Source organism: Panthera uncia (assembly GCF_023721935.1).
Source record: "Panthera uncia isolate 11264 chromosome A1 unlocalized genomic scaffold, Puncia_PCG_1.0 HiC_scaffold_16, whole genome shotgun sequence".
Taxonomy (NCBI): Eukaryota; Metazoa; Chordata; class Mammalia; order Carnivora; family Felidae; genus Panthera; species Panthera uncia.
Genome location: NW_026057576.1, coordinates 23,538,500 through 23,610,588, shown reverse-complemented (window position 1 = coordinate 23,610,588; position 72,089 = coordinate 23,538,500). Strand labels below are relative to the sequence as shown.

General features: G+C 40.0%; 1 protein-coding gene across 1 annotated transcript; it reads left to right on the top strand.

Moving 5' to 3' along the window:
- The first annotated feature begins 24,181 nt into the window (after positions 1-24,181).
- LRRC63 (leucine rich repeat containing 63) lies at positions 24,182-67,152 on the top strand. The gene is made up of 9 exons (XM_049646955.1): positions 24,182-25,360; positions 40,485-41,174; positions 41,717-41,785; positions 44,223-44,383; positions 54,735-54,833; positions 55,126-55,262; positions 58,255-58,338; positions 61,687-61,926; positions 66,471-67,152. Exons 1-9 carry the CDS (start codon positions 25,276-25,278, stop codon positions 66,688-66,690), a joined length of 1,785 nt encoding a protein of 594 aa, XP_049502912.1. The 5' UTR covers positions 24,182-25,275; the 3' UTR covers positions 66,691-67,152.
- The last annotated feature ends 4,937 nt before the right edge of the window (positions 67,153-72,089 follow it).

The following is a 72,089-nucleotide window of genomic DNA, read 5'->3' as shown; positions in this document are numbered from 1 at the left end:
AACACTGCCCCCCCCCCCAAGGTTGAAAATCCATGTGTAACTTTTGATTCCCCCCAAACTTAATTACTAACAGCCTACTGTTGACCAATAACTAATGACTGATAACATAAACTGCTAGTTAACACACATTTTGTATCTTATATGTATCGTATACTATATTCTTACAATAAAGTAAATTAGAGAAAAGAAAATGTTATTATGGAAATCATGAGGAAGGGGAAAGACATCTACAGTATAGTACTGTATTTTTAAAAATCCATGTACAAGTAGAGCCATGCAGTTCAAACCCATGTTGCCCAAAGGTCAACCACATACGGTTTTAGAAGTCACTGGGGCACCTGGGTGGCTCAGGTGGTTAAGTGTCCAACTTCGCTCAGGTCATGATCTCAAGTTCATGAGTTCTAGTCCCAGGCTGGGCTCTGTGCTGACAGCTCAGAGCCTGCAGCCTGCTTCAAATTGTGTGTCTCACTCTCTCTCTCTCTCTCTCTCTCTCTCTCTCTGCCCCTCACCTGCTCACTCTCTCTCTCTCAAAAATAAAGACATTTTTTAAAAATTTAAAAAAAAGAAATCAAACATTACCCTTGGGCTTATGAAGAAACACGAGTCTCCTGACACACTCCTTCTTTACCTCCAATTTCCATTCCCCAGAAACAATGATTTTCAACAGTCTATTTCTTCTGCTACTCCTTATTTCTTTTAAATTTTGTGTTGTTTTTTTTTAATTTATCTTAAGTGTACTTATCTTGAGAGGGAGAGAGAGAGAGGGGAGAGAGCAAATCCCAAGCAGGCTCCAGTGTCCACGCAGAGCCCAATGCAGGGCTCGAACTTGCTACTCCCTATTTCTAAGATGCTATGTTCATGCTGGGTCTGGATGTCCACGTTCAGTTTTTGTGGTTTTTTTTTGGTTTTTTTACATCTTACGTGGGAGACGGAGATTTGACCCTCTCACTTCCCCCAGTGTGTAGACACGAGCTCCCCCACCATCCTCTAACACAGGCATAACACCTCTTAGTGAAATCAACATTCCGTGTTGACAATGACTGCATAAATATTCACAGCTCAGTTATGTCGGGCACAATGTTTACATCTCCCTTTTGTTTCTACCCTTCTTCCGAGGGTCCTTTGTCCTCCTCTCTGGTCCTGCTGCCCAGCTGCCATCCAGAAGCTTCCCTCTGCCATCATCCCGGGATTCCCCTTCTTCCCCCTCTGGGTTGAAGCCCCTGTTTCTGCACCTTCCATTTCTCCATCTCCTTCCTTGTTTGGCTAAGCACATCCTCTAGGAGATTCCTGAGAAAGATGGCATGGGACATAAATTTCTCGAGCCTTTTTTTTTAATTTTTTTTAACGTTTATTTATTTTTGAGAGAGAGAGAGAGAGAGAGAGAGAGAGAGAGAGAGAGAGAGAGAGAGAGAGCGCTTGAGCAGAGGACGGGCAGAGAGAGAGAGGGAGACCCAGAATTCAAAGCAGGCTCCAGGCTCTGAGCTGTCAGCACAGAGCCTGACGCGGGGCTCGAACAGACCGCGAGATCATGACCTGAGCTGAAGTGGGTCGCTCAAGCAACTGAGCCACCCAGGCGCCCCTCTCGAGATGTTTTTATAGCTGGAAATATGTATAGTCTAGTCTCATTCTTGGAAGTCCACACTGGAAATCATTTTTGTCAAAATTCTGGAGGGATTGTTTCAGTGTCTGATAGCATCCTGACGTATGATCCCTTACGTGTCATTTTTTTTCTTCCTGGAAATACTTAGGATTTTTATTTTGTGCCTGGCATTCTGAAATTTTATGATATGCCTTACAGTGGATATGTTTTCATCCACTGTGTGCTAGGGATTCTGTGATCACTTAATCTGGAAAATTCAAATATTTCAGTTCTGGAGAGTTCTCTCTCTCTCTTTCTCTCTCATTTCCTCTGTTTTCTGTGTTCTCTTTCATTGGGATTGGATTTGATTGTCGGGCTACCTGGCTTGACCTTCTAATTTTATTTTTCCTTCTCTTTTCTGTATCTTGGCTTGCTTGCTTGGTTAGTTAGTTAGTTAATTAGTTAGTTAGGAGAGAGAGAGTGCGAGCAGGGGAGGGACAGAGAGAGGGGGAGACACAGAATCCGAAGCAGGCTCCAGGCTCTGAGCATCAGCACAGAGCCTGGTGCAGGGCTTGAACTCATGAACAGTGAGATCATGACCTGAGCCAAAAGTTGGACGCTTAATCGACTGAGCCACCCAGGCTCCCCTGTCTTTTGGCCTATTTCTACTGTCACGGAAGTATGTCAACTTTTTCTTCAAGATTTCCATTGAACGTTTCCTTTCCTTCTTTTTAATAGCCAAAGCCTCCTTCTTTTTCTCTGAATACTCCTTTTTAACATATAACAGCAATGTGGGGGGGGGGGGGCGGTCAGGACAGAGTGAGGACGGTCTTACTGCTCCTCGTATAACCTGTCTACCAATCCTCGTGTTTTCCAGCTCCGTCTTGCACAACAACCTTCAAAAGTACGTGGTGCCTCAGAGTTTTGAGCTTTGCTGAGTCCATGGTGGGATTTGAATTGTTTCTTCTTGGTGTCTCTCATTCCAGGCTTGGGGGCCAGCTGCTGTGTGTGCTTAAGCACTTTCTGCAATCCATCTATTCTATGGCTTCCAACATTCTGCTCACATCTCTTATTGACTATTACCTCATTTGATATTGGGCTCTCCTACTAGACTGGAAAGCCCATGAAACCAAGGGCTGTGCATGTTTTGTTAGCATCTAAACACTCTATCTGGCATTTCAACAATAATTTGTTGAATAAAATGAGTGCAGAGGACTCTGCTGACTGGAAGAAGGAGATAGAAAGGAAAGGCAGAAATGTACTTTGGCCACAAAGGAATGTCATGGGGGAGCTAAGTACTCCTGCTGTGATGAGTGCCAAGGTGTAGCTTCGGAAGGGGGGTGGGGTGCCAAGAAAGAGAAAAGGCTGCGGAATCCAGCAGAGACCAGATCGTGGTGGGTCTTTCAAGCTGTGTTAGGGAGTTTGGTCTTTACTCTGAAAAGAATGGGGAACTATTTTAAAGTCTGTACTAGTTTCCTAGGGCAGCTGTAACAAAGTACCACAAATCGGGTGGTTTACCCATGGCTCTTCCAGTTTCTGGTGGTCTGCTGACAATTCTTTCTGATAGAGGCATCCCCCAGATCTCTGTGGTAGCACATTTCCCCTTTTTATAAGGAGACGGCCATCCCGGATTAAAACCTACCCTTCTGACCTCATCTTGATGTCATCTTCTACAAATACCCTATATCCAAATAAGGTCACATTCATAGGCACTTGCGGTTAGGACTTCAGTATCTTTAGGGGAGGACACAATTCTTAACAGTGTCTTAACAGGAAGTGACACCTTATACCCTTACTACTGTCTCTTAGAAAAACCTCCCCACCTCCAACGAGAAAGAGTGGGCGTGGAGAGGATAAAGATCAGACCATTCCAGAGATCTGTGGCTTCAGGTGGGTGGAAGGCGAGGGCACGCAGTCGTGGGACAAAGACAGGTGGGCAGATGCAAGGGACGCTTGGTGGCTTGGTAAACAGAAAGGACAAGAAGGAACTGATTGAATACAGAGGAAGAAAGAGACTGAACAGACGAAAAAAAGCAGTCAAGGATGACCCCATCTCTTAACTCCCACACTGTCTTTACTGGGCTGCTCATCTCACCCCTCTTCTAAAACTGATCTAAAGGACTTTACGTAGCGTTAATGTGTTCGCTGTTAATGTCATGTCTTTAAGTGACATTTGATGCGTTAAGCATCTTCTCCACGAATGATTATTTACACATAATTGCAAAACGAGCAATTCTATTTTGAAATCCCGCTGTCATTGCAAATATCTAAAGCTCAACTCCTTCTTCCTCTGACAAAGAAGCTCCCGGGCACCCCGTCCTTAGTTCAGCCAGGAGTGCATCACTGACCTAGGATGGTCCAGAGTACTTTTTGACTCCTCCTTTTTCCTGTGGCCAAAGTTGCATTTATTTTTCCCTGATAGTCTTTCCCAATTTTGTGCTTTCTATGCCTCTTCTACCATATACCCTTACTACCATAGCCCTGGGCTTCGGGTCAACTTCCTGATTCACTACCTCCTACCTCACCGACCCTTAATACATCCTGCACGTCACCACCATACTCCTCTTCATCAAGCTGCACCTCCCTCCCCTCATTCTCCTGCTCATTAATCATCGGAGAGCACCCACCACTTGCAGGATAATGTCTAAATGCTGCCTCGATCTATCTTTCAGGCCTCGTACTAACGGCATAAGCCCTCTGGTGCTCTTGAGCAGGTCTGTTAGCCATCTGACAAAACCGGAACACTTCTCATACGCCTGTCAGATTCCTGTGCGCTCTCTCTGCCTGCTCTTTCACTCCCCATTTCTATAAATCTGAATCATTCTCCCGGTCCCAAGAACAAGACTGGCTACGTCATTTGTGTGCCCCGGTACAAAACGAAAACGTGGGGCTCTATGTTCAAAAATGATCAAGGATGTTTAGACGCTGACGACAGAACATGAAGCCAAGGGTGGAGCCCTTCTGAGCAGAGGGCCCTGTGTGACACGCGTCACAGGTCCACAAAGCAGTCCCTGCTCCTTGACCACCAATTTACCTTTTGTTCTCTTCCTAACACCTACAGTACTTGTCTGTAAGTCATCCTTGACATTTACTGCACGCGACCTTTCTTGGTCCATTAAGCTCCGTGTCTGTATTGTCCATTAATCTCTGTGTCCATCTGCATGTCCGTATGTGTTTGTAACATCTTGATTCATTCATCAAGCTCTTAGGAGGAACATCCTCCGTGCCAGCCCCTTAGAAGACAACACCAGAAGACTCATCTCACACGCTCAAGGATTTCACAATATGGAAGGTTACTAAATATCCCAACAATTATAACGCCCTTTGATCAACATGGTGAGAGACAGATGCCCAAGGTACCAGTGACATGGGGGTGGCGCGGCGGACAGGAAGGCATCTTAGAAGATGTGGAGCTGGGCCCCCAAGAGTCTATGGAAGTTGGCCAGGCGAAGCAGGAGAAAGAGAGTGATGAAGGGCATTTCAGAGGGACCGGCACATACGTACAGTGTGGGACTGTTACGTGCCTCACCCGGCCAAAATGTCAGCTTCTGGAGTAGAGGAATTGCACCCTCACCTAGCACCTAATCCAATTCATTGCTCATAGTACAAATGCAATAAATATTGGATGAGCTGAGAAGGCAAACTGATTCCATAAACAATGTGGGACTGAAAAGTTGAACAAAAGGATAAATTTTCCATACATATCTAAAATTTACAAAGCATGAGAGGTCTTCCGGAGAATTTATATATATGCAGCTGCCATATAAAGACTGACTTTACATCTGGTTAGTGCTAATTTTACTACCCCTTTCTGATAACAGTACAACAAAAGCTAATTATAGCTATTATTGCCAGGTAGAGTATAAACGGAAGAGGGCTGTTCACAGCTGCGAATTTTATTTTCATAAAATGTCAAGTGCAATAAAATGTTAGCCCTGCAATATTTTTAAGTATTAAAAAGTTAAATCTAGCAAACGATGCAGGCTCTGACCATTTCCAAGGTAGAGAATTTGCGTAACTTGAGTTGATAGCAACTCCGTAGATACTCACTGGCATTTTACGACCCATTTGCACTAACAGAGTCATTAAAACAGATGCGGGCCGAAGTGAATGTAGGCCACTTACCTTCGGCTTCCCATGCTGGAAATACAGCATTTCCTCAACTTTTGTGAACACATATGCTGCTGTTGCTGAGACAGTATTTGATATCCTTCCAACCACCAAGAATACAAATACACGGACCGAGATTTTAAAATAAGCACATAGAAAACAATACAAGAAAAAGGGTGTGTGCATCAAGTCTTAAGATGCAAAGTCATGAGCCTTTTAACAATGCAAAGCTAAAAATAAAAATGAAAAAGCTACTAAGAAAAATATTTGGGGAACATGGTGTGCAGGAAAAGCAAAAGACCTGAAATTAGAAATCTTAGAGATAACTCCCGATTCCAGCATATGCATCAGATCTTGGGTAAGGAGTTTCCCCTTTACTCAGCTGAACTTATAGGTAAATTGGAGACACTCCCACCTATGTCGCAGGGTTACTCTGAAGAATAAAGATTATTCCTAACACAGCTAACACAGTGGTCCTAGCTAGTGCCAAATTTTAGCTGAATCTGAGTTGGTAACTTGTGGTCTACATAAAATACCTAAATATTTCATTACGCCAAGTCCGATTCATTCATTCATTCATTCATTCATTCAATCTTTTCTTTAAAATTCAACTGGAATTTATTGTGCATTTACTAGTGCCCTGTGCTGAGGGCCTTAACACATCACCTTTAAGACTTCCAGCAACCCCATGATGTAAGTGGCATCTATTTCCATCCGAAGGTAAGGACACTGAGGCCCAGATGAAAAGTTGTTGTTTTTACTGTGTATCTGCAGCAGCAAAATGAAAATATTTCTGGTCAAGTTCTCCATTCCTTAAATAGGAATATGAATCAGCTGCTAATTCTTTGCAGAGTCGGCCAAAACATAGTCAGTGCAGCTTCAGTCAGTTCATATGACACAGCTTCCTTATTTCAATCACTCCTTTATTAAACAAGCATTTACTTCATGGGTCTCAGGAAGAATTTATTGTGTAGAAGACACAAAACAAACAAAGGTACAGAGGATCAGAGGAAACATACGCAGTAGAGAGTAACACAATGAAATAGATTAGTCTGGTGGCAGAGAAATGGAATGGAGCGGGCAGTGACTGGAAGTAAGGAGAAGGGTAGGAGGCCACGGCCACTAGGTACTAGGTACCTAAGTACTAGGTACCTAGGTACTAGGTACTACCTCATACTAAGGTATGAGGCAGGAACTGTCAGCCTGGGATCATGGCAGTGAGCGACAGAAGCAAGAGGCACACAGACTATCTCTGAGACTATGTGTAGAGGATAAATGAGATGAATGAGTCAAGGATGACTGAGGTCAATCAGCTAAGGAACTGAGGGGAGAGTGATAATGTCCTGGATAGATATGTGACATTTCAGGGAGGCCAAGAAGGAAATCCATTGGATCACACTGACATTAAGGCAACACTGAAAATGCTCAGGAGAGCCCACTGGTGCAAAATGCAAGCCACATCACTGAGGCTGGGGGGCTAGGTCGAGGCGGAAGACACAGATTTGCGCCTCATCAGCATGGAGGTCGTCAAAACCATGCAACAAGGTCAGCTGTCTAGGAGGAAGCGCGTAGGAGCAAATCAGCAGAAGTTCAAGGTCTGACAGCTAACATCAAGAGAGGGAGAGAGAAGAAAGGCCAAATTTTGATCAATTTTTGGCATGTAATGGAATATACTAATATTATATTAGATTTCAGATTATTTTAGATTGTATTAGACAATAAAGGACTACATTTTATTTTTGTTTTTCTGTCCCAATAAAGGTTAAGTGTCAACAAAGGAAGAGGCATGTGCACTGCACTTTAAATTCTGTCCATTTTGAGAAGCTTCCTATTCAGGGAAAGGAAATGGCTCAAAATGAAGTCTCTCAGACCGAACAAGAAGATTAACAATCCATTTCCATTTCCAATAATGTGTAAGATCTGCTTCCATCGGCGAGACCCTGGAAGTGCCCAGAAAATCTCAAAACTTGTTTTTGCCTGCAGTGACCACAATGTCCAAGTTCATTCACCGTTTTCCTCAGTCAGCCTACTTTTGGCGGGACATTGAGTATACAGCGGTGAATTAGACACACATTCTCTGTTCCCATAGACTGCAGAGCCGAAATCCTGACAATTTGCATCCTTCCTTCTTGCTTCCAATCCAAAGTAAACAGGATTCGACCTCAGTGACATTTAATGAGTTCTACTTGCTTTTCCCATTGTCCTTTGGCTACGAACATTTTACAGATGAAGGCTGAGTGTTTGCTAACCAGCAGATGGAGGTCTTCTTTTAGATGGACTATTTTAGATGTGACTGTTATACGTGCCCGAGTGGTCACACATTTTAACCTCAGTAGTTGAGTGGCCCTCTCCAGCGGGCTCTGTCTGCTGTCTACACAGTGAAAGTTTTGGCCTTCACAGGCCCCCTAGTCTTTTACAAACTCCAGCCAGAGGAATGAGAACATGGGAAGAAGGGGCCTCTGTCGTCTCATCTCCCTCCTCACTGTCCTTTCCTCTTTAAATCCACAGAAATGAAGGGTAAATGGAAGATGAACAAAAAATACGCATTTTTTTTTAATTAAGAATTTTTAAAAAGCCCCTGAATGAATGAAGCATGAACTCTCCCAAACTGCTGGTGGGAGCAGATTTACTGGAGCTAGTGAGTTTATAGACTTTTCATTTTGTTAAGTGTTCAGGACAGAAGACAAAGCTTCAGAATAAGTGGGCCAATTCGGCCAACCCTAGCAGGTGGCTCTGCTGGGCGCACAGGGTTGTCTTCATCTCTAAGTCATTTCCCTGCCTGTGGTATGAGTCACTGTCAAACACCCACAGGGACCATGCAGGTAGTTAAACTGGGTGACACGGGCTGAGTATAAGTGGCAGAAACTGACACGCACTGGAAAACGTACGTCTTGCCCAAAGGTAGTAGCACAAGGAATGCCAGTTGGATCGCACGGGAGAAACCAGAAGTCTAGATTTTTATGTGAGATCATCTAATTTTTCAAATATTGTCAAGGAGTTAAAAAAAAAAAATTAAATGTCCTGTCACTAATTTGCAGTCTCTGGTCTACAGAGAGTTCGTTATGCTTGTAGAGAACACGGAAGGCATTTGTAGATTTACAAACATCATTAACCTTATCATGTGTAACCAGGGCAAAAGACTCAAGAACATTGAGATAACCTGACAGCAGAGGCACCCATTTATAATCAAAAGACTTAGTAATGGTGGTAACATTAGGGACTACCACTGTACATATGGGGTGAGTGGTTTGACAGTTAAAAATGACACTGAAAGATGAGAACGAATCACGCAAAATGTTGACACGAGCTTGACCTGTTATCCTCATTGTTGTTATCCTCATCAGCTGGAATGAGGGGAAAATCTTCGGTTGTGTAAATACTGGGTGCCTGAGGTCAGTCCGAAGAAGGCTCGGAATCTGAGCAATTAACATACCGTGGCAAACTGCTTCTGAAAGTTGTTGCCGGGCATGGAACCATTCCATGGGTTCCAAGCCCATTTCACCAAAATTTGAGGCTCCAGTGCAACTTCATGCATCCATCCATCCATTCATTCAACAAATACTTACTGAGCACTTACTATGAGCCAGGTACCATCAGAGGCACTGGAGATACAGTCGTGCATGAATCACACAAAAGTTCCTGACCTGCTGGAGTCTACATTCTAGCTGTCTACATACATAGAACAAGGTACGTGATATATTAGCGATAAATCTTAGGAAGAAAAAAAATCAGGGAAAGGGAACAGCTGTGTGTGTCCTTCTGGGGAGAGAATTTTGAGTTGAAACGTGAGGGAAATGGGTGCTGACAGCGAGAAGGAGAAGTGGAGTAAGCCCTGCAGATTCCGGAGGAAGAAGATTCCAGACAGAAGCAACAGGGGCAAAGGCCTTGAGGGAAAGGGGCATCTGCCGTTTGCAAGGCCCACGTGATGAGGCATAGATGGAGGGGTGGAGTAGCCGCAGATGAGGTCGGAGGGGCCTGACTGCACAGGGTGTTGGCTTTCACAAGAAGTGGCATAAGAAGCCATCATAGGGAAGGAAGTCTCCTGACTAAACCAAGGCAGAGAAAGCCGGGTACAGTAAGACCAGCGGGGGCTGCTGCAGTAATCCAGGAGAGACGGTGCTGGCTTGGACTGAGCCCTTAGCAGTGGAGATGGCAAGAAGTCATCAGATTCTGTGTATTGTTCTGCCAGCAGAGCTGAAACAAGTTCCTGACAGATTCCGTGCAGCATATAAGAAAGTGAAGAGTCGGGGATGAATTCGAGGCCTTTAGCCTGAGCCATTGGGAAGATGACGTTTCCATTGATGTGGAAAGACTAGATGAGAGTCGGCTTGGGGCTGGAGAACAGCACAAGCTCAGTTTTAGACCAGTCGTATATGAGGGACCCAGTTAGGAGATCTGCTCAGGCAGTGGGCTGTAGGGTCCAGAGGCCCACACTGAAGTCACTGGCATATAGACGGTATTTCAAGCTCTGAGACCGGACGAGATCACCTAGAGAACAAATACAGATAAGGAAGAGAAGAGGTCCATGCTCTGAGCTTTGAGGCACTCCAACACAAAAGGTTGGAAAAATGAAGAGGGACCAGCAAAGTATTCTAAGAAGGAGCACTCAGAGGGACAGGAAATGAATCAGGTGACCGTAATGAGCTGGAGGCCTGGTAAAGATAAATCTCAAGTTAGGGAGTGGGATCGGTCTCTGAAAGGCTGCTGTTAGTTATACAAGATAAGGATAGAGGACTGACCACTGGGCACAGAAATATGGAGGCCATTAGTAATCACACAAGAAGAGTTTGGTGGAGAGGAGGGGCCAAAGTCCCACTGGAGTACTTTCCCAAAAGAATGGGAGAGAAGAAATTGGAGACGGAAACTATACACAAACTTCAAAAGCTTTACTGTAAAAGGAAGAAAAGAAAGGTTGTGGAAGCTGGCTCAAGGGGGGAAGGGGGCCCAAGTGTCTTTTTTTAAGATGGGAGAAGTTAACAGTAAGTTTCTATGATTCTAGGGATTACCCATCAAAGAGAGGGGGAGGGGAATAATGCAAGAGACAAGAGGGACGGTCTGCTGGAGCAAATTTCTTGAATAGGAAAGAAAGGATGAGCTCTAGTAAACAAGTGAAGGGCTAGACTCCTTCCAGAGCCCATCTACAAAGACAGGAGAGAAAGCAGAACAGATGGTCCCAGGCGCCGGGCGGTGGGCCTGCACAAATTTTTCTGACTGCCTTTACTTCCACAATGAATGAGTTTGGGGAAGGAGCTATGGAAGGGTTGTACAGAAAGGAGAGGGTACAAAAGGGTTGGCTAGGAGTTTGGAAGCGGATGCTTCAGGGGCATATTGGTAAGACGCCTGAGCAACATTCAAGGCTAGGGATGACACTTTAAAAATAGTTTTCTCTTAACGACTTAATGTTTCATTTTGAAATCATTCCAGAATTACAAAAAAGGTGCAACAATAGTTCAAAGAATTCCCATATGCCCGTCACCCAACTTCCTTAAATGTTCCCATCTCATATAACCACAGTACAGCTGGCAATATCGGGACATTATCGTCGACCCGCCACTATTAACCAAAGTACAGACCTTTTTCAAATTTAGCATATTGTCCTACTGTTCTTTTCCTGGAGTAGGACCCAATCCATGATCCCATTTTCCATGCGGTTGTGGGGTCTCCTTAGTCTTCTGTAACCTGGGACACTTCTTCAGTCTGTCTGTCGTCACCTTGACACTTTGGAAAAAGCTAGTCGTAGAATGCCACTCAGTTTGGGCTTGTCTGTTTCCTCACAATTTAAGTCAGGTATGTATTTTTGGCAGTAAATACCACATAAGTGACATGTCCTGTTTAGCGCATGATATCTCGGAGGCCCTGATGTCTGCCACGGTCCTCCACTGGAAAGTTTGTTTTTTTCTCTTTGTAGTTAATAATTAGGTGATCGCGAATTCATAACACAAGCATTCTGCATGGTTTTTCTCCCACCCTATTCATCTCCACCGGGACAGGTACCGAGTAGGTAGAGAACTGATTTAATACTGTGGTTTATCAAGTGAGCACCTTAGCTAAGGTTTAACCTAAAACAGTTGCCGATATCATCAAATACAAAGGTTAACTGCTTCAAAAGATTTTCCATGTAGACCAAGATAATCAATTATAGAAGAGGAAGTTTGATGGATTTTATGATTTCAAAGAAGAAAAATAGCCCTGATTTTCAAGTTTTGTGACACTGATTAATTTATACCCAGCTTTTGTGGAAAGACTTCCGGGTACTTCCTGGAAAATACTTCTTAAATCAATTTTTGTCACTACGGACTTACATACATTTGCATTTGAAAGCAGCCTATTGAAATATCAGTTATTTGTAAGCAGAAAGAGGTTCTAGATTTTTATTCGTCCATCCAACAGATACTTATTGGGCCAATATCTGGTCCAAAACCTGAACAACTGGTGTGTGCTACAGGTGATAGGGAAAATCAAGTATGTATCAAATAACTAATTACAACATTCTGAAAGACTCCATGAAAAGTCAGAGTTTTTAATATTCCAAAGCTCTGATAGTATAGATGTACCTAATTAAACATTTTTCTTACAGTGGGATCTTGAACTACTCTGTGGTTTCAGCCATCTATATTCACAGCCATGGAGGCCTGGGGTGAGGTGGAAAATATAGAACACAAATCCCGAGATCTGGAATCTAAAGTTGCCTGAGTGTCAACTTGTGTGGCCAGCTCAAGCCAGTATAGCAAAGCAGCTAAGAGCACGTGTTCCGGAGTTTACCAAGGCTTGGCTTCCAAACCCGGGTCCTGCATGTATGGTCTTTGTGAGTTTGGATACGCTTCTTAATTCCTCTAAGCCTGTTTCTTCATCAAAACAAGAAAAGTAAGGTAAACAGCACTCACGTCCCAGCATGGTTACAAGGCATTCGTGAGAAGATGCACGGGCACAAGAAGTGCCAGTCTTCACACTTAATTTCAATTATGGCTGCTCTTATTATTAGTCACCTTTTGTGCTTCATTTTACATCTTACTTTCTTTAAATACTTATTTAGAGAGAGAGTCAGTGAGAGCAGGGGAGGAGCAGAAAGAGAGAGAGAATCCGAAGTAGGCTCCCCGCTCTGTGTGGAGCACGACGCAGGGCTTGATCGCAACAACCGTGAGATCCCGACCTGCGCCAAAATCAAGAGTCGGATGCTTAACCGACTGAGCCCCCCAGGTGCCTCTCATTGTATATTTTAACTGTAACTGTAAAATAAGGGCAGTCAGCTAGACCGGAACGTCTCTAGCATCTGGAAATAAACGTCTGGAAAAATTACCCGACTTCCGCAGTTGTCTCTAACGACTGCTATTACACAAGCAAGCATAAAACTTGGTATAAACTGTTAATGCAATTAGATCCTAGCTATGGATCCAAAATTAGCTTAAAAATTAAATTCAAAACAATAACAACAAAATCGAATTACATCTGTTAATGAGGAGAGTGGTGACTTCCTGGAATTAAGTCACCCTCTGCCCTGTGAGTGGGTGCCGATCCCCATGGGCACAGGGCACAGGTTATTCTGTGCTCACTGCCCACACCATCTACTGTGTTCTTCCAGGAGATCAATTCTCTACTTCGCTTGCTTTGAACTACTGCAGCCTTCAGTGACATCATTTGGCCTTCACTTTGCACAAACTCATGACTTATTTGGATCTGGTTCTTTGCTCACTAGCCCTTGGAAATTAAAGGAGTAACTTGGCATCAATTCGAGATTCATTTCTTAATGCGGACCTCATTTTGCCAAAGATCTGCCCAGCTCCAAATCTTTCAGTGACTCTCTACTGTTTCAAAATCCTGACATCTAAGTCCCTCTCCGACGTACGTTGGCAGTCATCCCTAACCAGCTTCTTCCCTTGTCAAACTAGGACACCTGCTGCCATAGACTGAAATGTCTATTTCCCCTCAGATCTCATATGTACAAACCCAGTCCCCAGAGGGATGATATTGGGAGGTGGGGGCTTTGGAAGGTGATTGGGTCACGAGCGTGGAACCCTCATGAAAGAGATTAGTGCTCTGGTATAAAAAAGGTCCCGGAGAGCTCCCTTGCCCCCATTTTCCTGGCTTGGGGCGTGGGTTTTCTAGTTTCAGGGACAGGAAGCAGGGTATTTTGTTTCAGTTCTCTGCCTGCTGCTGACCAGAGAGCTCTTGCCTACACCCCACGTATGTGCCACTATCCCAGCGCCTGGCCCCTAAAAGCCCATGTCCTAATCGGATACCTCGGTGGATTGTCACAGCTTCACCTCAAGCTTGGTTCACTGCCACTGACTTCTTTTTATTTCCAACGCCAGGATTTCCCTTTCTGTTCATCTCACCTACATATTTTATCTGACGTTTCTATGTATTTGGGTAGGAGGTCGTCCACCTCAGCACTGGCGGCCACGTAAACTGAAATTCCTAGCATCGATTTCTAACCAATTAAACGAACTACACATCCTCATAAAATAACTTTATGACTGGTCATAGAAAATATACAAATATATACACATATATACATGTGTAAATACATATGTACTTCATAACTTTGTCTGCTCATATAAGTATAGATATATAAATGCATATGTACATGTATACCTATGTATTTGCATATATACATATATATTTTTTTAAAAGAAGAGCACAAGTTCCATTTTAGTATAAATTAGCAACAAAATCACTGTCAGATGCAATTATAATAATAATGGTCATGGTGTGACATTTCCTTTATACGATTAGGTTCTGAATTGCCACTGAGAAAAATAATAGTTGACATTTAGTGAGCATTTTCGATACTCCAGGCACCATTTAAAGCACTTCAAGGATCTTCTCATTTAATTTTCACAGCTCTTTATGGGGCAGGTGCCATTACTGTCCCAATTTGACAGATGTAGATATTAAGGCTTAAAGGGTTGAGTAATTTGACCAAAGTCATACACTAGGAAATGGTGGGACCAGCAATCGAACCGTGTCTGTTTGGCTTTAGGGTCCCAATAGATCATCACATTACATCTCATCTTAAATGGCTGAGGTAGACAAACTGGGTAGAGTAGGTATCCATAATACACAAAGATCCCTTAAAAATCACTGGGGGTAAAGATAAACACTATGATGCAAAAATAGGCAAGAGACTAGGATGAGTCCTTTATAATAGATAATATTCAGTAATAAACAGAGGGAAAAGATGTTCAAGCTCATTAATAATCAAATACAAATTAAAATAAGATGCTATTTTCTACCTAGAAGAATAATGAAGATTAAAAAAATGATGAATTCCCAGGACCAGTTAGCTCCCATGAAGGAAAATAAACACTTACACACAGCTGGTGGGAATTAAATCAGGACTCCAGAAGACAAATAGGGAATATTTTGTCAAAAAGCTTTTAAATGTTTATGCCATATGGAAAAAAATTCTTACATGTTTGAAAGAAACAATAAGGTTATAAAATAACAATGAAACAATATTTTTAAATTAAAATACAGATATATATATACATATATATGTTTATATGTATATACAATGCTTTTATTTATTTTTTTATTTTTTATTTTTATTTATTTTTTAACGTTTATTTATTTTTGAGACAGAGAGAGACAGAGCATGAATGGGGGAGGGTCAGAGAGAGGGAGACACAGAATCCGAAACAGGCTCCGGGCTCTGAGCTGTCAGCACAGGGGCCCGATGCGGGGCTCGAACTCACGGACCGCGAGATCGTGACCTGAGCCGAAGTCGGCGCTCAACTGACTGAGCCACCCAGGCGCCCCTACAATGCTTTTAATTATATATATTATAGCAAAATATTAACAATAACTATCTCTATATGAAAAGGATTACAGGAAGTTTTTCTTTTTTTTTTGTTTATTTGTATAATTGATTTTCCTATAGTAAACACGTTGCTGGTTTCATCACCCCTAGATTCAGTATTTCTTAACAATACCTGGGCAGGTTGAAAAAGCAAGGTTCTGAACCTGTAAAATCAAAGGCTGGATTGGGAAGAATGAAGTGGGTCTATACATCTGGTCCCATAGGATGTCGAAGATAAAATAAATGAAAAAATTGAGTCACCAAGTAATGCAATGTAATCTCTTTACTTAAATATTATATATTATAAATTAGTAAATATGAGATTGTATATATTGTTTATATATTATGTATTAATTGTATTATATAATAAATGTAACGGTTTGGGGAGAAGACAGAGAGAAGACATTTACTTTCTGTACATTTCTATTATTTTTTTCCCAACAAGCATTAATTACTTCGATATTAAAACACTTAACTAGTGGATCCTGGGTGGCTGAGTCGATTAAGGTTGTGATCTCAGGGTTTGTGAGACTGAACCCCACTAGGAGCCCTGTGCTGACAGCACAGAGTCTGCTTGGGATTCTCTCTCTCCATCTCTCACTTCCCCTCCTCCACACACCCCTCCCCTGCTCACACACACTCTCTCTCAAATAAACGTTAAAAAATAAATAACACAAAAATACAAGAGTTGAGGGAGGAGCTGATCAAAATTCATAAAGTGCACACATTTTTGTTAAGTTATGGAAATACCAAACTCAGTGTTAACATCCACCAAGCTTAACGGATATTATTTAATAGCAAACAAATTACCCCTATTACAAGTCTAGTACTTGAAAATCAAATAGACTTATAGACATTTTTACTCCAAGATTGGTCTATGTGGGAAATGTTAAGATATTCAATAATTACTTCGCTACACTTAACGGTTACTGATCAATAATTGTTCACGAATGGAAACTGGTAATAACACCAGAGGGCATGAATATGTAAAGAGCCTTAAAGGTGAGGAAACAGGCTTCACAGAAGTTCACCACCTGAGACAACACGGTCCCTGAGTCCCACCAAGTTTAGCTGTAGAAACTTTTTAGGTTGAAAACACACACAGCAATCCCAACAACTCTCTTGGATCTTCCTTTGGAGACTTAGGCTAGAGCTGTCCTGAAGTGACTCAGTAATGATACAACTTACATAAACTTCACGGTCACACTCTCAGGAAACGTGCCCACTGTCTAACAACAAATGGCACACAACTGCCATAAAAGTTGTTCACGGTCTCAGGAGACAGGATCTTGAGCTTACCTCTCATCAGGGCTGTGCGCCCTCCCAGGTGCCAACTTCCTGTGCTTCACCCTGACCCCATCAGAAGTCTGTCCCTTGGACTTCAGAGAGGCGCTATGTGGTACCAGGAAGAAAGGTGCCTGTCAGATAGACGTGGTGACCTCGTGCTCTCCTGGGAGGGCCACAGCCCAGGTTGCCCAAAGCACTCCTGGGGAATGGGACCACTCTTCTCCCCATGCCCGTGGCCACCCTTCTCCTCCCTGCTGGTGGGCACTGTGTGCAGGAAGGGGTGGAGGACTCCCTCCCATCCTCTGCCTCTCGGTGGTGCTGACAGGCCTGGGTTCTCGGACACAGCAGATGCTCTCTGGCCTCTTGTCTGTGAGTCACCAGGGGCTCTCCCCGAGGCAGGTGGCTGAACCATCACCGTGTTTCTCCAGCCGTGGGGCCGGAGCAGGCTGAACCTGCCCCCGGTTCCCCTGGTGCCTGAGGCCCAGGGTAGTCTCGCTTCCCGTTCCCAGCCACCCCCTTGGATCACCACTGCTGGTGGAGCATCTGGGGAGCCGGGGTGGGGGTGGGGGTGGGGAAGGTCGTGTTGGAAAGGGAAGCACACCCCTTCCCTCTTGGGATCAGGTGCCTCCTTGTCCCATTGTGTGCTAGGTGGACTGACCTGGCAAGCTAGCCAGGTGTTACCCGTGCCAGGTTGCAAGCCGGGGACTGAGTGATGGTGGAGGGCTGAGCCAGCCCCCCGGTGCTTGGCCATCTGAGGGCTACCATTGTGCCCATACATGGGTGCCATGGTTCCCTTACCTGTTCTTACTAGAAAGGTGCTGATTTGTGTGGATGTTTTAAGAGGGCAGAGGTCATTTGGGGGAGGTCTAGAGGTCAAGCAGGAGAGAAGATCCTTGCTTCCATTTCAGCCAGAGCCCCTCCCTTCTGTGATTCCTGTATTCTCCAGCCAGCTCATGTCAATAACTCATACAGAAAATTCTGGCTTCTTAAAATCCACACCTCCACGACTAAGGGATGTTCTTGCAGCATTTGATGCTCTAATACTTCTACATCTTATGGAAAACATTTCTTTTTCAAAATGACTCTCTCCTCTTGAAAATGAGGATAAATGAGATGAATGTATTAATAAACACTCTGGGCCAGGTCTAGTTCTCAGGTGTGGGTCTGAAAAGCACACTGCTCTAATTCATCACAGCTTATTTTACAGCAGATTAGCAAAACCGGCCCTTCCGGTTCCTAACTAACTAATCTCTACTGAGCAAGAAACGGTGGCAAGGCAGATTTGTTATATTAATGGATCCACTTTCAGTCACCGTGGCCAATTGCTTCAGCTCCTCACGGACCCCATTAGTGCCACCTTCCTCTTACCTTTACTGGGGACACACCAAGTGTCTCACAACAATGCACTGAGAATAACCAGAGTGAGTGTGCAGGAGATGCCTTTTCACCTCCCAAGTAGGATCACTTGGGTAAAGTGATACACCAAGTTACAAACCCACTGGAAGCAATCCTTTTTAATGCCATGAGTCTGGGTTTGGGAGATGGGGTGGGGCCAGGTGGGGGAGCAGGGAAGAGGGAATGCTATGGTTTTCTTAGCTCCTGCTAAAAGGAGTGGTGACTACAGGCATCTCCTTATGGGTCTGCTTCTGGATAGGTTAGTGAAGGGGTGTGTGGGACTCCTGAGCACAAGGAAGGGACTTCACCAGCACTGACATATAGGAGTTCCATGGCTCAGAGCAAGGGACCATCCAGTGAGAAGGGACCATCCAATGAGAAGCAGGATGGCAAGGGACCATCTAATGAGAAGGGACCACCCAATGAGAAGGTACCATCCAATAAGAAGGTACCATCCAATGAGAAGGTACCGTCCAAGGAGAAGGTACCGTCCAAGGAGAAGCAGGATGGCAAGGGACCATCCAATGAGAAGGGACCATCCAATGAGAAGGGACCATCCAATGAGAAGCAGGATGGTAAGCGACCATCCAATGAGAAGGTACCATCCAATGAGAAGGTACCGTCCAAGGAGAAGCAGGATGGCAAGGGACCATCCAATGAGAAGGTACCATCCAGTGAGAAGCAGGATGGCAAGGGACTGTCCAATGAGAAGCAGGAGCACAAAGGCTCATCTTATTTGGTCGTCTGCACGCAAACCTCTTGTAGTTACAGAACCTTTTCTTTAAAGCAAATCGTAAGCAGAGCCATATTAATATGTCAAACAGATGAAAGCGTAGGTGTTCTGCTTGTAAAGGTGTTCCATCCATCTTTCCTCGTGGATGGAAGAGTAAAGAACTATAGTCTGTCTTCCCCATGACTCCTGATAGGAGCTGGACACCATATCTCCTTCCGTTGGAGGATATCACATCACCTGGAAAAACTGGCAGAAGAAATGAAAACAATGTTCTCCATGCCACCGAGGCAGGTCACTATGTGGGACAGGGTGAGGAGACAAGCAGTGTCCTGGAACTTCCTCTTTTCAACCCGGATAAAGTCTCTTGACATCAAAACATGAGGGTGGGGGATTGAGATTGTTGTAAATCCTATGGGACTGTCAAGAACACGCTAATCTCACTGTGCGATTCAGAAACAGTCAACCGCCCTTCTACTTGTCCAGCTGTGGTGTAAGAGATGCAAGTTCCTTGTCAACACAGACAGCACGACGCGCCATCACCTGTCCAGGCAACCTGTGTCCTTCCCTACCCGAGTCCCCACATGCAATTTTAGCCTCGTTACACGGAAGGATAAAATATACGCTTAGTCAGGGTTGTGAGCATAAGCAGAATGATAGGTTTGAAGCGCAAATCCATTGTATTTACTGTTTAAGGTCATAAACTGCTATTGGTCTTAGAATGAAGAGTGTCATCACAAAGCATTTCTGTTCACCTGTGGTTCGAAATGCTGCATGTCATTTTTGAGGACTGAGAGAGCACGCAGCTCATATACCCTAAGCCTATGGCACATGTTTGTTATAAATTTAGGACTGAATCCCAGCTGGTTCCAAGGACTCAGCACATTAGAAAAAACCTGGGAAGGGTTATGTGCTCTTGGAATACGTTTCCCTCTAGCCATTCAAAGGGGAGTCACGCTGCAGCCCCTCTCGCCTTTTCCACCTTTGTTAGGCTCACCAGCTGGCCCGGAGGATGTTGACAACAAGGTGACTTTCACCCTTGGGTTACTGGTTGAGATTCATCATGGATTCAGTCCAGTTCAATCAATCCTGACAGCAGCTCGCGGACCCAACTCACGCGAAGGACGAATCAAGGTCTCCTTACTTACATCACCTACTTGGACTCTTTTGGGTACAAGCTGTCCCACAGATCCTCGGCAGCCCGGAGGGGCATAAGGATCGGAAACCTGTCTAGAGCACGCATTTGTTTCACAATCTGAGATCGGCAGGCTAGGTTTTCTGTCATGACAGAGACATTAGCAAACTAAGTGTGATACTTCATGGACAAATAAATGCCCAGGATTCACCCCCCAATGCTCTGAATACTTTGGTTTACGTCAACTATCATCACATAAAGCAGGGACAACAGGGATAGGACACCTGTACCATTTGTCTTCTAACAATTATCATCCAGGGAGGACTCATCTGTACCCAGCACAAAACTAAGTCCTTGACACTGATTATTGCTTTAAATCCTCCCAATACCCTGAGTTAGGTACCATTTTACCCCAATTTCACAGGTGAGGAAACTACCGGGGCTTGGAGAGGTTAAGCAATTCAGGAGCTGGTCCAAAGGCAGAGAGCTAAGAAGGGGCAGGCAGGGATTTGAACCCAGCTGAGCTATGTTATGCAGCCTTTGACTGAAACTTGATGCACACTAGAATTTTCAATTAACATGATTAACTGTGGGGTAAAATAAAACAAAATCAACACTTAGAACAGTGCCTTCCACATAGTAAGTAACGCGCATGGACATTTCACCATTCACAGCACTAAAGGCAATGTTGCTTAGTCAACCTAACATTAAGGAAACAAATATTATTTACCTTTCTTTGGGGAAGGACACAGTCACACAATATACACAGATATCTAATATCCGCTGGGTATAGATGAATAGTCTAAAACCATCACTGAAGCAAAGGAAGTACAAAATCATTTCCAAGTATTCAGGGTAGTGTGAATAAATAACACTATTCTACCCGAACAACATAACACAAAAAAAGATTTAAAAATGTAAAGACCTCAAGTAGTTGTAATTATAGATAAATAAAATCATTGAGGGGCACCTGAGTGGCTCGGGTCAGTTGAGCAGCCAACTCTTTTTTTTTTTTTTTTTTTTTTTTTTTATTTATTTTTGAGACAGAGAGAGACAGAGCATGAACGGGGGAGGGCCAGAGAGAGAGGGAGACACAGAATTGGAAGCACAGCCAACTCTTGATTTCAGCTCCGATCACAATCTTAGGGGTTCCGTTCGGGAGTTCCAGCCCAGGATCCGGTGCTCACAGCTTAGAGCCTGCTGGGATCCTCTGTCTTCCTCTCTCTGCCCCTCCCTTACCCTCCCCTCTCTTAAAAATAAATAAATGTTAAAAAGAAAAATAAGATAAAGTCTTTGAAAATGATTTAAATTTTCATTTCAATGTACAAAATTATAAAGCTTCAAACGAACCATTGTTAAGTTTGAATAAAGGTTAAAGTTCAGCACCTACAAAAGACCTTATGCATAGTAGGTTTCCAATAAATCGCTATCCTTTCATTATGTCTAGGATTTTTAAAACCTCTATGATGCAGGTTGCATGATATTTTCTTATTAATGATTTTTAAATCATTTCCTTAGTAATGATTTTTTGGGGGCGAATCTCAGGATCAATCTCTACTTCAAACAAAGATAAGGAAATAAGTGTCATCCTGAAAGACAAAAAGAAATAACTAAATAACTGGCCAAAAATAATTAAAATAATTAAGAACAGAAGTGAAATGTTTAGATATGAGAGGTAAAAAGAAAAGCAGCTTCAAAATATCTTTATTAACATTTAAGAAAATATAAAACTGTCCTGTATGCAGTAGCCTGGAAACACAAGAAATATATGTATACATTTAAGCCACCATGATGGGTGACTAGAATAAAGACATTTTGCAGTACTGGCTACATAATTAAACAGGTAAATTCAGACCAAGAAAATACCTCTTTCTCAAAAGCATTTTGGTGCCCTGGGTTACCATGGGGACTCAATAGCTTAACCAATGTGCACTCAAAAATAACTCTTCATTTTCTAAAAGAACTTCTAAAAACTACTGAGCATAAAAATACAAATTACTCCAGTTATTTCCATAGGGCAAACATTAGATTAAATCTGCACTGACCAAAATGGTTAGTAAACCTCTGTTTAAAAGGAAAATAAATAAACGACAGAGCTATTGGGAAAATGGTAAAGATTTCTAGCAACAATTGCTACACCTTTCCAGCAGACCACGCAGCCCTTTCACCAATGGCAAATCAGAGGTTCCCCAAGTGTTCCCCACCATTAGGAAAATCAAGAGCATTACCTGTGGGCTGCCTAGGGTTTCTTTTGCATAAGCTTTTATCTCAGTTTAGCAACATAAAAAAAAAAAAAAGGCACAAAACACAGGATGTATATAACCTTGGCTCACCATTACTCTGGCCTCCTTAATACAATCTGCTAAAAGAGAGAAGTGTTGTGGTTCAGTTTTTTCTCATCACGTGTTTCTGTCTAATTGCAAAGCTAATGGGACAAGTAAACAGGCTGGCTGTACTGTACAACAGGTAAAATAAATCCTTCAAATCAACGACGGAGCTACCGTATTTAAAGAGACATGATTTTTTTTTTTAAAAGGGAAAAAAATGGAGGTAGTAACATTTTCAAAAATAGTAAAAAAAAATTGATAAAAATAAAATAATCCAAATTGAATGTGATTTGTACTTTCTAAATCCAGCCTGTATTTGTACATCATTTCCACATTTAAAGCCCTGGGTTCTACCTGGTACTTGCTAGAAGGAATCTGCAGGGAATGAAGCCTGGTGCCTGATTCCATATATGACAAAGCATTTTTAAAAAAACTATTGATAAGCACATTGCCTTGATTTTGACCATGCAATACAAAGCATAAATTTTAAAGGCCAAGCATTGGTCAGTAAAACTGAATCTCAGCAGTTGGCACGGTTCAAACAACTTTTAAGAGCACAGGAACCTGACTCAATTTAAATACTGGAACACACATTTATATGAGAAACACATTTTTAGGCCTAAAAATACAAACATTTTTCACACTTACACACTATGCACAACAAATACTACTTGAGACAAAATTGAGCAATCAGATCTGCCTAATGCTGTCAATTTTCTTGTCTTTCTGAGAGGCTTATCAATCCGCGGAGCAAAATCTATAGGCAAAAACGGAATAAATTCATGGTCTGTGGCCGCGGCCTCATTGGGACACATTAATGTTACAAGGAAAAGAAACCACATGCTAATACTGTAAAGAAAAACAAGGTGCCTATTTCCCAGAGTCTGATGAAATACCTTTTTACTTTTCCACTTTTTTCAAGGACTATGCTTGCTTCTAAGGAGAAGAAGGAAGACTTGGTTAGGGAGTAAATCTTAAAGGATCCCCAAAGCTAGACAGATTTATAACGAAGTCTCTCACCTTCCAACATCTGTTACTAAAGTTCCTACACTTGTACTTAAGAAAAAAAAATTAGACTGCGAGGAAGTTCCATCTGCATTACTTTCTGAGTTGGGATTTACACACCTACCTGATGAGTTTTCCCTCATACTCTTTCTCCCTCAAATCTTCAAAGAAACATAGACATACACGCAAACACAGACGATGTACCGAGCCCTGCACGTACAGGATCGTCAACACCGAGAGAGAGAGGAGACAAGCCATACTATGATCAAAACAAATGACTGTAACCGTGAGAAACGGGTGGGTTTCTTTTAAAGCCCCCTTGGACCCTTAATGCCCCTCTTCCTACTCCAGGAACTTCATAGGCTCAGAAAGGCAAAACAGTTTGCATTCAAGTAAGAGAAAGAAAACAGAATGTTCGCTTTTCGGGGGCACTACAAAATCAGCCACGGGACCCCGCTGCGCCCAAGTGCAGCGTTAAGGAACGCCAGCCCAGACCCGAGATACATCGTGTAATCAAGGAGAGTAAATAAATAATAGTGGTCAATGTCATTAAGAAGGAGAAAAGTAATAACGATTGTCACCACGGGGTTCCGTACAGCAGCGACACACGGAGCGGGCTTCTCCTCCAGCCCCCACCGCCCGCAACCTCCCGGCAGCAGGACACCGCGGCAGAGAGAGAGGCCCGTGGGCGCCGCGCGCGCCGAGCCGTGGGGCGGGGCCGGTTCCGCGGGGCTCGGCGGGCACGCGCCCCGCCCGGCCCCGCCCCCCTCTCCAGCGCCGACGAGTCCCGCGGGCTGGGCGGGTTTATCGGCTTCCGGTTGCTAGGGCCGGTGCCCTTGGCCTCAGGCCAGGCCTTGCGGCGGGGGTGGGGGTCGAGGGTAGTTAATCTAGGTGCTTTCCCGGCGGACTGCTTCTCGCGGGAGACTGCTTTGACCTTTACCTCGCTGCCTCAATTCCGAGGAAAAGATGAAAGAGGAAAAGCCGGTCGTTTTGAGAAGCAGCTGATTGCCTTGAAGGATAGTGTAGGGGTCCAGCGCATCTTCTCCAATAATACGGAAGGAAAATTACCGGCATCAAGGGGGACGTACTAACAGGGACCATACCTTGAGCGCTTGTGTGCAAAGTTATCTTTGGGGGATAAAACGGCCCATTTATGCAGCTCCAGAGCATTCCCTTCCCAACTGTCAACGGAATCCTGATGTGCCAGGCGCTTTGATGTTGCCTTGAGAACTTAGCGCATGTTTTGAGCTTCTGGCATTATTTCTAAATTGTACCAATTGGAACAGAGATCCTGGAAAATCTGATTATATTGAAGACCATCTTAGTTTTGGGTTAAAGAGTATGACCCAACTAGTCGTGGTTGAAACTTAAAACAAGTCCTTTTGCAGAAAGAAACCAAGTTACCTGTGAACTGTAAACAGATATTTCGAGTCTTAAGAGGCTATCATGGAGGGATTTCCTTAATCTTTTTGACCAAATCTTTTCCCAAATATGTAAAGCAATAACAGTTTGAAGGTAGAGGTGAAAAAATGAGTGTTATTTTTACTGTTCGGGAAAATCAGTATCTACTAAATGATCTAGCATGGGCAGATTGAACATTTTGCTAATAGGAGAAATTTTAGAATGATCCTGATTGGTAATAGTGTATATATTTTAAAATTGTGTTCGTCATAAACCTAAATTTTATCTAGAGTCTTTCTAGAAGTTTTAAAGAATTTTTTTTTCCTTATCCTCTTTTTCTTTTATAGGAATTCTGCTTGGACTCAGCACAGTATTAGCAAAGAATGATTTTCACTAAAATGTAGATTCTAATGAATTACTTTTCAGCAACAATTCAAACATATTGAAAACCTTTTCAATTCCCGATTAACCAATAGCTGTGAAAAACAGTGTTCATTGTTAGTTAAAATGCAAAACCACCCACAACTACTTCGAAGACCTTTACCTCCAAAACTCCCTAAGCTGCCTTTACCTAAGAAGAGAGTCTATGCAGGTATGTGTATTAATCAGATATGTTATTAAGTTTATTTATTTTTCGTAGAAATTTCTCAGGCTGCACGGTTCAGAATCACAATAGTAAAAAAGACACTCACTAGTAACCAGTAACTTCCAAATGTTTGTTGTGAGAGGATAACATCCAATTCAATTCTACAGTTACAGTTGACCTTCATTATTTGTGGACTCTATGGGTGCAAAGTTACCTAACTGCTACAATTATTTCTAACGCCCAAACCAGTACCTTGTGCTGTATGTTATCTTTTTAACTCAACGATATGTCAATGAAGAAGACTTCAGAGCAGTAGAGACAGCTCTTTTTCTTTTTTTTTTAATTTTTTTTTTTAATGTTTATTTATTTTTGAGACAGAAAGCATGAGTGGGGTAGGGTCAGAGAGAGAGGGAGACACAGAATCCGAAGCAGGCTCCAGGCTCTGAGCTGTCAGCACAGAGCCCAATGCGGGGCTCTAACTCACGGACCGTGAGATCATGACCTGGGCCGAAGTCAGACGCTTAACCGACTGAGCCATCCAGGCGCCCCTCTTTTTCCTTTTATCATAGGTGAAACTGTATGCAGGAGAATAGTATATATGGTAACTCTCAGTCATTAGTGGATGGATATGAGGCAGGCAGTGCAAACATACATGTTCCCAGCTGACGTCCAATAAGGAAAATGCTCTGCCTTCTTGTTTCAGCTCTCGTACTGTAAACAACTGCCCTTTTCTCACTCTGTTTTCAGTCTTTTTCCTCTGCCATGTTTTAAAATTTTTTGTGCCTTTTGTTGGTGCTTTTGCCATCACCCCCAGGAATAGTGTTCAAGTGCTGTCTGGTGTTCCTGAGCACAAGAAGGCTGCGATGTGCCTTTACAGAGAAAAGCATGCGTTAGTCAAGCTTCCTTCAGGCATGAGTTGCAGTGTTGCTGGCTGTTTGTTCAATGTTAACGAATCAACAATATATGTTAAGTGTCTTTAAATAGAAACACGGGTAAAACAAGATTATGTATTGATTGGTTGCTGATAATGTTGAGACCAGAAGTTTAGAGGAACCTAACCCTATATTTTCCTTAGAAGCAATGGCTCAGTATTGGATAATTCAGTGTTCACTGAGATTTTATAGAACAGAACGGCCACCGATAACAAGAACTGACTGTACTTCTTAGCACAGCGCTAGGAATTGGGGATGTAATAATGAGCAAAAGAGACCTTGTCCATCTTCTTCATTGGTTGCCCTCTGTTTGGATCACATAATCACATAAGTAATTGTCAAATTACACTGCAGTAAAGTGAAGAGGAGTCCCTCGGATAACCAGAACTTTATATAATACCCTTAATCCTCTATTTCTGTATGTGGTATCTTTTGACTCTGTACAGCAATGATAAAAGCATATTTCCACTTCTTTCCCCTTTTCAGTCTCCTCAGTCACCTGATTGTAGTCCATTATGTTCATTATTTTATAATGTATTTCATTATTTTCGTGTCAACATTTATACTGTTAACATATGCCTAGTCCATCAGTTGATTTCCAATGCTAAATTATTACCTTTGATTCCTGGCTATTAAAGATGTAGAAATCAACATGCCCGTACTACCTCCAATTTCCTATCCCACTTTCCCTTCAGCTTTTGTTATATCATTTCTACATGGTCATTTCTAGAATGTTCTATATTTCTACATTTACAACCTGTTGTGTAACAATAATGCCCACAGTTATGGGGATTTACTGCTCACTACCAGTTCTTTTGTTGTAGTTTTTTCATTCATCTCTTGGTTGAAGTCTATCCTCTAGTACACAGTTCTTGCTATTGACATTTTGGGCTGGAAAATTCTTTTTTGGGGGAGGGGGCTCTCTTGCTTTTTGGCACCTTGGAGGTTCTATGACCTTGACTGTTAATAATCCTATGTTTCCAAAGGCTCTTGGTGGAGTACTTTGCATATAGTAGGTGTTCAAAATATTTGTTGTTGAAATCCATTAATACTTAAAATGACTGAAGTACAGTTTATAAACATGAACAGTCAAACACTGAAATAAAACCCTGAAATGAATATCTAGAATTTGCATAAGATGCTAGATGCCATAGGGAGTTAATGACGTGAGTGATCTGGTCCCTGCCCTTCAGGACATTTTAAGACCTTTAATCAAGTTCTGGAGATGAGATACACATGAAATAAGAACCTTAACAGTATAAAGCAGCATAGAATTTTGTCCAATTAATGGTATAGGCAATAGTAGTTCATACATGTGAGTGAGCACCGGGGCAGGAATGGGGCTTGAACGAAGACTTAAGGAATTAGGAAAAGTGGAGTGAAATATGTTTTACAGAGGAGACTGGTGTACTTTTTTGATGGCAGTGAAGAGTCTCTTGGAAAAGTAGAAATTTAATATACTAGAAAAAAAACCATGGAGAAATGTGTCAAGAAATAGAGAAGCATGGAATTGAGAAGACAGATGCCATCTCCATTGGGAAGGTATCCCTAAACACCACTTCCCCCTTCACCTAGTCAGGGTACCTTCCTTTATGCTCCCATAGTATTCCATGTTTACCCCTACCAAGCATTTGTCCTTCTCTAGTTTAACTGTTTACCTGCCTAGTTTCTACACTTAATGGGGAGATGTTTGATGGCAGTAAGGTTTGTGCTGTGTGACTGTCCCCTCAGCACTGTGGGTACAGCTGGCATGTGATACATGTTAAATGTTTAGTGAATTAACGAGAACGGTAAATATGGGCTACGTTAATCAAGAAAAATGGATTGAGTAAGGTTTTTAGGTAGACTTGGAAAGAAGAAAATGATTTCAACTGGCTAGTGGGAGAAGGTATTCCACGCAGTGTGGCCAACATAGGAAACGAAATTACAAATGAGCAGTATGGGCTTTGGGATTGTCAGTAATAAATTAGAGTATCTGGGGGTTTCTCCTGGAAACTGACGAATCGTTACACAGCAAGATTAGGTGAAGTGGGTCCAGTTTGCATAGATTTGTTGTTTTAATGTTCATTTATTTATTTTTGAGAGGGAGAGAGAGAGAGGGAAAGCCCACGTTTAGGGGACAGGGAGAGAGAGGGAGAGAGAGAATCCCAAGCAGGCTCCATGCTTAGTTCAGTGCCCAACATAGGGCTGGATCTCACAACTTGGATCATGACCTTAGCCAAAGTCAAGAGTCAGAGGCTTAACTGAGCCACCCAGGTGCCCTGGTTTTTTAAAAATGTTTACAGTTCACATAGATAGTTATTCACCAAACTAAGAAGTCTGAATTATCACTGATAAGATTCAGATAATTTGATGAAAACTTTATAAGGCTGCATCAGACAATCAAGGGTGAAGTTAAATTGATGTAGACTAGGATGATGGCAGTGAAAGTTAGAAGAGAAAATCTGGTTTTTTAAAAATGTCACTTAACTAAGAGAGAAGGAGGTTAAAATGCAATAGCCTGCGTGAAAGCACATTATAAGCTATAAAGTCACTGTGTGGTTGTAAGATGTTATAGTACTTGTAATACTTCTCACTTGGTCTGAACTTACTGGCTTGCAGCAACCTGGAACAGTGCCGAATGCCCTAGAATGGGAATCCAGGGATCTGAATTCTGGTCTTAGCTTCAACACTAATATGATGTGTGGCTTTAGGAAGTCATCCAGTCAACGGGTCTTACCTTTCTATTCTGAAACAGCAGAACTTAATTAGGTCACTGGTTTTTGATCCTAATCTCCACTGTAAACCAAATGAAGAGGGGACATGAATCCATGAGAACAATAGCTCACTTCTTCCGTGATTCTCATGGTAGAAAAGGAAAGGGGAGTGGGATGGGGGATGAAAGGGGTGGGGAATTAGAAACTTTAGAGTTGACATATCTAATTTGAATATAGCCTGGGTGATTAATTGCATGTGTTAAATGTGAGGAATTAGAAGTATGGCAGACGGAAAAATAACCCCACAAAAGATATCAGCATCCTAACTTCTCAAACCTGTAATGTTATCTTCTATGGCAAAAAAAAAAAAAAAAAAAAAAAAAGAAAGAGAGAAAGAAAAGAAAATGTTATATGGGGTTCCAAATATGATCAATTTAAGGCTCTTGTGATGAAAGATTATTTTGGATTATTCGGGTGGGCCCAAAATGCAGTCACATGTATGCTTATAAGACAGAAACAGAGATTACACACACACACACACACACACACACACAGGCAGAGAGAAGACTATGATACCAAGATGGATCAAAGAGAGATTTGAAGGTGCTGGCCTTGAAGATAGGAGTGATGTGGCCACAAGCCATGGCGTGCTGGCAGCCACCAGAAGCTGCAAGAGGCAAGGAATGGATTCTCTACATGGGAGTCCAGAGAGAACAGGGCCCTGCTGATACCTTGATTTCTGGCTCAGTTATATAACTTTGGACTTCTGGCCTCCAGAGCTGTAAGAGAATAAATTTCTGTTGTTTTATGCCATGAGGTTTGTGGTTATTTGTTACAGCAGCTAGAGGAAACTAATGCAAGAGGAATCTAGGATTCCAGTGTGTGTGTGTGTGTGTGTGTGTGTGTAAGTGTAACTAAATAACAGATGTATCTCTATGAGATAAAGGAGGACAGAAAGTGCTGATGACTTTGGTGTAGACATGACAAGTTTGAGGTGCTTAGGGCTTCCAGACCCAGATTTAGAATTATTACTGTAGATGGAAAATTAGTTACAATTGGGGGAGGGATAATGATAGAATCTTTGGAAGTACTAAGTGGTAAGTTGAGAAAGAGAAAGGTTTGCGTAGAGAAGATAAATGGGCAGGGGTAGGAATGAAAAAATGGCTCTCATGAGAGCCAAGGAAAGAGTGATTTCATGGAGAATAGGGTGGATTAAAGTATCGAATGCCAAGAGGAGGTCACATAAAGGTAAATAATAATGTGTACCCGTTAGGTTTAGCAACAAGATATCAACGATCACTTTGTGATAACAGCTTTGGTAGCAGAGGTGGAAAATTCCAGGTTGTAACGCTTTGAAACGTAAATAGGAGGAAACTTTCAGTGTCAGCCTCAAAATGTAAAGAGATTGAAAGCGATCACTCATATCCTCATAAGGGGGAAAAGTAAATAAACTGATAATCGGTGACTTTCTTAGATCCATCAGAAAATTCGAGTCACAGAGCAAACCAGCATCCTGAAATCTGGAGAGACAGGCAGCTATAGAGAATCTCAGCTGAGATTGGTTTATTGGGATCAGAAGATACTTAAGCCAGTAAGTGGTAGGAACACTTAAATGCTAATTTTGGCAAATTGCTGGAGGTTGAGTGTGGACTAGCTTGAGAGTTAAAAACTCCTAGGGTCTGGTCTTAGGGGAGCCTCCACACTGCCATGGGTTTTAACTCCAGGAGCCCCACAAGATTCTCATGAAGAGCAGAGAAAAATTTGTTCATCTTTTCCCCAGTATGAGGGAGAAAGTAACCACTGAAACATTCCCAGAGCATGCTTCTGCCCTCTAAAGAAAACTACATCACCAGACCCTTATCTGACCTGGGGTAAGGTCAAGTTAGATAACCCTCTCCCCCTGTAGCCTTTCTGTGTCATGTAAGGGGAAGAAAAAGCTAAGGGTTGTGGAAGCCACAACCCAGGGATTCAGGCCCACTAAAACCCCGAGATTTTTATATAATAAATATATATATGAGGGGCGCCTGGGTGGCTCAGTCTGTTAAGTGTCTGACTTTGGCTCAGGTCATGAGCTCACGGTTAGTGAGTTCGAGCCTCATGTCGGGCTCTGTGCTGACAGCTCAGAGCCTGTAGCCTGCTTTGGATTCTGTGTCTCCCTCTCTTTCTCTGCCCCTCCCCCGCTATCACTCTGTCTCTCTCAAAAATAAATAAACACTAAAATAAATAAAAATAAATGGGGCGCCTGGGTGGCTCAGTCAGTTAAGCGTCCAACTTTGGCTCAGGTCATGCTCTCGCCGTTTGTGAGTTCGAGCTCCACATTGGGCTCTGTGCTGACAGCTCAGAGCCTGGAGCCTGCTTTGGATTCTTTGTCTCCTGCTCTCTCTGCCCCTCCTGTGCTTGAGTTCTGTCTTTCTCTGTCTCTCAATAATGAATAAGCATTAAAAAAAATAATAAATAAATAAATAAAAATAAATACATGAGATTTTTTATAATGAGAATATACAATAATTCCTTTCCCTAATACCTTATCACCACATCAGTAGGGTTCTAATATAAAAAGAGGGGATTACAACTGAAAGAGCTTTAAGATGCAGACTTTATTTAAGAAGGCATCTGTAGGGAAGCACAGAGACAACAAAGGAAGAAAAAAGAAAAACAAGAAAACTAGAAGAAACTTAAATGTCTGACACCAACAGCTACAGTCACCTCCATTCCTATTCCCCAGTACATCGTGCTCAGCTTTTGGCAAAAGAATTACAACTCATGCTTAAAGATTAGAAAAGACCACAGTCTGAAGAGAAAAAGGAAGCATGTAGAACCATACTCAGGACACAGTAACTGAAATTATCAGACAGCAAATTGAAAATAACTGATTGATATATTAAGAACCTTGATGGAAAAAGTAGACAGCATGCAAGAACAGATGAATCATGTAAGGAGGGATATGGAAACTACGGAAAAATCAAGGGAAATGCTAGAAGTAAAAATTACTGCGATGGAAATAAACAGTGCCTTTAATGGGCTCATCAGTAGCCTGGACACGACTGAGAAAAGGATCTGTGAGTTTGACAATAGGCCGGGTGAAAATTCTCAAACTCAAATGCGAGGAGTAAAAAGAATAAACAAAATAACAAAAAAGAATACCAAAAAACCTGTGGGAAAATAACAAAAGACAGGACATACGGGTAATGGAAATACCAGAGGAGAGAAAACAGCCATGAGAGCAGAAGAAATGTTTGAAGTAATAGTGGCTGAGAATTTGCCAAAATTAGTGACAGACCAAACCACAAATCAGGAAGCTCAGGGAACACCTACCAGGATAAACATATTTTAAAAATGCACTTAGTCATATCTTATTTAAACTGCAGAACACTAAAGACAGAGGGAAACTCTCGAAAGGAGGTGGGGCAGGGGGAGAGGGGAGAAATTCCTACAGAGAAAAAGGATTTAGAATCACATTGGATTTCTTGTCAGAAACCATGCAAGCAAGAAAAGAATAAAATGAAAAAGTTAAAAGTGTTGAAAGAAAAAAAAAAACTCCACCAAAGTAGAATCTGTATTCTAGTGAAATTATCCTTCAAAAATGAAGGAGAGAGGCGCCTGGGTGACTCAGTCGGTTGAACGCTGACTCTTGATTTCAGTTCAGGTCACAATCCCACTGGGGCCGTGGGACCCAGCCCTGCATGGGGGCTCCATGCTGAGCATGAACTGTGCTTGATGTTATCTCTCTCTCTCTCTCTCTCTCTCTCTCTCTCTCCCTCCCCCTCTGCTCCTCTCCCCACCTTATGCTCTCTCTTAAAAAAAAAAAAAATGAAGGAGAAATATAGACTTCCTCAGACAAAAACTGTGGGTATTTGTGGCCAGTAGAACTTTTTAGAAGTTCTTTTGTGTTAAAAGAAGAAAAATGATATTGGTCCCAAACTCAGATCTACCTAAAGAAAGGAGGAGTATCAGAGAAGGAAAACTGGAGTGAAATAAAAATTTATTTTTCTTATTCTTCCTTGATCTAATAACTATTTGAATGAATAATAGCCACAATGTATTAGGTGATTGATTACAGCATAAGGATAAATGAAATGAATGGCAGCAACACTATAAAGAATGGGAGAGAGGTCTTGGGAATACTCTGTTAAAAGACACCCACAATACCTGTTAAGTGGCATCCTATTATTTGAAAGCAGACTTAGGGTATGGAAGTGTTGAATTACTACATTGCACACCTGAAACTATTATAACACTGTAGGTTAAATGACTGGAATTAAAGTTAAAAAAAAAGAAAAGAAAGTAGACTTTGATTATTGAAAGGATAATAAAAGAAACTTTTTATTATGAATTAAATATCCTTTCTAAATGCCGCACATCAGACTTGAGTTGTCTTGTTTTTTTGCATAGCGAGATAGTTGTAATTTACAGTTTTGATTCCTATCAATAAAGTACATGCCAATTAAAAAAAAAGAAAATAGACTTAGGTTAACTGTAAATGTATACTATAAACTTCAGGGAAACCACTTAACATTTTTTGTAAAAGAAGCATAATTGATATGCTAAGAGAAGAGAGAAGCTGAGAAACTGAAGGAGAGAAACTGAAGGCTTGTAAAATGCTCAACTAAAACCAGAAAAAGAAAAAAAGGAAGGGAATATTAAAAAAAAAAAAAAGCAGCAGTGCAGTATACATATTTTACATATAACAAAACAACCTATTATAGAGCGAGAGGCAAACCAGAGGAGACTCTTAAATACAGACAACGAACTGAGGGTTGATGGGGGGATGGGGCAGCAAGGAAGATGGGTGATGGGCACTGAGAAGAGCACTTGTTGGGATGAGCACTGGGTGTTGTATGTGAGCGATGAATCACGGGAATCTACTCCCAAAACCAAAAGTACGCTGTATACCCTGCATGTTAGCCAACTTGACCATAAATTATATAAATAAATAAATACATACATAAATACATCAAATAAATAAATAAATAAATAAATATAAAACAAACTGTTATAGCAGATAAAAAACAAGACCCAACTATATGTTGTCTACGAGAGACTTACTTTTTAATAAATTATTTGTTTATTTTGAGAGAGAGAGAGTGCATGCAAGTGGGTGAGGGGCAGAGAGAGAGAGAGAGAGAGAGAGAGAATTCGAAGCAGGCTCCATGCTCTCAGTGCAGAGTCTGACTTGGGGCTCAGACTCACGAACCATGAGATCATGAACTGAGTCAAAACCAAGAGTCAGACACTTAACCAAATGAGCCACCCAAGCACCCCTACAAGAAACTTACTTGAAATATAAAAACACAGAGAGGTTGAAAGTAAAGGTGTAGAGAAAGACATACCACACTAACACTAACACTAATCAAAAAAATATATAGTAGCTATATTAATTTCAGACAGAGCAGATTTCAGAACAAGAAAAGTTATTAGGGGAAAATAGGAGCAATATTTACGTATAAAGGAGTCAATTCTTTAAAAAGACAACAGTCTTTAACTGACAGGCACCTAAAGGAGAGAGAGGCAAAATCTTTCAGGCAAAAACTGCTAGAGTTGTTAGGAGAAATAGATAAATCCATTGTTATAGTTGGGGAGTTCCACACCCCTTATCAGTAATTAACAGATCTAGCAGGCAGAAAATTAGTAAGGATATAGCTGAACCAAATAGTACCAACAATTGACAGGATCTAATTGACATTTATAGAGCACTTCATCCAACCACAGCAGAAAATATTCTTCTCCCTCACATAAGACACCCATCAAGCTAGACCACATTCTAGGCCATAAAACACACTTAAAAAAAAAACACAGATATTATACAGTGTTTGTTCTCAGAACACAATGGAATTAAACTAAAAATCAGTAACAGAAAGATATGTGGAAATCCAAAAATATTTGGAGATTAAACAACACACTTAAATAGCACATGGGTCAGAGAAGTCACAGAGATATTTTACAATGTTTTTTAACTAAATGGAAATAAAATTACAGCCTATCAAAATATGCAGTGTAAAACAATAGGGCTTAAAAGGTATGTAGAACCTTGAATGCATATTTTAGAAAAAGAAGATTAATCTAAAACAAATACTTTAAACTTTTACTTTAGGAAACTAGAAAAAGGAGAAGAATATAAACCTAGTGCAAGCAGAAGAAAATAAATAATAATTAGAGCAGAAATTAAGTTGAAAAAAGAAAATCAATTGAGAAAATCAACAAAACCAAAAGCTAGTTCTATGGAAAGATTAATAAAATTGATAAAACCCTAACAAGGCTATCTAAGAAAAAAGAAGAAATAAATTACTGCTATCAGAGATGAAAGAGGGTTCATTGCTTCTGAGTCTATGGACATTAAAAAAAAAAAAGATAAAGAAATATTATGAACAATTCTTGGTCAATACATTTGGTAACAGATAAAAGGGACAGATTCTTTCGAAGACATAAACTACCAAAACTCACACAAAGTAAAATATATAATCTGCTATAAATAATGTCTATATTTATAAATAATTTATTACTTTATAGGCTTGTATAGGCCTATTTTAAGAAATTGAATCAGTAATAATAACTTTGCAGAATAGAAAGCACCAGGCCCAGATAGTCACTGGTGAATTCTACCAAACATTTAAAGAGTAAATTATATCCATTCTCTACAAACTATTCCAGAAGATAGACACAGAGAGAACACTTCCTAAATCATTCTGTGAGAGCAGTATACCCTAATACCAACACCAGACAAAGAATTTACAAGAAAACTACATATAAATATCACCCATGAACATAGGTGCCAAAATCCTCCACAAAATTTTAGCAAATTGAATTCAACAATGTTTAAAAATAATCACACATCATGACCAAGTGGAATTTATTCTAGATATGCAAGACTGGTTCAACACTCAAAAATCAGTTAATGTCACCCATCATATAAATAGCCTAAAGAAGAAAAATCACACGATCACATCAGTAGATACAGAAAATCCATCTGTCAAAATCCAGCATGCCTTCATGAAGTAATTCTCAGCAAACTAAGAATAGATGAGAACTTTCTCAACTTGATAAAGAAGATCTACCCCAAATCCCACAGCTAACAACATCTTTAATGGTGAGAAACTAGATGCTTTCCCCCTAAAATGACAAAGGATGTCCCCTCTCACCACTGCTATTTAGCAATTGTACTAAAAAATCCTAGCTAATGCAATAGGACAAGAAAATGAAATAAAAGCTGTACAAGTTGAGAAGAAAGAAATAAAACTACCTTTATTCTATGTAGAAAATCCCAAAGAATCAACAAAAGAACTCTTGGAAATAAAAAACAGTTATAGCAATGTTACAAGATACAAGATTAATATACCCAAATCAATTGCTTTCCTATATACCAGCAACAGTTAGAATGTGAAATTCAAAACACTACAACTTACTTTAGTATCAAAACACACTACAATTGGGGTGCCTGGGTGGCTCAGTTGGTTAAGCATCTGACTCCGGCTCAGGTCATGATCTCACAGTCTGTGAGTTTGAGCCCCGCGTCGGGCTCTATGCTGGCAGCTCAGAGTCTGGAGCCTGCTTCAGATTCTGTGTCTTCCTCTCTCTCTGCCTCTCCCTGCTCATGCTCTGTCTCTCTCTGTCTCAAAAATAAATAAAAACACTAAAAAAAATGTTTTTAAACACACTAGAATTAATTTAGGCATAAAGCTAATAATGTATTATAGGATTTATATGCATAAAACTACCAAATTGTGATAAAAGAAATAAAAAATATATAAATAAATGGAAAGGTATTTCATCTTCATGAATAGGAAGATTCAATATTGTTAAACTTGATCTACAGATTCAAAGAAATCTCAGCCAAAATACGAGCAAGTTATTTAGTGTGTATTGACAAAATTATTCTAAAGTTTATATGTAAAGGAAAAACACAATACCAAATACAATACTGAAGAAGAGGAAGGAAGTAAAATTGTCACCACTCAATTTCAAGACTTTAAAGTAATACAGTGTTGTATTGGCAAAATAAAGGACAAATAGATCAATGGATGAAAACAGAGAGCCAAGAAATAGATATACACAAATATAGTCAACTGATCTTTGACAAAAGAACAAAGAACAAAGGTATAGTCTTTTCAGTGAATGGTCCTGGAACAAATTAACTAGGTACCAACACGCAAAAAAAAAAAAAAAAAAAAAAATTAATCTAGACCAGACCTTATACCTTTCACAAAAATAAACACAAAAGAAGCATAGACCTAAATGTACAAATGCAAAACACTAAAACGTCTAGAATATAACACAGGAGAAAATCTAGGTGACCATGGATTTGGCAATGACTTTTTAGATATGACACCAAAGGAACAGTCCATGAAATTGAAGATTTATCAGGTTTATATTTCCGTCTGTTTCTTTTGGAACATTCCCTTGTGCATTAAATAGAAATAAAACAATACAATAATAAAAAAGAACAACCCATGAAAGAAAAAATTGGTAAGTTGAACTTCATTAAAATTAAAAACTTTTACTCTGTGAAAGACATCGTTAAAAGAGTAAGAAGACAAGCCACACACTGGCAGAAAATATTTACAAAACACATATCTGATAAAGGACTTTCTATCCCAAATTAATGATCTCTTAAATAATAAGAAAAGAACCTAATTAAAAAGTGGTCTAGGGGCACCTGGGTGGCTCAGTCGGTTGAGTGACTCTTGATCTCAGCTCAGGTCATGATCCTGGGTTCTTGGGATGGAGCCCCACTGAGTGTGAAGCCTGCTTGGGATTCTATCTTTCTTCCTCTGCCCCTCTCCCCTGCTTGTGTGCACACACACACACTCTCTCTAAAATAATAATAATAATAATAATAAATAACAATAATAATAATAAAAGTGAGCTAAATATCTGAAATGTCACTTCACTGAAGATATCCAGAAAGCAAATAAGCATAGGAAAAAATGCTTAACACTAAACGTTAAAAAAAATTTTTTTTTTAAAAAGGAGGGGGGTGCCTGGGTGGCTCGGTCGGTTGAGTGTCCAACTAAGGCTCAGCTCATGATCTCGCAGTTCTTGGGTTCGAGCCCTGCATCAGGCTCTGTGATGACAGCTCAGAGCCTGGAGTCTGCTTCAGATTCTGTGTCTCCCTCTCTCTCTGCCCTTAACCCGCTAGTGTTCTGTCTCTCTCTGTCTCTCAAAAATGAATAAAAATGTTTAAAAAAAGTTTTTTAAGAAAAAATGCTTAACGCCAAAAAAAGAAAGAAATTTAAGAAAAAAAGATAAAAAATGCTTAATATTTGCATTTGTCATTAGAGACTGCAAATTAAACCAACAACGAGATACCACTGCATACCTCTTAGAATAGTTAAAATACACAACACTGACACCACCAAATTCTGGAGAAGAGCAAAACAAACCCCTCTTATTTATTCCAGGCTACATACTGCATGATTCCAACCACTGTAGTATTTTCGAAAAGGCAAAACAATAACACGGTAAAAACTAAAAAATCAGGGGTTGCCAGAAATTTGTTTAGAGAGAGAAGTGTTGAATAGGTGAAGCACAGGGGAATTTTAAGGTGGTAAAATTATTTTTTATGATACTGTAATAGTGGATGCATGGCATTACACATTTGTCCAAATCTATGGAAATGTACAACACAGAGAATGAACCCTAATGTCAAGTATGGACTTGAATTAATTGTATGTCAACATTGGTTCATCAATTATAATAAATGTACTCACCAATCAGGATGTTAATAATAGATAAAATTGTAGGGGGGAATATATAGGAATTGTATTCTTGCTCCAGTATTTTCATATCTAAAATTGTTCTAAAAAGAAAGACTATTAATTAAAAGTTACAGACTAAATAAAGTGAAACAGAACAGAGAGGAGAAGACATCAAACTGAGTGTCAGTTACTTCACACTCCAGAAGGATAAATATGGTGAGACTGTGGTGGTTGGAAGGAATTCTGGAGTTTGTTGAGGATTTTGCTTGCGTTATTATGTTTTGTTTTAATATGGGAGAGAGGGAAAAAAGTTGAATGATGGTGTGACCATTTTTCTTGAATGAGCTAGTTTTTATTAATTCCATACAAGCAGGAAGCAAACGTTCTTATTCTCCCACTAATGCCCTTCAAACTCACCCGGGACACACAGCTTTCCTCCAAGGCTTTTCTAGTCAACTTCACCTCTTAGCCTTGTTACCTTTTCAGATATTAAACGAATATTTCAATCTGAATCATTACTTTTATCTGGCCTGCCCCTTCCCCCAGCTCAGACTAGGTCTGCAAATTTTTAGACACGCCAGAGGAGACAGGGGCATGACAAGGTCTTCCACCTGGCTCTTTACTTCTTTCCCCCAACTTATGGTTTCTGCTCCTCCATAAGTGGGGCTAGGGATGGAGAAGAGTTAAGGAGAGTTAAAAACTAGGCGTCAGTCTCTGTACCCCCTGAAATGCCAGGAGATACAGGTCAAGGAGTTTCAAGGATTCTCTTGCCTTGCTCCAATTGGAACCCAGGACTGGGTGGGCTGATCCCTTTTTGCTACTCTGTAAGTATTAGTGGGGGAGGTGAGTAGAGGAATGATATGTTATTTTCTCCTCCTGGCATACATTCCTGCTCTCTAAATGGTTCTCTGAGAATTCTGGTCACATTGTTTGAGGTTGGGGAAAAATCATCCTCTTCCACCCACCACAAGGAGGGGAAGATTGAGGAAACACATAGCACTCCAATAACTCTATCCAGGAGAATTCCTCTCTCTAAACTCAGGTCAGACTCCAGCCATCTCTTATACGTAGACAGCAGATGGATGAGACCTGGATTTGTTTTGGCATCTCTTTGCAAGCCTTGCCTTAAAGAATCTATTATCTCTTCTTTAGAAGGTAGAAGTCTTCATCATTTAGTACTCAACTGAGACAATGGAAAAGAGTCATTTGACATTCTGTCCCATAGGAAAGAGAAAGCATATTTGGTGTGGTGAGGTACCGAAGAACACAGGCATTGTGTGTTTTCTGGACCTAGGAGAGAAAAGAACATTTACCTTTTAACCTAACTGAACTTGTAGTATGTTGTACCCAGCATCAGGATGTTATCGTTTCAAAAGACACATTGGTCTGACATTTGGCGTTGAAAAGAATTGTGAGTCTTTGCTCAAGGAAGTTTCAATGAGGAAGGGATAACGAGAAATGATAAATAACAAAACTTCATCAAAATAATATTTACCCATTTTATTTCCAGTTTTAGTAGCAACTGGTCAAAAAATTACCTTTATACCCTTTCTTCTATCAATTCTGTTCTTCCAAGAGTCTCTCCCTACCCTTTCTAAATCTAATACAATTTAGTCTTTTCTCGTTTCCATTTGATTACTCAAACTTTACCCCAGTCAGTTAAACAAAAGTCCTCATAGCTGAGCAGGTATATGCAGAAATTTTTAGAAGGTGAAAGAGGGGTGAGCATGAACGTTAAGACATTAAATTTTGTCCCTGGTACCTTGATAAATATAAACTAATTGTGCCTTTTTTTTTTTTTCTGGTTTAGCCAAGACTGGTAAAGCTAAGCCAAAACGTGTGACGTTCACTCCAGACGAAACCACTTCAACTGAAAGAAAGAAAACTAGTTTTCTTGATGTTTCAAGAGATCGATCACAAACCCCTATCAGTATCCAAAATCTCTCTCTTGATCATCATGTACAAGAAAGAGTGACGACTATTTCAATACCAAGAAAATATTTTAACAGGGTCTATTGGCACATTCCAGAGACTGCTACCGGTTGCATATTTTTTCCAAGCTGTCATTCAGCCTCAAGTCGAGTTTTTGGGAAAGAAACAAGCCAAACGGAAACTTCAAGAAAATCAAAACGAGAAGTGTCAAGAAGAAAAAATATTTATGTTGATAACATGTTCAAAGACATTCTGATTCTCTCCTCAGAGTTCTCCAGACCTGCAAGTGCACCTTCCCCAGTTATTACTCCCAAACCCAAGGAAGTTCTCTCTGAGTATCCACCTTTATCAAAGAATAAAACCTTTATTTTTAAGCAGGCTCTGATAGATTTAAGTGAAACAGGGCCAAGCCCTCCACCAAGAAGTGTGCCTGTTAAAGCAGAAAGACAGTGGTCTGAACGTTTAAAGCAAAATACTGCGGTGGTACTAACTATTAGTAATTTTCCAGGTCCCATCGCCCTACCAACACCAGTTTTGCCAAGAAAACCTCGAAGACAGTCTTTGTTAGGTAAATCCATGTTTAAAATGATACATGTTCAAAATGGGCATTTGGATTATTTACATTTTTTCCTATCACAAATAATGCATGCTTTGTAATAATGGGGTCAAGTGGACCAAAGGGAAGAGAAGGCACGCGAGCGAAGGTTGCTTTCCCCTTGGGTTTGCAGGTTGGGATGGCGGGATCACTTTCTGCCTATGCATACATTCCATATACGATCCAGAAAGAGGTAACAGAAGTATTGACCTTGAGGGTCTGCCAAGGTCAAACTGGGTGCTCTACCCAGATGGCGGTAGTGGGAAGCAGATGAGGAAGCCCAAAGGATCAGAAAAGTCAACATAAAAGAGGAGTGGGAATGAACAGTCATTCAGAAGGCGATCAAGATGAACTCTAGAAGCAGAATGCCAGTGTGGACGGAGCCCTTCACGGGCACGGTTCCGTGGACAATCCAAATTCATTAAAAGATGAACAATTATAATGAAATCATAACACCCTGAACATGAGTGTTCACAAGTATCCAAAAAGTTGTTTCATTTTTTTCTTTTTTCTAGAAACTCAAGTAACAGAATCCGACAATGTGGAAAGCACGTCAAGGCAAAGTGTGTCAAACCTGACAGAAGGTAAACACTAGGCGTATTTCATTCTTTAAAAAAACTGTATATAAGTTTATCTCTCTACAGAAGTATTCATGATTTTGTGTTGGTGTATGTGTGTGGGGTTCACACATATGTCTCACCTCATTTTCAGCTCTTTAAGCCATTTGCTCAGCAACTATGTTTGACGTATTGACTATAAGTCATAGTTTGTACTGATGCTGGGAACATAAAAGCTGGAGCATTTTTAATCTGGGTAGGTGAGATAAATATGCAACAATGAAAGGTAACTATTTTCCATGTGCCAGGCACTGTTCTAAGTGCTTTAACTTTAGTTACCTAGAAAAAACAAAAGAAAAATCATCTCTTTTTTTCTAATGTTTATTTTTGAGAGAGAGGGAGAGAGAGACACAAAGTGTGAGCAGGGGAGGGGCAGAGAGAGAGAGAGAGACATAGAGAATCTGAAACACGCTCCAGGCTCTGAGCTGTCAGCACAGAGCCGACATGGTGCTTGAACTCATGAACCGTGAGATCATGACCTGAGCCGAAGTCGGATGCTTAACTGACAGAGCCGCCCAGGAGCCCCCATATCCGCTGATTTCTAAGCTGTGCATGTGCAGGACAGTACTCTAAGAAACACAGCAAAAAACATCAGCAGAGAAGCTACGAGAAGTGAGCATGCATGGGAGATAGTTATTGAAGTTAAAGCTCTGCCAAGATGCAGGAGCCTTGTAAACACATGGGGCTTTTAGTTGAAGACCCAGAGGACCCATGCCTTAGAAATAAGGATGATGTTTTAGAAAAAAGTACAAAACTAAAATAGATTATCCCTAGCAAAGCTCAAAACCAGTCCCTAATGAATCAAAGTGATACTTTTTCCACTTTTCTTTCAATCAAAGAAAATTTAACACTTGTTGGAGAAATATGGCGTTATCCGGACCCTTTAAAATTTTCATACACAATATCCAGCATTAAATTAAAAAATCACAAGTCATCCTATAAAAACAGGATAAAATGTCTGAAGATCTGTAGAAAGAAAAAAGGCAAGAGAAACAGACACATAGAATCAGATACCAAAGTTTTCAAAGAGGGATTTTAAAAATAATTGTGATGACTATGTTTAAGAAAGGAAAGAATGAGTTAGAGAATTTTACCAGAGAACTAGAAGTTTTGTTTTTAAAAATGGGAGTCAAATAAAATTCTAGAGCAGAAGAAATAACCAAGGAATGATTCAGTTAATGATTAAACACAGAAGGCTCCAATGATAGGACTTTCTCTTTTTCCCAGGTCATCAGCCGAAACAAATCATGCTGCCATTTCTGATTTGTTGACTTTGTCCCACTCTGGCGGTCCCCTTTTGAAAGTTTCCAGAGCCTTCAGGGATCCATCAGGGCATTTCTATTTTTTTCTCCACCTGAATTCCCATTTCCATCCCAAAACCAATGCTTGGGCCTAGTCCATGGGGATGGGTGGGCTGGGAACAGCACAGAGACCTAGGTCTTAACTCGCTCTCCTTTCCTTCTTGATCCACTCTCTCTCCCAAGACAACGACTCTCTCTATCATATCATACATCTCTCTTGATGCTGCAGTTACCTTTCACATCTACTGATCTGAGATGGGCACACAGGGCCTATTTTGGCAGCTAGAAACTGAACATTGCTTTCTTTGGTCTAGGATGCATGATTTCCTTTCACTGAAGCCATGGCCTAAGGCTTTCTGAGATTGTAAAATATGTTGCTGCAAATAATACAGCAAGAATGGCCATGAATGTAAAATATATGTTCCGAGGTCACAAAATATTTTCCTGCTGCATTTGGGTTTATACTTGAATAGGCCGTTTCTGAAGGTGAAACCCGCAAGGGTCATGAGGAAGTAAATTTAGATGCTCTTTGTTTGACTAACTTCTAAGTTGTTTGGATTTTTTTTCTTTTTTTGTGTGGGGTCTCCAAACGGAGACAAGAAAGCCGAATTATATAAGGCCCTTGAAACACAGCAAGGGTGTCCCTTGCGAGGTGATCTCTATCTGACTTACGATTATGTGATGTCCTTTATTAGTTTTGTGAAGCAAGAAGTTGCTTATGTAATTCGTAGTAAAAGTTTTGAAAATATTTGTACACATAACACAAAAAGACTGAGATTGATAGAATCTAAGTTATCTGGAGAGAAATCTATGAGCATACGGTTTTCCTTTGGAAAGACAAAGGTGCCAGCTAATATTTGAAACACAGACACACATGCACACACACACACACACACACACACACACACACACAAAACAAAGCCCAGTTTAGCAAATAGAACCAGTGGGACTAGGTTAGTAAAGTCTCAGAGCACTCTCTCCCAGAGGATGTACACAGCTAACCTACTTACCATGATTCACTGTGACCGTAATATAAATACCTCTTAACTTTCATTCTAAGTGCTAATGCATTTAGGTCTCATTTTTTTCTCCTGTTTATGTAGGTATCATTAACATTAAACCTATAAAAAGAGAGGAGTCACATGTGATACGGGGTGAAGGTTTTAAGACTATTAATGCAACACGATATGAAACAATAATAGCCATGACCAACCTAGCCATAATTAACTGTCAAATACATGGAAGAAATGCACTTAATCTTAAGGTATGCTACATCTTTTTAATGGCAATTTCTTTTCAAATCAGCCATTATTCTTGCTCTAGGTTTCTTAACTTTGGTTAGTTTCCACGGTATTGAAGGGAGCCTTCCTGTTACAATAGAGATTTTCCAGGAACGCATGCAAATTTATCTCTAAACCTATGTCCTAGTTTGCCTTCATTCCAGTTTTGTAAAATGTTAAGATCCAAAGAAATCATAGTGTATTTTCATTATCTGGCGTGAGTAAAAAAAAGTGAGATTCAGAATTATCATATTTTGAAGTTATGGGCAATCTTTGGCCCTTGTGCCACATCTAGCAACAGGCTAAATTTTCACTGAACACAAGCCTGGTGTGATGAACAGCTATAATAATAGTTGCCATTTATTAAGGACCCACTCTGTGCAAAGCAAATGTTACTCTTAAAGCTTACAATTCAGCCGAATAGGTATTATAATCTGTGGTTTACAGTTAGGAGCACTGAAGCCCAATGAAAATAAGACCATCCAGCCAGCAAGTAGCAGAGCCTTAGGTTTGAAGTCAGAGCTCTTTGACCTCAAGATCTAGGTTTCATTTAAAAATGTATTTCGAAATAAGTTCAAACTCATAGAAAACTTGCAAAAATAGGAAAAGCGACAAGAGAGTTTCTTGGGGGAAGGTAGGGCATTCAAAAAGGCCTATGGATACTGGGGAATTTAGAAAGCTATGTGCATGGCCAGGGCAGGACGCATTCTAGAGAAGATCCCATGCAATCACTACCTTTTAATGACCTGGCTAAGCATTGAAAGGGTGCCCTTGCGTAGAGCCAATCTGAAAAGACTGGAAGAAATATTATTCTCTCTCTACTCCTGTCCTGTTGTACAAGGAAATCTCTGTCAAAACACTAACTGAACACTAGCCAACAGAGCAGAGATTTCAAACACAACACATGAAAAATTATAGACTTCACGAAAACAATTAAGAAAAATCACTAAACCAACAGCTACAGCCCACAGCAAGTAAAATTTAAAAAAAAAAATGGAAAGGGGGAATAATATGATTTTTAGAGTTACCACATTATAATATGCAACTGTTCAGTTTTCAACAAAAAATATGGAATATGTGACGAAACAAGAAATGTGGCCAGTCACAGCAGAAATTAATAGAAACTGTTTCTGAGGAAGCACAGACATTGGACTTACTAGGGGGGAAAAACCTTTATATCAACTGTCTTAAGTATTCTGAAGTAGCTAAAAACAAAACAAACAAACAAAAAACAGAAGAATGATATGTTAGCAGAGATTTATCAATAAAGAGATAGAAATTACAAAGAAGAACCAAAAAGTAGTTATGGAACTGAAAAATACAATAACCTCACTGGAAGCTTTCAATTGTAGGTTTGAGCAGGCACGAGAAAGAATCAGAGAACTGGAAGATAGGTCAATTGAAATAATCAAATATGATGAACAGAAAGAAGAAGAAGAGGAAGAAGAAAGAGAAGGAGGAGAAAGAAGAAAGAAAAATGAACAGAGGCCAAGGGACCAATCAGACACCACCAAGTGTACCAAGTAATGGAAGTCCTAGAAAGAGAAGAGAAAGAAACGGGCAGAAAGAACATTTGAAGACATAATGGCCAAAACCTCCCCAAATTGATTAAAGGTACAAATCTGTAGATCTCAGAAGCTTGACAAATTCCAAAAGGATAAACACGGACAGTTTCACATTGAAACACATTGTAATCTGTCAAAAGCTAGAGAAAATCTTGAGAACAGCAAGGCAGGAATGATTTGTCATGCATAAGGGATGCTCAAACTTGATAGCCAATTTGTCATCAGAAACCATGGAAGTCAGAAAGGAATGGGATGACATTTTTAAAGTGAAGAAAGAAAAGCAATCTCTCAACCAAGAATCCTATATCCAGCAAAACTATCTTTCAAAAACTAGATGACAAATTAAGATGTTCCAAGATAAACAAAAGCTGAGGGAGTTTGTTATTAGTACACCTGCCCTATATGAAATGCCGAAGAGAATTCTTTAGTCTGCAACGAAAAGATATTAGACAGGAACTCAAAACCTGAAAAAGAAATAAAATCTGGTAAAGGTAACTACATAGGTACATATAAAACCCAGAATTGTTCTATTTTTGGTTTTCAACACTTATTTTTATGTCCTATGTTATTTAAAAGACAAATGCATAAAACAATAGTTATCAATATATGTTAATGGACACACAATGTAGAAAGATGTCATTTTTGATGAAACAACAAGGACAGGGGTAGATGTGTATAGGAACAAAGATTTTTTTGTGCTATTGAAGTTAACGTGGTATCAGTCCAAACTAGATTGTTATAAATTTAAGATGCCAACTATAATCTCCATGGTAACAACTATTAAGAAACTGTCTTAAAAATATACCACAAAAGAGAACAAGACAAGAATCAATATGGCAGATTGCAAAATAATTAAACACCAGTGAGGCAGTAATCAAATAACAACAATAAAAAACATTCTGGAAAAGGCAAAACTATGGAGATAGTAAAACTATCAGTGGTCGCCAGGGATGTTGGAGGAGGGAGGGAAGGTTGAATAGGAGGAGTACAAGGGATTTTCAGGGCTGTAAAATTATTTTATATGATACTGTGCTAATGGATTCATTTCGTTATACATTTGTCAAGACCCACAGACTATTCAACAAGAGGTTTGAACTCTAATGTAAATTACGGACTTGGGTTGATAATGATGTGTGCAATGTTGGTTCATTGATTATAACAAATACATCATACTGGTGTGTGAAACGTTGATGTTGGGGAAGACCAGGTGCACGTGTGTGGAAAGGGTATGTGGAGAAGAAAAATCTTAAATCAACAACCTAACTCTACACCTTGAAGAACCTGAGCAAAAGAGAAAACTACACCCTAAACTAGCAGCAAGAAGGAAGTAAGAAAGATTACAACAGAAATTAATGAAATAGTAGATAGAAAAGCAGTAGAGAGATGGGGCGCCTGGGTGGCTCAGTTGGTTGAGCGTCCAACTTCAGCTCAGGTCCTGATCTCATGGTTTGTGGGTTCGAGCCCCACGTCGGGCTCTGTGCTGACAGCTCAGAGCATGCAGCCTGCTTCAGATTCCATCTCGGGCTCTCTCTGCCCCTCCCCCACTTGTGCTCTGTCTCTCTGTCTCTAAAATAAATAAACATTAAAAAGAAAAGAAAAGAAAAGCAGTAGAGAGAATCAACAAAAAATATAGTTCTTTAAAAAGATCAATAAAATCAACAAATCTTTAGCTAAATGAAGAAAAAAAGAAAATACAAATAACTAAAACCAAAAATGAAAATGGAGACATTACTACTGACTTTACAGAAATAAAAGGGATTATAATAGAATACTATGAACAACTGTATGCCAACAAATGAAATATCTTAGATGAAAGGAAACATTTTTTAGAAAAACACAAATTACCAAAACTGACTCAACAACAAATAGAAATCTGAGTAAACCTATACAGAGTAAAGAGATTGAGTAAATAATCAAAACCTCCCAACAAAGAAAAGTCCAGGACCAGATGGCTTCATGGATGAATTCTGCTAAACGTTTAAAGAAAAATGAATACCTATACCTCTCAAACTCTTCCAGAAAATGAAAGAGGAGAGAACACCTCTAATAGTATTCTGAACCCAGTTCCACCATGGTGGGGGGAGCAGTTGCCCCACACCACTACGCAATTCTCAGATACCAGCTGGGTGTCCTACAATTCAACTCAATTCTCACACTACCTAGAGATAACACCAGATTCCACAGGTAAAGTGCTCACTCCCACAAGATTGCCATTCAACTCAGGATGCCAATCACACGCCCCGGCTGTCACCTACACTTCTAACCAATTGGCTACAAATTAGAGGTTCCCACGACCCTCTCCTTGGGTTCAATTAATTTGCTAGAGTGGCTCACAGAAATCAGGAATCCCATTTACTTGCTAGATAACTGGTTTATTACAAAGGATATTAAATGATATGAATCAACAGTCAGATAAAGAGATACACAGGGCAAAGTATGGAAAAAGTATATGGAACTTCCATGCCCTCTCCAGGCACCACTCTCCCCAAATCTCCACGTATTTACCAACCAGGATGCTCTCCAAACCCTGTCGTTTTGGTTTTCTGGAGGCTTTATTACATAGGCATAATTGATTAAACCACTGACCTTTGGTGATTGAACTCAGTCTTCCTCCCCTCTTCCCTCTCTGGAGGAGGGCAGTTGACGAGGCCAAAAATGCCAACCCTCTAATCACATGGTTGGTTCCCCTGGCAACCAGCCTCCATCCTTCAGGGCTTTCCACAAGCCGCCTCATTAACAGAAACCCAGTTGTAGAAAGGGGCTTGTCATGAATAACAAGACACCCATTTCATCTTTATGGCTCTGATGTGGTTTCAGGAATGGAGGACAAGGAATTAAATATAACAGAAGATGTTCCCATTGCTCTTAGGACTCTAGAAATTTCAAAGATGTGGGAAGCTGTGAGCCAGGAACTTTGGAATGAAGACCAAATACACATATGAGAGATATATTTTGGTCATCTGAGTGAACAAATATATATTCTTTTAAACTAGAATATCATAATCTCTAACATATTCTATGCTGTCAATATAACCCAGATACCAAAGGAACAAAAGACACCACAAGAAAACCACAGACCAACACCCCTTATGAACATAGATAAAAATCCTCAGCAGAGCACCTGGCTGGCTCAGTCACTTAAGTGTCCAACTCTTGATTTCGGCTCGGGTCATGATCTCGTGGTTCTTGAGATCAAGCCTTGTCGGGCTACTCAAGGATAGCACAGATCCTGCTTGAGATTCCCTCTCTCCCTCTCTCTCTCTGCCCCTCTCCCGCAAAATACTAGCAAAGTATTCTCCTGGGTAAAATACTAGCAAAGTGATTTAAAAAAAATTAAAAGGATTATACATAATAACCAAGTGACATTTATTCTTGAAATAAAAGGGTGATTCAACATAAGAAAATCAATCAATATACATTCCTGCATAAGGGGAGAAAATACATAATCATCTCAATTGATGCAGAAAAGGCATTTGACAAAACTTGGTTCTTTAAAAAGAGGAATAAAATTTCTAAATCCATAGTATGATTGGTTAAGGAAAAAGGAAAGAAAATTCTAAATATCAAAATCAAAATAGAAAAGGGGAAATCACCACATGTCTCACAGACTTTAAAATAGAAAATAATAAAACACTGTGAACATTTTCCCAGTGAGTGCCACGGCTATGATGAAATGGAAAACTTCACTGGAAAACACAACTTGCTGAAACAGGCGTAATAAGAAATAGAACACCAGTACAGTTTCGTATCTGTAAAAAAATCTAATTAAAATTTTAATTAAGAGCCTTCACACAAAGAAAGTTCCAGGCCCATAGGTCGTCCTCAGTGAGTCTACCAAACATGTAAGGGAGATACAACCTGTTTACACCACCTTATTTTATGATGCCTGTATAACTCTCATACCAAAGCCACACAAGGACATTGTAAGAAAGAAAAATTATGGGCCACTGTTTTTCATGAATGTACGTGCAAAATTTCTTAAGAAAATATTAGCAATTCAAATCCTGCAATGTGAAAAGTTTTAAAACGAAGGACAATGTATCATGACTAAATGAAGCTTTTGCAAGAAACTCAAAGTTGCCTTGATATTTGAAAATCAATGTTATTCTCAACAATTTCATCTCAATAGATGCAAAAACTTGACAACATTCAACACCCACTGAGGATGAAGGAAAACAAATATACCTCTAAGTAAACTGGAGTTGAAAGAAATTGTAAAGATCGTAATTGTAATAGATCGTTATTAATAATTTATTAATAATAATAATTATATAATAATTAGAAATAAATTATTAGAAATAAAGTTTTTAGAAATAACTTTACTTTATAACTCTAACTTATTAAATAACTTAAATAACTCTAACTTTATTAGAAATAGTTATTAATAATAATTAATAATTATTAATAATAATTGTAAAGATCGTTCTAGCTGGTGCCAGGGCTGCCCTGGTGGAGTGGCTTGAGCTGAAGTGGGTATGGGCCCCGCGGGGGGCGGGGGGGGGGCGCGGGGGGTCTCAGGATTCTCCGTGCAGAGGACACATTGGCAGGACAGCTGAAGCTGAAGTGTGTGCAAGTCAGGTCATCCTGGGACACTCTGTGCAGGGTCACCCTTGTGGGGTGGCTGGAGCCGATACAGGGTGCAGGCTGGGGGTTCCCCGGGGTGGTTTTCACGGGAGAGGCCCTGGCGGGATGCTGGGGCCAAAGTAGGCATGAGCCAGAAAGTCCCAAAGCCCTCTGCACTGGGGGTGCCCTGACAAGCCATCTGGAGCTGACGTGGGGGCAGGCCTGGCCTATTCTGGAGTGCTTTGCCCCCTTGTCACCTTGGCTTGATGGCTGAACCTGTAGCACTGACTGGGAGTGTCCCGGTGTGTACCATCCTGGGGCCATCTTGGAGGGGTGATTAGGGCTGGTGTGGGCTAGGGAACTGGGGCTCGCTGAGACAGCACACCGGCTATGGTGCCCAGACTCTGCTTCTTCCTGCACTGTCAAGGCAGCCGGGAAATGTTAAACGTGGTGTTCACCAGCCCCTCCGACCCAGAAAGAGTTCCAGCAGCCCCCCTCCATTTGGCAGCGTTCTAGGGCTAAATCTTTTCTATTCTAGCTGCTCCTTTAAACCGCGGCTTTTTCTCTGTGTCCCCGGGAGCCTGGGGCTGCTGTGAGCTAGGGGCCTGGGGCCACCAGCGGGGCCTGCTCCCCTCTGCGCTATGGAGGTGGAGGGGGAGCATCAACCATGGCGCTTACCAGCCCCACAAACCCAGAGAGAGTTCCAGAGCTCCAGCGGCTCTCCCGCGGTTTGCCAGGGTCCTCGTGCTGGTTCCTTTTTGTTCCAGTTGCTCGCTTAAACCCAGGCTTTTCCTCTGTGCCTCAGAGCAGATGAATCTGCTCCTGGTCCCTCAGCACTATCCCACTGCAGTGCGTGGAGGGCGCGCGGGTTGCCTTCCTCACAGTATTTCCATCTCCTTTGACGTTCTCTACGTGGTCTCTCTATCTTTTGTTGTGCAGAAGCTGTTCAGTCAGCCCTCGGTTCTTCTTCAGGAGGAATTGCTCTCTGAGTAGGTGTGTGTAGATTGGGTGTGTGCATGGAGGAGGTGAGTTCAGGGACTTTCTACACTGCCACCTTGGACCAGAAGCTTCGAAAGCTCTTTATTTTAATCTGAGCTTCAATCTTATAGAGCTTTCCTGTTAACCTTTTCTCCTAAGGCTGTAGCCTTTCGGCCCTTTCATACCAAGTCGGAGGCCCCCCTCGTCTTTGGTAAGCCCTGAACTCCAGTTTTTATCTTTCTAGCCCTAATTAGGCTGGCTATGATTCTGTTCAGCCTCTTGACCACAGCTTTTGGTGAAGCAAATGACTTCGGGAGAAAAGTAGTGTTGAGCGTCGTGTTTACCTCCCTGAGATTCTCTCCTCTCTGGAAGTTTGGTTTATGAAATCCTAGCAACACTTGGTAATTCCCCAAGCCTTTATTGTGTTGTGTTTGTTTACCCTGTCGGTTTCAGTGGGAAGGTTGTTTTGAAATAAGATTGTCAACCATTAGAAGTAAAAATATCAGATTATCTGGTTTTGAAGTGAATTACTTTGTTTTTTTAAAAAATCTTATTTAAAAAATTTTTTTTATAGTTTATTTATTTTTGAGAGGGACAGAGACAGCATGAGTGGGGGAGGGACAGAGAAAGAGGGAGAGAGAGAGAATATCAAGCAAGCTCTGCACTGTCAGCACAGAGCCGGATGTGGGGCTCAAACTCGTGAACTGTGAGATTTGGACCTGAGCCGGGATGAAGAGTCAGACACTTCACCAACTGAGCCACCCAGGTGTCCCCGGAGCGAATTACTTTAAATGAGAGGTTGGCAAGCTTTTTCTGTAAAGGGCTGGATCGTAAAACGTTAGGCTTTGAGGGTTGCATGGTCTCTGTCACAAGTATTCAACTCTGTTCGATAGTTCAAAAGCAGCTATATGCAATGCTTAAACTTATGGGCACGGCTATGTTCCAATAAAACTTTATTTAGAAAAAAACAGTTGGCAAAGTGTGGTTTGCTCATCCTTGCTTCAAATGGAGAGAGAATGTAGCTTTTATTTATTTATTTTTTTTAACGTTTATTTATTTTTGAGACAGAGAGAGACAGAGCATGAACGGGGGAGGGGCAGAGAGAGAGGGAGACACAGAATCGGAAGCAGGCTCCAGGCTCCGAGCCATCAGCCCAGGGCCCGACGCGGGCCTCGAACTCACGGACCGCGAGATCGTGACCTGAGCTGAAGTCGGACGCTTAACCGACTGAGCCACCCAGGCGCCGAGAATGTAGCTTTGAAAGAGCTGGGTGAAGCTAGTCAAGAAAAAAAAATTATTTCCACGGCTATAAATATTATTTAAAAAAATATTTGACTCCAGAGTAGAATCCAGAGTTCTGTGGGGGCGACACAGACGAAGCAAACGTCATAATTCCTTATTTATTTCAGGGCCTTATTAAAAGAAGTAGATTTTATATGAACAAAATTTACACAAAACAAGTGTACCGAATAGTATGATACAGACTCAGGGTCTAAGCACTTAAAGGTCGCTAGAGCAGCTCGGGAGATGGGGAAAGGCTCCACATTCTCTGCGCTATTTAGTTCTTCCAGACCCTTCCATGATAACCACAGCAAACAGGTTTGGGAGGCCACTATTTATCACAGGTTGGTTAGGGAAGGCCTTTCTGGTCAGCTGCCCTGTGAGCTGACGGCTGACTATACGCAGGCCACTAATGAAGTGAGAAGGCAGTTCATGGAAGGAAACGGGGGAAGCACTTTCCAAGGCAGAAGGAAATGTAAAGGCGCTAATTGTTGGCACAGTAAGTGGAGTGATTGGAGACTACGACAGACACGTTTCTACTACATAAGTGTACCCGCCAGTTCGGCAGAGAGGAGAGTCTAATGACAGGAAAAAAAGAACGCCTCCTTTTTGTCTATATACACGTTTACCAATAGTAATACTTTAATACAAGGTCAGTCTCGGGGCGCCCGGGGTGGCTCAGTCAGTTAAGCGTCGGACACTTGATTTTGGCAGGTCGTGATCTCACAGTTGTGAGATCAAACCCCTCCATGGGCCCTGTGCTGGGAATGGAGCCTGCTTGAGATTCTCTCGCTTCCTCCCTCTGCCCCTCCCCAGCTCGTGCTTTCTCGGTAAAAAAATAAAAACGTAAACAAACAAACAAGTAAAATCTCAGTTCTGAAACCAGCACTTTCAACTTCAAGATTCTTTAGCCGTGAACCTTTTCATTCTTATACGCTACCTGGCGTAGCCTGATGCACTATGGCGACGTCTCCCTTCTCTACGAGCTGAGCAATGGAGTCCCTTGGTTCAGTCAGGCGACCATTAGTGAGTCTCCGATCCTTAAGAAACAAATGTTTCCACTCTCCTGGAGCATTAAAGATATGGGGGGCCAGCAGGCGCGTCTTAATCAAAATTAAGCAGCAGTTCCGGCTGCTTTGACAAAATGCCACAGACTGAACGACTTCAACAGCGAATGTTCATTTCTCACAGTTCCGGCGGCTGGGAAGTCCAGCATTGAGGGGTCAGCTGACTCGCTTCCTGGTTCCAGGTCTCTTGCTCACAGCAGACTTCTTCCTGTATCCTCACATGGTAGAAAGAGAGAGCTCTGGTCCCCTCCTGTTCTTATAAGGGCACTAACCCCATTAGAAGGGCTCCACCCTTCAGACCTCGTGGAACCCTAATTACCTCACACAGGCCTCATCTCTACATGGCATCACACTGAGGGTTGGGGCTTTCACATGTGAATATGGCGGGAACACAAACATTTAGTTCATAACAGGACATAGTTTTCTTCATTCCGAGTTGGCATATTTCAGTAAGAAATTTTAGCTGTTAGATTAACAGCGAGACTAGGGAGAAATAGAAGTAGAAACATGACAAAATAAGATAAAAGATGTAATTGAATGTAAAATATATTTACTAACTTTTCAGCATATAGTGGACACGCAAGCCATGTTTGCTTGTTATTAATGAAAATAATTCCTGCCACACATATAACACTATACTTCTTACACACATGAATGCTTAGCGGTGTTTCTATTTCGTTTCTGTCCTTCACATAATTAAGAAATTATTATTATGACAGACTAAAATACATGAATGGAAGGTGACTATAGGCTCGTTAGTGTGTTGTGATAAACACCGTCACTCAGATTATGTGCTCGTTGTTTTGCTTGGTTTACTTTAGTATAAAATATTTTGTGCCTTGTTAATGATTCACCTCTAATCTCTTGTCATTTTCTTTCAGGGTTTTTTTATTATGAATTGTCCAGACTTAACACCGTTGGCTTCCCAATTGATATATCTTAACTTATCCTTTAATGAGATCAGTTATTTTCCCACAGAAGTGAGTCCATTTTTATCATTGGTATATATTGCAATAATTTCTTTTAATTTTAATTTTGATTTTGATTTTACTGTCTTTTCAAGAATAATGTCTTACTAATAATAATTATAACCAAAAAATTGCCACTTATGATGCCCTGGAAAAGAGTGAAAAAAGACATAAATAATACAGCCAGTTAATGTTCTTTTGCTGATTCTACTATGGTAGTTCAAAGGGCTTACAAAATGTAACAAACAGAGACTTTTACACTTTATCATGCCACTAATATTTGTTTCTCTTTTCTGTTCCTCAGATATTTTCTCTTAAAAATTTACAACTACTATTCCTGAGGAATAATCCTATCAAAGAAATCCCTTCTGAAATTCAACAGCTTAAGTTCCTTAGAGTTTTCAGCATTGCCTTTAATTTGATCACTACCCTTCCACCTGGGTAAGGTCGGTAGCCTGAGATTATAAACACAGAAAAGAATTTACTATTTAGAAAGCGATCAATTTCCCGTTTGAAAGCAGCTGGCAACTTTTTAGCCATTGAATAATTCGCATTTTGTTCTGATTCACTGATTTGCTTCTTGTTATTGTGTTGAAAGGAATCCTACCAGCTACATAGATGTCAACTCTTACGGGGGCTAGAGCGTTCATCTAGAGATCGATTATCTGAGTATAGATTAAAAGAATACATATCATATAAAGAGGCTCAAGTGAGAAATTTGCACCTATCCCTTGACAGCCTTTTTGGAAAGGACACTGTATGTGGAATTAGGAAATCTAGACTTTTAACTTCAAAATTGATAATGACCTGTTTTGTCTGGAGAAAGTCACTTAAGCTTCCTGGTCTCAATTTCCTAATCTGTAAACTAATAAATTAGCTAGTATAATACCGAAGATTCTGTAATAGGAATGTTGATATTTGGGTATGAGAGAGATGGGTTTCCTCCCCCCTCCCCCTCCCCCACATAGGGACAGGGAATTATTTAACCCCTAATGAAAATTTTAAACCAAAACTGTAACCAAATGCAAAACAAGATATTTCTTCAAGTTAGAGTTTAACAAATTGAACATAGGTAAAGGGCAAAGGGACAGGGGCTCTTAAATAGTTGAACAACATTTTGTAAAGATTCTCACAGCAATTAAGGAACCGCATCAAAATTCATTTATAAGCTTGTTCACCTAGCATTGTTTATAACTAACAATCTGACAAATTCTATATTCATAAGCTGTATCACTATTCAGTCATTTAAAAGAACAAAAAGCATATAGAAGTTATACCATTTCTGTATAAAAATGTGTATATACGCATCATACATTACACATATATAAAAACATAAACACTAAGAAAGTAAGAATACTGCATTGTGTATATTTTATTTCTGTTTAAATCATCTATATTTTTTAACAGTAACATAAATTGTATTTTCTCTGCCTTGATACTAGAAGCAGCTATTTCTCTAGGGAAACCCTGTTTCTTTTTTATTGAAAGATGGTGTTTAAAAACTGAGATCTGAGTGCTGGATGTCCCATTGCTATGGTGATGACATTGCTTCTAGACAGTCCCGGTGAACAGAGCTAAGTAATATATGTGTGTACACTAATCTGTGTGTACATATATACATATATATACACACACATAACCCTGCATATGTATACACACACACACATATACACACACACACAAACTGCATATATTTATGTACATATAAAGACACATATATGTATGTGTATGTACCTATATATGCATCTAAATATAAACTTACATTGGATAATCTATAATTAGAATTACAAGCTTTAATAACCATAACTGTCATTTAAACAAAACGTAGGGGCGCCTGGGTGGCTCAGTCGGTTGAGCGTCTGACTTCAGCTCAGGTCATAGTCTCACCGTTTTGCGTGAGTTCGAGCCCCACGTCAGGCTCTGTGCTCACAGCTCAGAGCCTAGAGCCTGTTTCAGATTCTGTGTCCCCCTCTCTCTCTGCCCCTCTCCCACTCACACTCTGTCTCTCAAAAGTAAATAAACATTAAAAAAAAATTTTAAATAAGCAAAATGTAAAAATTCTTTTTTTTAATGTTAATTTAGAGACAGAGAGAGAGGGAGAGAAAGATGGAGGGGGGCACATGTAGGGGAGGAGCAGACAGAGAGGGAGACACAGAATCTGAGCTGTCAGCACAGAGCCTGATGCGGGGCTTGAACTCACTATCCATGAGATCATGACCTGAGCCCAAGTCCTACCCTTAACTGACTGGGCCACCCAGGCGCCCAGGAATATAAAAATTCCTAAAGCAACTACAACTTGTTCGTAAGTAAAGGGTCAACATTATTCACTATTTAGAGATTAAGCAAATTAGTTTGGACTATTGGTTAGCCATTGGTTATAGTCAAAAAGTTTTAAGGAGCTATTTCTCAATAATACTAGTGTTTCTAAAATAAAGCCGTATATATTTTATTAGATAACAGGTTCTGTATGTGTATTAGGGGAAGATTGACAGCACAGCACAAATTCCCTGAGGCCCAATTTTTTGTTGCTACGATTTTGTGTTGAGCTGCTTAGGGCATCTGTTGTAAAGCAAAAGCAGAGAGGAAAGTCTAGGCTCTGGAGGCACAAAGAAAGGGGTTCTCATCCTAGCTATGCCCTTGCCGTTAGGCCCCCTACAGTTAGAGTTATGCTCTTGATCATACAACGTAAAGGTGTCATCAACTCTCTCAGGTTAAGTGTTTGAAGTCTTGTAACCACGGAAAGCCCTTCGATGGGTCTATTTAGTTTTCTTGTAAAATAAAGATGATAAATCATTTCAAAAACCCAAAAGGTGTCTTCTTTTCCCCAAAGCCTTGAGATAGCATTTGTTCATGAAATATGTTTTCATTGTTTGTTTAAGGGGTAATGACATCACCAGAATGTCTCCTTTCCTTTCCCTTTTTTTTTTTTTTTTTGCCTCTTTCTTTCTTGGTTCTTGTCTTCTCCATCCCAAAGCCTACCTGGAGGGTCCTCACAGCCTCCGAAAGAGAACTGGCTCCACTAACACCCTGATTTCGGACCGCTGGCCTCCCGGACTGTGAGAGTGTACATGTCCCTTGCTCCACGCCACCTGGCTGTGACATTTGTTATGTCAGCCCTAGGAAACTAATACAGCAACCAAGAAAATAATATATCCGAATGTGCTAGGCATCTCTCAGGTGGCTTTTTCTGCGTGGAGCTTTATCCACTCCAAACATTTCAAGGCAGTCTTAAAGGATAAATGGTTTATTTGAGGAACTTGGATTGTAATTGCACTGCCTATAATGAAAAGAAGTCCATAAATTATAAGATCTTAGAAAAATACAGCTTCTCTAATACTTTTACCTCTTTACTCAAATATTTAATTCTTCATTCATGCCCAGTAATGACAAACATGTCGTCATTTTTAATTTCATTTTCTTTTTTCTATTTAAGGTTATTTTCTTTGGCCCATCTTGAGGAACTTGATATCTCCTACAATAGTATTGCTTCTATCCCAAACAAAATCCAGAAACTCAGGTATTTGGGAAGTACTAAGTACACACAGTCATATGCCCTGTAAGGGTATATTTGGTAATGACTGTGTTGGAGAAAATTGAATTCGTTCATATATTGAATGGTCATAAAACATAATATGTGAAAGCATAAAGTTTACAAAAACAGTATTTGAATGATTGGTATTTTTATTTTTATTTTTATTTTTATTTTTTTAATATATGAAATTTATTGTCAAATTGGTTTCCATACAACACCCAGTGCTCATCCCAAAAGGTGCCCTCCTCAAAAATGATTGGTATTTTTAAGACATAACATTTTAAGACATAACATTTTCAGTGATCGTTTAAAAGCTGTCCTGATGGCTACGTAATAGAATGACAAGAGAACCTTGTTCATTTTTCTGTGTGTGTACCTGTGTTCTTATCAGTCTTCACTTATTTTGGGTAAGGATATACACATACATCGTGTAATCTTAATAATACCAAGCTCTGATTTTTTCTCACACTGATTTTTAAAAAGTCTCTGAAGTTCATCTATGTCCTTCTAGGTCAGTGCCATCCTATTTTACTTATGACTTTAGAATAATTTTTATTTTTATTTTATTTTATTTTTTTTTTAAGAATTTTTTCTAACGTTTATTTATTTTTGAGACAGAGAGAGACAGAGCATGAATGGGGGAGGGGCAGAGAGAGAGGGAGACACAGAATCAGAAGCAGACTCCAGGCTCCGAGCCATCAGCCCAGAGCCCGATGCGGGGCTCGAACTCACGGACCGTGAGATGGTGACCTGAGCTGAAGTCGGACGCTTAACCGACTGAGCCACCCAGGCGCCCCTAGAATAATTTTTAACAATTAATAGGGAGACTATTTTTCAATAATAATCTTTTAACTATTCTCTTTAGGGGGTGTCTGGGTGGCTCCGTCAGTTAAGTGTCTGACTCTTGATTTCAGCTCGGGTCATGATCTTGCGATTCATGGGATCGAGCCCCGAGTTGGGCTCTGCACGTATAGGGCAGAACCTGCTTGGGATTCTTTTCTCCCTCTCTCTCTCTGCCTCTCCCCCCTACTCTCTCTCTCTCTCTCTCTCTCTCTCAGGATAAATAAACATTTTTTAAAAAACCTATTCTCTTTATATCATGAGCTTTAAGATCATTTAATATAATTCCAAGCCCCTCCACCCCCAAAAAATATAAACACAAAATTGAAATTTCGATTGGAATTGTCTTGAGTTTACATATAAATTCTGAAGAATTTATATTTCTGATGTTACTAAATCTTTTCATCCTAAAACACAGCATAATGTTTCATTTGTTTAGATTTTGTTTTATGTCCTTTATAAGAATTTATGACTGGGAGCACCTGGGTGGCTCAGTCGGTTAAGCATCTGTCTTCAGGTTGGGTCATGATCTCACAGTTTGTGGGTTTGAGCCCCACGTCGGGCTCTGTGTTGACCGCTCAGAGCCTGGACCCTGCTTCAGATTCTGTGTCTCCCTCTCTCTGCCCCTCCCCTGCTCTCTCTCAAAAATAAATAAATATTTAAAAAATTAAAAAAAAAGAATTTATGACTCATTTCACATAAGTCCTTTATCTTTATTACTAACTTCCTCTAAGTATTCTATAATTGTGTTGCTATTATGAATGTAACATTTTCTCTAATTTTTATTTCTAGCTGACTATTGCCAGTACAGAATAGAGAAAAGTTTTGTCCTTCTTTACATGAATTTAAAATCAAGTTATATAACTCAATTTATCTTCATTCTGGTTCAGTTTTACTGGATTTTCTTTGGCTTTCTAGGAGGATAGTCTTAGCCTCAGTAAAGTGAGATAATTTTGTCTCTGCTTTTCTAATATTTGTACCAATCATTATATCCCATGTAACAATCTTTATATTTTAACAGGAGTATTCAACCTGTTCGCATTTGTTAGGACTGATATATTTAAATTTTTGCCTTCCATTTTACTTTGTATTTACTATTTATTTCCTTCTTCCTTCTCCTATTTGCCTTCTTTCTGTGTGTATATGTGTGTGTGATTTTTTCAAGACGCTGCTTATTCTTTTTTTCTCCCTTATTAATTTTGAAACCCTACTGTACTTTCCCAGTCTATTAATGGCTATCTTGGGGCGCCTGGGTGGCTCAGTCGGTTAAGCGTCCGACTTCAGCTCAGGTCACGATCTCGAGGTCCGTGAGTTCGAGCCCCGCATCGGGCTCTGAGCTGATGGCTCAGAGCCTGGAGCCTGCTTCCGATTCTGTGTCTCCCTCTCTCTCTGCCCCTCCCCCGTTCATGCTCTGTCTCTCTCTGTCTCAAAAATAAATAAACGTTAAAAAAAAAAAAATGAATGGCTATCTTTTCCCCCCAAACACAAGCAAACATTTTTCTTTACTATTTTAATACTATTTTTTAAAAATGTTTATCTATTTATTTTTGAAAGAGAGAAAGAGAGAGCAAGCAGGGGAGGGGCAAAGAGGGAGACAGAATCCCAAGCAGGCTCCGTGCTGTCAGCGGAGCCGGATGTGGGGCTCGAACCCACCAACCGTGAGATCATGGCCTGAGCTGAAATCGAGTCAGATGCTCAACTGGCTGAGCCACCCAGGCGCCCCGATCATGTTTTAGTATTGTCAGGAGTCAGAACTGAAGAGTTTGTGTGGACAAGAAACGAGGCTGCACATGAGCACATGACACAGACTCCAGAGCTCCCAGCCCCTCGCTTCAAAAGTCGTCATTTCAACCTCTTCACTCCCAGCACACTTGACAAGTTGGACCAGCCTTTGATTTGTGTTTATGTGACCCTCATAAACAGATACTTTTCTGCCTGTCTCCAGCACTAATTTGAAAGGAGATGAGTGGCTGTAAAACACACCATCGAGACAAGTAGTATAAATGAGAAAATCAGTAAGCTTGGTTCTCTTTGAACAAAGAAATCAGGGCTTCAGAAGCAACGGACACAGTAAAAACCAGGGGGACTCGGGTGATGAAAAGTCCGTGTGCAACATAGCACATGATACGTATGATCGTGGTAATTCCACCGTTTTGATGAGGTTTGGATGAAAAAATAGGTACTGGTGTTCAATTGCTCAACAAATGTATATCCTTTCTTTGTATCATTATGCTATAGTATTTCTTTTTCCATAATGACATGTTGCAAAGACCCAAAACATATGCTTTAACTCTTGCTATTCACACAAACGCACTTATTGGCATAACATACTGTTTCAATTGCTTTTTAATTCTCTGATTCTAAAGAAGTTCTTAAACACTTGTATGTTATTGCTAACTTTGATGCTAATTTTCCGGAACATTGGGACGGAATTTTATTTCAGTATTATGAGTTGCATAAACACCTTTTAAATTTGGTTTCCTTTATTTTCAGATTACTTGAAAATCTGAATGTTAACGGGACTGATCTGACTACTTTTCCACCTGCGATTTTGAAGCTTAACCTGAAAAAACTCCAGTTTGAGAACACTTTCACGCATCCTACTCTTTGGAAAGAGAATTCTTTAAATAGCCCCCCGTGTCTGACTCATCTTACTTCCTTGTTCTTCTTAAAAAGTAATCTAGACAAATATTACGATGAGATCCCAGTGGAAATTCAAGAGCTGCTAAAATGGTGAGCAAATGCTGAAGCCCTTTTAGGAAGAATACACCTTTAAGCCTTTAAAATGGTAGTCAACGGAGGCCAGGTGAGAGTTTTACCTTCAACACACACACACCACACCACACCCTCGGGCATACATAAAATTCTTCGAATTTCTCCTTCTGGCTCTTCAGGCATGTGATGTAGTCTGAATTCAGCCCGTTTGCTAAAATTATCAAGTCACTACTTAATTCCAGTGGGAGTTACACATTGCTGAGGGGTAGCTGGCAATGTCTCTACAGTCCGTAGTCATAGGTCCTGTGAATTACTAAGGACATAGAAGTGGGTTCTTCCAAAAAAGGCTTCTTTAGTCCCAGGCACACTATGCAGAGAAATGCTTTATTCTCTAGCTTCCTAGAGACCAGACGTATTTAGAGCAACTTCTCCTCAGTGATCCGTGGCCAGTGTGAGAATCATTGCCTAATCTCAGGACTAGGGTTTTTAAACCCCATCCACTGGCGGTCCACTCAGCTTATCTCTTATTTCCTTCAGATGGTATAAATCTGTTGTTACACTCATCAGTGCGTATATTACTGATTTAACAAACATTTGTTGTATGCCTAAGTAAAATTTCCCAGGAGTATATAAATTACCAATATAGACTCAATAAAAGGCAGGAAGCCTAAACAGACTAGTAATCATCAAAGAAATTGAAGAAGGTGATTCTAAACTACCAGTAAAATGGGACCAGGACCCAAAGTTTTCCATTTTAATGCATCGAGATGTCAGTGTTCATGAGATTTGAACGCACATGAAAAATTAAGAAATATCTCAAAAGATACAAAGTTTTCTAAAGAAATAAAACCAAACTAGTGAGTGGTAACAGATGTGGTACAAAAAGATTTGAATTCACCACAAAGTAGGGAAGCTGAACCTGACATTCCTCACATCTGTACCCAAGAGTGGGCTACGTGTCCCTGGGCAGTAAATACCTTTTTTCTAGCTAACCAAGTGTTTTTGAGAGAAACAGCCTCAATTTGGACTTTGAAGACTCCGAAAAAATTAAGTTAAATTGAACATTATCTCACAATTGAAAGAAATGTCCAAATACGTGTGGAAATGAGCCATCAAGAGTTAAAGTCAGCAAAATCAGTCAACAGGTACAAGCCTCCAAGGATCCAAGAATATGAACTTTACAGAATATGAAATACCTATTTTCAGTGTTTAAAGTAATAAAACATATTCATTTTAAAAATGGTTAAGAAATAAAAGACCATCAAATATGAGTGGGCACATATGAAAAAGAAATTTTATTTTCATTTATTAAAAAAATTTTTTAATGTTTATTTTTGAGAGAGAGACAGAGACAGAGACAGAGTGTGAGTGGGCAAGGGGTAGAGAGAGAGAGGGAGACACAGAATCTGAAGCAGGCTCCAGGCTCTGAGCTGTCAACACAGCGCCCAACGTGGGGCTCAAACCCATGAACAGAACCATGAGATCATGACCTGAGCCGAAGTCGACTGCTCAACTGACTGAGCCACCCAGGGACCCCTATTTATTTATTTTTTAATGTTTATTTATTTTTGGGAGAGAGAGAGTCAGAGTGTGAGCAGGGGAGGGGCAGAGAGAGAGGGAGACACAGAATCTGAAGCAGGCTCCAGGCTCCGAGCTGTCAGCACAGAGCCCAATGAGAGGCTTGAACTCATGACCTATGAGATCATGACCTGAGCTGAAGTAGGATTCTTAACTGGCTGAGCCACCCAGGCGCCCCTGAAAAAGAAATTTTAAATGAAATGAAATTCTAGAAACCAAAAGTGTAACAGTTGAAATTAACTTGGTGCATGGGTTAAATAGACAACTATACAGACACGCAGAGGGATCTGAAGAGATTATTGTGTCTATGCAGACAGGAGGTAAAGAGATATTAATACATACTCTAACACAGACGTAGAGTCCCAGAGAATTTTGTGTATTTTCAGAAGTAATGAAAGATGTGACCTCGGACGCTGAAAGCTCTATACGAGGGCAGTAACACACCTTATAGACACCAAAGACGAAGGCAAAGACTTAAAATCAGCGAGGGGGGAAAAAAGGCACTTAGAATAAGAAGTCAACTGCTAGCAACAGTGGGACGATGACCGAAAACATGCTACTTTGCCCAGCACAACGAACTTTCAAGAACAAGGGAGAAAGAATGTCATTTCAGAGAAAATAAAACAGAGAATTGACTTCCTCTAGATTGTCACTAAAGGAACTTGCAAAGGGTGTGCATCAGGAGGAAAACGACCAGAAGCAAGCTCTGAGATGTAAGGAGGAATGGAGGGAAAGAGATTGGAAATATGCGGATAAACAAACATGGTCTCTAGAATCCATGAAATAATAACAACAATGTCTATGGTGTGGTGTTGAAAAGAAGCTATAATTAAAACCAGATATCAAAAACAATTAGAGATGTAATATTTAAATGATACTTTTTGTAAAGAAACATAACGTACCTAGGAATACATCAAGTGAAATATGTACAAAGCATTTACAGAGAGAAAACATCAAATGACAGAAAAATAAAGAAGTTTGAATCAAATGAGAAAGATACATATTCAGGTATAATAAGATCCAGTATGGAAAAACAGAGACTCCAAAATAGCCAAGACAAGCCTGAAAAAGAAGACTAACATTAAAGGCTTCGTTGGTTTATATCTGGTCAGATATGAACAATTATTATAAAGTCAGAGAGAGTAATAAAGCTGGTGTTACGTGCAACAAAAGACAAATTAACCAATGGAAGAGAATACATAGTCCAATTACGTTCTCGTGCGTGTGCAAAAGCCTGATGTCGGGCAAAATAGCACTGTGGATCAGTAGGGAAAGGAGAGATTTTTCAATAAGTGATACTGAGATATTTGGTCACCTACCGGGGGAAAAAAAATGTATCATTAGATTCCTGCTATGTGTATGTCACTATCCTATGCAAAACCAGTTCCAGTTGGATTAATAATGTAAATGCGAAAAACAAAACTTCAAAGCCTTCGCAAGCAAGTATAGGAGATTAATATGTATAACTTCACGATAGGAAAACATGCCTTGAGCAAAATGAAAAATATAAACAGTAAAGCCAAATTTCATAAATTTGACAAAAGTGTAATCTTTCCATGTAACATGACACCTATAAAACTAAGAGGCAAGCCATCAAGAAGATATTGCAATGCATACAGCTGTTGAAACATATATGTATGTCTCCCACAAATCCATAAAAAAAGATATAACCAATAAAAAGTGTATAAGTGATAGGAACATGCAATTCAGGGGTGATGATACATTGATAGCTGATAAACATGAAGAAGGTTAAATCTTATTGGTAATCAAAGAACTGTGATCTCACATAGCAACAATAGGTTTTTTATGTACCCATTTAATCAAGATGAAGAAGATTGACACTAAATGTTGGCTTTGGATGCCCCAAACTGGATTATCATGTACCATTCATGGCACTGTAAGTTGGTCAAAGCTTTGTGGGAGGCATTTTGACAGTACCCTGCTTACCCCTTGAAAGAGAAATTTAAGTCTTCAGAATTCGTCTTATAGAAATAGTAACATGTGAACACAAGTCAAGCATAGGGATGGTAATTGCAGCCTAAATGTGCATCAATAAAAAAGTGGTAAAATAAAATTACGGTGTATCCATGTTATGGAATATTATGATGCTATTCATAATATGAAGCAAAACAAAATGTATTGCCATAAAAATTTGTCCAAGACATTCTGTTAACTCTTTTGAGATTTTATACGTACATAAAATTTAACGTGTATCCATGTTTATATCAATTTTTTTTTATTTTTTAAATTTAAAATTGGTAAATCATACCGATGTCTACACCACCAAGAAAGTATGAGTGGCCCCTGATGATTCTCATCCACACCAAACTTTGTACTGGCAGACTTTTCCATTGTGCCCATCTGATGATTATGAAATGGTATCTGTAGTCTCTGATGGCTAATGAGGTTGAGAAGCTACATTTCTCAATGTGCTCTCGACATTCAAGTCTCTTCTTCTGTGAACAGTCTGTTCGTGCAAATGGAATAAGCGGTTGATGTCTTTATTTTTTTTTAACTGATTTGTGAGCATCTAAAAATACATGCAGACACTAGTCCTATACTAGGTTATGGTAGTCCCTTTATTTTTAAAATAATATATTTATTTTGAATTCTAAAAATAATACGTAGTTCTTACAGAAAATTTGAAAACTATGGAAAAACTTTATAAAGACATTTAAAATGTCCTGTGATCACATTGACCAAGAATAAGTACTGTTTTCTCTCTGTGTCTATCCTTAGAGTGTTTTCTTGCTATGCATCTATATTTTTTGTTTTAGAAAACTAGGATTGTTTTGTATTCACATATCTATTTTTTAGCATTTAATTTTTACTTGTGTATGTTTTAGCTCTTTAATTAGATGCTAAGGTCAATAACGATAAGGGCCCCATTTTAAACTACTTTGAGTCTTGCACAGCATCAGGCAAGATGTCTTTTCCTTAGTAGATATTTACTAAGTATTGACATGATGTTTCCTCATTCGCAGCCCGTCTAGATGTGAATGGTGTCACGGTCCCAAGTTTGGTGAAGGTTTTCGAGTCATCCGATCCTGTGATATTTTTGGAGCAACACAGCTTCCTGTTTTGTACCATGTCTGTTCTTCCTACTGCTACAGAAAAGTAAAGGAAAGCAGTTTTATTTTAAAGAATGATCCCAGTAAAAGAAGAGCTCTAAATTCTGAGTTGATAAGTCATACAATGATTTAGGAGTCCCACTTTAAAAGCCATTAAAGTCTGTGTATATGGTAATTCCTGTCTTTGAGAGTACAGGTTCTGTCTTCTGTGACGCCTCTTTGTAACCCCAGCTCCTTAAGGAACTTTGTGATTGTGAGGGAATTGTTGCAGAATAATTACTTTAGGAAGATTAGTAAAGGTCTTTGGATTTCAGTGAGGATCTAGAAAATTTCTTTTATTGCATGTTGGGCGTAAAATGAGAACTGACAGAGTCCTTCGCAAAAAAACACAATTTATCTTACAACTGGCTTTTTTGGGCATCCATTCCAAGTGATAAGATAGCATTTCAAAGTCAACCAGTGGCATTTGTGCCTCCTATGGGTTCAAAGTCACGTACCCAAGTTCTCTATGTGAATTCTGTTCGTGAATTTTTGTGGAAATCTGCCCAGTGCCAACCATCTCCATTGTGGATTGTTTTCAGTAATAAAAGATTTATTCCAGTCCTATATTTAGTTGTCTGAATTCATTACCCAGGCTTTTAGAACACTGGTACAATCTGTCAGTTATCCTGACCTTCATCTCATAAAGCCGGATTCCATAGGCCAGTGCTAGCACTCACCAGGCCTTCAAAGATAGCCTGGCAATTGGGGTGCCTGGGTGGCTCAGTTGGTTAAGCATCTGACTTCAGCTCAGGTCAGATCTCATGGTTCGTGGGTTCGAGCCCCACGTCGGGCTCTGTGCTGACAGCTTGGAGCCTGGAGACTGCTTCGGATTCTGTGTCTCCCTTTCTCTCTCTACCCCTTCCCTGCTCTCGCTCTCTCTCTCAAAAATGAATAAACATTAAAAAAAAAAATTGAAAGAGAAACCCAAAGATAGCCTGGCAAGAAAATAAGGTAAAACTTACAAAATTACATTGCAAAGCAACATATGCATACAGTAGAACTTACTTCTTTAAGAATTAGTGTTTGGTAACAGGAAGGTAAGAGCATTTTGATATAACAAACAATTGAATTTCAGAATGGCACAAAATTGTTTCATATGCGTCATATTTTTATGTGTATTGAAGTCCAAAATGTCATTGCTAATGATGAAACTTGATGAAATCACATGATTGAAATTTATACAGGGATCTTATCTCTAGAGAATGTCAGAAAACTCACATTATGTCAGGTGTGTGTGTTTCATTTAGTAACAACAAGGGGGTACAGGAGTGATTCAGTCAGCTGAGTGACCGACCTCCTGAGGTCATGATCTCCCGGTTTGTGAGTTCAAGCCCCCCATTGGGCTCTCTGCTGTCAGCACACAGCCCACTTCAGATTCTCTGTCTCCCTCTCCCCCTCCCCCCCTCTCTCTCATGTGTGCTCTCTCTCTCTATCTCAAAAATGCATAAACGACAACAAATGGCAATAACAAAAATGTGCGCTAAATATTTAAATAGCTGTAACAAAATTAAATACACATATATTTTCATCATAGTTATAAGAAGTTATTGCTCAAGAATACTCGCATTTGGGTGCAAATATATATAATAGTGATCACTTGGAAACATTTTAAGTTTTTATCAGTAGAGAGTTGGTTAAATATGGTAAATCCAACAAGGTAATATCATTCAGCCACTTAAAAAATTAGATAGCTCTGTTTTTCCTGACATGGAAAGATAATTATCAAGTATTCTTAACAAGATATTTATTAGGTAATATAATCACATAATTTAAAATTCAAAAGATACCAAAGAGTAGATCTTAAAAATTCTTTAACGCCAATGCCCTGCCGTCTCAGAGGCAATCAGTGATACCAAGCTTTTTGTATTCTTCCAGGATGTTTTATTGTATATGTAAGCTAGTAAGTAAATATATTTCTTCCCTACTATTTATACAATATTAACAGATATATACTCCTTTTTGGACCTTTCCTCTTAACTATGCCATAGAGGTGGTTCTGTATCAGTACATTATTACCTTCTATTATTTTTTACGATTGCCTATTATTCCATTGAGAAATGTATATAGTTTTCTTTACCAGTTCAGTACAAATGAACTCTAGACTTTTTACAACCTCTTGTTATGAAAAAAAAAAAAAAAAAAAGTTGCAAAGAATAACATTGTCATTTGCACGTGTTTAAATCTGTTTGCGAGATAAATCCCTAAAGGTGAAGTTGCTAGGTCAAAAGGTATGTGCATTTATATTTAATTGGAGGCATACGGAATATATTTATTTTGTTCACTTTCAAATATGTAATACTAATATATTGTACCCATTTGGAACAAGATTTGGGTCAGAGCGAAAAGTTAGTCTTTCCAATCAACTTCCTTCAGATTCCAATTCTCCTCAGAGGCAAACATTGCTACCAGCTTCTTGTCTTTGCCTCCAGGGAAATTCTAAGCATGTATAAGCACGTAGCTGGATGTAGAAGAAACTTCCTTATTCCAGTAGCTTTTTAAAAGAATTTTTGGGGGTCACATTCTATAGCAACAATATTGACTTTGGCTGTAAGCTTCTTGGAAATGCAGAATCCCAGATCCACCCCAATCCTACTAGATTAGAATCTCTGGGGATGGTTTCCAGGAATCTTCATAATCACTCTCTCTCCAGATGATTCTAAGGGTCACTAACATGGACATTCTCTGGTCTCCAGAGGTCAGAAGACTCACCCCAAGATGTCAGAGAAATAAAGATGCAGGTTTGGGCATAATGCGCTTTATTGTCTTCTCATCTCAGCCATACACTGTCATCCCCGAGATCTCATTCAACAAAAATTATTTAGGAATGTTATCCCAGGACTAGTTTAACATTCAAAAATTGATCAGTGTATGCCACTGGACCTCCAGACCTCCATGAGCACCAGAGTGCAGAGAACAGAGACAGGCGAATGTTTCTCTTTCTAGATGTTCATTATCCTGGTGCAAAACATCTCAATAAGTAGGTCCTTCCCCCCCTTTCCTTTCCTTCACTTGCCCTGACTTTCATTTTTTCTTCTCACTCTCCCTCCTTCCTTTCATTGTTTTCTTTGGACCTCTATTTTTTCCTGTTTTTCGTCCTGAGGTAGGGAGTGCTTAATTAAATTTAAACACAAAGGAGGACTAAGGATCATGGAAACAGTCTGTCTGTAAAATACTCAAGGTAATCCCAGGGTCCCTGGGTGGTGCAGTGGGTTAAATGGTTAAATGTCTGACTCTTGATCTCATCTCAGTTCATGGTCTCGTGGTTCATGGTCTCGTGGTTCATGCATTCGAGCCCCATGCACTGATGGCGTGGAGCCTGCTTGGGATTGTCTCTCCTTCTCTCTGCCCCTCCCCAGCTCGCGCGCTCTTTCTCTCTCTCTCAAAATAAATAAATAAACGTAAAAAAAAATTCTCAAGGTAATCCCAAAGTCATCCTGTAACAACAAGTATGTGTGTGAGCACACATCTGGGTACATGTAGAAGGGGGTGGGAGAAACTGTCTGGATGATAAACAAAGGATTCATGGTGCCCTCTGGGAAATGGAACCTGGGGCTGGGACTACGGTCTTTCACTTTCTATTACGTGATTGTTTCCACTTCTGAGTGTTTGAATTTCAGTTTAATTATGAATTACTCTAATAAACATAAAAATGTTTTAATGGGATTTTAATGGGATCATGTAATGCCGACATTTTCTTTCTGTCTTTCTTCCCTGAGTCATATATTGCAAACATTTTTCTAGGTTGTTTATATCCAATATTGGTAAGTTGCCATGGAAATGCCCCAACTTGCTTATCTAATATTCTCTTGTTGAATAAACTATCTCTGGTGTTTATCTGTTGTAAACAATAGATTTCATAAATGTAATAAAACCAAAGATAAATAGTTGCCAAAATCTATTCTTGTTTTTGTTTGATTGTAACAAAAATTTCCGACATTTAAATTGCTAGATGAACGTTGTGCAGAGATTTAAAGCTTTTTATTCTTATGATTAAATTGTTATCCTCATTATCAGTTTAGCTTTTCACCAGCAGTCTGTGAGCTGCCCTTTTCCCCAAACCCACAATATCGTTGATTTTAGTTAATTAATTAACTGTATGCATTGCCAATTAGATAGAAAGTACATACATATGATTATTTCACTTTCTTTTATTACTAATAAAGTTAATTTGGGTTCCATGTTAAATAATCATGATTCTGTCATCTTTTGTAATTTTTTCCTTTACATCTTTTTTCTGATGCTTCTATTGATATGTTCATCTTACTGGTTGGTAATGGTTTATATATGTTGAGAATGTTACCTTCTGCCATTTATGATGAAAGGGGTTTTCTTCCTCCCATTTACGACCAGCCTTTTATTTTTATTCAAAGTGGGGGTTTTTTTGACAAGAAGATTTTATTTCATTTATGTATTTACTTTTTGACATAAAGATTTTAAATTTTAGGTTGCAAAATCATGGATGAAACTGGAGTTACGACATAACGTCAGTGAATAGTGAAATAAGCCAGACACGGAAAGAAAAATACTGCCTGATCTCCCATATATGTGGAATCTATAGAAGTCAAGGTCAGAGTAGAGAGTAAAACAGTGGTTACCAGGAGCCGGGGTTTAGGGATAATGGGCAGATACTGGTCAAAATCAATTTATTCCCTTATGTTTTTGTCTTTTATTGCTAAGCTTAGCAAATCCTTCTTTCTTTCCAGTTACATAAAGATCCATCTGTAGTTTATTTTACCTTTTAATCTCGATTCATTTCAAAATTACTTTAGTATGGAACATGAGGGGTGGCTCCAAATTTAAATCTTTCTAGAATGCTGAAAAATTAGGTCCCCATCCAATAGCAACTAAAGCTTCACCCTACCAACTTGAAATGTCACTTTTACTATGCATTAAATTCCTACATAATTAGGTCTGGTTTTTTTTTTTTTTCCTACTCTAGTCCACTAACTTGTTCTCTGTGATGCCAACACCATACGGTTTTAATTCTTTTAACTGAAACTGCATCTTAATATATCTGGTTTCTCAAGTTCCAACTCATTGCTGTTTTTTGCTCAATACTTTTTAGTTATCCTTATACCTTTATTTTTCTACAATAATTATTAAAATCTTTAAAATTGTTGTGTATTATGTCCCTCCCTTTTACCAAATAAACTACTGTGGATTTTTGTTGGAAACTGAAGAAAACTGATATCCGCACAATATAGAGTCTCCCCATCCAGGCACATACACTCTGTGACATCATTTATGTAGTAATAATGATAATGATAGCAATTCAGCCACTGGGAGATTTTCTTCTGTATGACCTACATTGTTTATGTTAAAATGCTGGCATCTTATTGGGAGCAGTAGTCGTGGCTATTATTGCTTATGCACTTATTCAAAAAGCAGAATTTTTAAGCTCAAAAGTTTGATCAATAGAGCTCCGAGGAATATTCTGCCCAGCTCCGAAAAACTGGATGCCAGCTCTGGTCGCTCTCCGCTTTGTCCTCT

What these genes read in the sequence shown, in the direction of transcription:
- LRRC63 (XM_049646955.1), top strand. Translation starts at nt 25,276, where the DNA reads ATGCAAAACCACCCACAACTACTTCGAAGACCTTTACCTCCAAAACTC. An exon ending in TGTGTCAAACCTGACAGAAG is followed by an intron (nt 41,786 to 44,222) that starts GTAAACACTAGG and finishes CTGTTTATGTAG; the next exon opens with GTATCATTAACATTAAACCT. An exon ending in AACAAAATCCAGAAACTCAG is followed by an intron (nt 58,339 to 61,686) that starts GTATTTGGGAAG and finishes CTTTATTTTCAG; the next exon opens with ATTACTTGAAAATCTGAATG.